At 40.3% G+C, this 72,089-nt stretch overlaps 2 protein-coding genes across 2 annotated transcripts; both read right to left on the reverse strand.

The window, feature by feature from the left end:
- Positions 1-10,874: 10,874 nt before the first annotated feature.
- On the reverse strand, positions 10,875-33,693 carry LOC131230687 (autophagy-related protein 18a). The gene is made up of 4 exons (XM_058226603.1): positions 32,637-33,693; positions 17,841-18,048; positions 12,441-12,567; positions 10,875-11,157 (listed from the first exon to the last, which is right to left on the reverse strand). The coding sequence occupies exons 1-4, from the start codon at positions 33,552-33,554 to the stop codon at positions 11,067-11,069; spliced, it is 1,344 nt and encodes a 447-aa protein (XP_058082586.1). The 5' UTR covers positions 33,555-33,693; the 3' UTR covers positions 10,875-11,066.
- A 19,413-nt stretch (positions 33,694-53,106) lies between these two features.
- Positions 53,107-65,489, reverse strand: LOC131230422 (uncharacterized). Its single transcript, XM_058226349.1, has 2 exons — positions 64,494-65,489; positions 53,107-54,482 (listed from the first exon to the last, which is right to left on the reverse strand). The coding sequence occupies exons 1-2, from the start codon at positions 65,400-65,402 to the stop codon at positions 53,319-53,321; spliced, it is 2,073 nt and encodes a 690-aa protein (XP_058082332.1). The 5' UTR covers positions 65,403-65,489; the 3' UTR covers positions 53,107-53,318.
- Between the last annotated feature and the right edge of the window lie 6,600 nt (positions 65,490-72,089).

The following is a 72,089-nucleotide window of genomic DNA, read 5'->3' on the forward strand; positions in this document are numbered from 1 at the left end:
AGGCTTGAAAGTTTTTCTTAAGAAATGTAGCAAAAATATGAATCCTGATAGTTTAATCCATACGTCCATTATTAGGAAAACATTAAACGAATTTTTTGAAGAATATCAGAACCAGTTAGGTGCTAGGGTAGGAATAAGTTCCACTCCTACCCCACCATTAACTGGATCTGATCAGTCTTGGTTTATTCTTAATAGAAGAATAGGTACATCATATAGTACTTTATCCTCTAAACTAACTATTTATCTTGAAAATAATCAGCTCATTTTTCATACTCCGGATGAAGTCGTTCATTTTGATGTTTTGACCTAATGAATGAGACATGAAGTTAACTTTCATGTTCTTTCCACCATGGCTAGAGATCGGCTGATAGTTCTAGTTTCTACAATTGCATTTGAATCAACATTTAGCGTATGTCACATGCTGGATGACTACATGTGCAAATTATCGACAGATTCCGTAGCTTATTGCGTGTGCTCGAGGGATTAGTTTAAAACGAAGATTAAAGAGTAAAGCTTGATCGATGAAGATGCTCACGGAGATGAATTCAATAAAGTATAAATTTAACAGTTTGTTTAATTCAATATTATATGTAATATTTTCTTCTTAGTTATAATTTTTTTGATATATAAATAAAAAAATATGTTATTATCAAATAATTTTTCTTTTCTTCCTGTCAATTATCATAGGGGAGTGGGTGCCAACCTAGTTGGAACATAATCAATAATAAATTTTGCAATTTTCACTTCAACATTTGATCCACGTGTTATTAAATGAAGCATAATTATTTTGGTATATCAATGTGTTTGCTCTCATTTTGAATGCATGGATAGGTGCAGGCCAATAGGTACGGTCCAACACGTCAAGATAAGCACGTGGACCATGCTGGGCTTCACTTAAAATAAATTTTTTTTTTAAAAAAAGGCATGGCATGGCACGTCACATCATCAGTATGGTACGACACAGGCACAAGGCATGGTCGGACATGAACGGTTCAAGCCCAGCCCAGCCCAGCCCAGCCCAGCACGACACGTTTACACCCCTACACTCAGCTTCGATTGCGACCCCTTCAGTACCACTTGGTACAGTGGGTACAGAAAATCTCTATGCGCCCACCATGATATGTGTCTTGTCCCGTTCAAGGCATGAGCCCAAACATGAGGCAGATCAAATCACAGATGGACCGCAACACAGAAAACAGAAAAAAGTTGTGATCCAAATCACCCACCATTAAAAGCTGATCGGGGTCACAAAAGTTTTGGATCAAATGATATTTGTGTTTTCCACTTAACAATGTCTGTGTCACCTAATCAACAGGTTGGACGGCAAATAAACATTACTGTCAGCCTTAGGAAGTCTTTAATATATAGTTTGTGTTCAATCACAACTGTTTGCAGTGGTCCACCTGTGATTTAGATCTTCCTCATTTTTTTCTTATCCCTAAAATAATTTGAAAAAATGGATAGATGGAGTGGGTAAAACACATATTATGGTGGGACCCACAGCTTTTTCCAACACGTAACACTATCGAAAAAACGACAGAACTCCTCTGTGAGGAGGATTTATCCACACCGTCCATTCATTTTTCTAAATCATTTTACAATCCAAAATTGATGCATATACAAAGCTCAAGTGGACCATACCACTGGAAAAGGCAGAAGTATTGATTTCAGCTGTTGAAAAATTTCTAAGGCCCCTAGTGATATTTATTTGTCATCCAACCTGTTTATAAGATTAGAAAGACATTGATGAAGGGAAAACACAAATATCAGCTTGATCTAAAACTTCTGTTGTCCTCAAGAATATTTTAAAAGGTAGATGTTCAATTCATACTATTTCCGGTGGTGTGGTCCATTTGAGGTTTGGATATACTCCATTTTTGGGTTATAGCCAAAAATTATGTGTTAAAAGAGATGGACCGAGTGGATACAATGCATGAATGAAACTGGGGCCCACTGAGTTTACTCAGTACGCTTACCGTACTGAGTTGCGCGGTACGCAATCCGCTTCCGGGTAAAACACATATTATGGTGGGACCCACAGCTTTTTCCAACACGTAACACTATCGAAAAAAAGACAGAACTCTGTGAGGAGGATTTGTCAAACAACGTGACACATCAACAAACACATAATTGCGTGGTTGATGCTACGCATAGGGCACATGCATAATAGTCTCCAGATGTACTAATGCGTACAAATGGGCCTTCGTTTCAACCATTGATCATGCATGCTTTGATTAATGGCCATTTGATAGCTTCAAATCTTCAAATCTTAAAAAAGTTTTGGGTCATCATCATATTCAGTGGTACCCTTAATATCAACCGTCTATGAGGATGAACATGGCCTACTGTAATTATCCTACCATAATTCCTTGGAAGAACATGGACCACTACAAACCTGGATTAGCTACTGATAGGTTGAGTAGCGCGAGACTCAGCTACCGAAGTGATGTCACCAAGTTCTGTGAGTCCCACCATAATGTATGTGTTGTATCCACACCCTTTATACATTTGGAGAGATTATTTTAGGGCGTGATCTAAAGAAAGAGGTAGATCCAAAGCTGCAGTACGCCCCACCACAGAAAACAGTGGAAAGAGTGACACCCACCGTTGAAACCTTTTTAAGGTCCACCATAATATTTATTTGAGATCCAACCTGTTTAAAAGTTAACACAGACATTAAATAAGAGAAAACACAAACATTAGCTTGATCAAAAACTTTTGTGGCCCTTAGAAGTTTTTAATGGTGGACGTCACTCGCTCCACTTTTTTTTTTGTGGTGTGGTCCACTGGAGATTTGGATCTGACTCGTTCTTTGGATCAACATTCCCTAAAATGGTCTCTCCAAATGGATAAAAGGTGCGGATACAACACATACATCATGGTGGGACCCACATAATTTAGTGACGTCACTTCAGTAGTTAGTATCTCTACATAACCTGTTAGTAGCTAATCCGCGTCCACAAACCTTAGGAAGCGGATTGGCTAGTGTACCACACACCAGCTATATAACTGGTGTAGGTACGTGTCGTGGAAGACGAGCACTGATGCTCCGGGAGCTCCCAGTTGTACGGAACTTGCCGCGGGAAGCGGATTGCGAGTAACTCAGTACGATAAGTGTACTGAGTAAACTTTGTGGGGTCCACCGTGATTTACATATTTTATCTACTCCGTCCATCCATTTTAAAAGATAATTTTATAGCTCGAACCCAAAAATGAAATATATCCAAATCTCAAGGGGACCTCACCAAAGAAAACGATGTGAATTGAAATTCTACCATTGAAAATTTCTTGGGCCCTGATTTTGGATCAAGCTAATATTTGTGTTTTCCACTTCATCCACGTTGTGTGATCTTATGACAGGTTGGATGACAAATAAACATCACTATCGGATAGCAAATTTTCAACGTAATATAGTGACGTCACTTCAGTAGTGAGTATCTCTACATAACCTGTTAGTAGCTAATCCGCGTCCACAAACCTTAGGAAGCGGATTGGCTAGTGTACCACACACCAGCTATATAACTGGTGTAGGTACGTGTCGTGCGAAGACCAGTACTGACGCTCCGGCAGCTCCCAGTTGTACGGACGGTTCAAAGCAGATCAAAGTTATACGGCCCCATATTGATGTATTTATTATATCTAGACGGTTCATCTATTTTCAGAGATTATTTTATAGCATTATTAAAAATATAAACATATCCAAAGATCATATTGACCGCACCACAAATAACAACGGAGATAATGATTTTCACCGTTAAACAATCCATAGGCCTACCATAATGTTTTTTCTCCATCCAATCTGTTAATGAGGCCACAAAGACCTGAATGAAGAGAAAAAACAAATTTCATATTGATCCAAAACTTCTGGAACCCCAAGAAGGGTTTCAATGGTAGACAGTCAATCCTCCACTTCTTTTTGGAGTGTGGTCCACTTGACAGTTAGATCTGTCTTATTTTTTGTCTAAAGCCTTAATAAGAGCTCACCAAATAGATGAACGGCTCGGTTATAATACATAACTCATTATCAGACCTCATAACTTGCCGACGCCAATATAGCAGCTATGTATTTAGTGTGAGGTACACCAGCCAATCCGCTTCCCAAACCCTAGGGCCATAAGATTGTCACGTGTGTAGATAAGATCGAGGACGCTCGTGAGCAGATTTGTCAAACAACTATACGCATCAATCAAACACTAATTTCGTACTTTTAGTCAACGCTAGTCACGTGGCATGCGCATAATAGTCAGCAGATGAACTGATGTGTTTTAATGGCCCATCATTTCAGCCGCTGATCTTTTATAATGTATTACCTGTGGTTTAATAAATAGCTAAAAACAATAATTAAGAAAATATGAAGCTTCGATGAAAAATAGTCATTGGCTTGATAGCTCCCATCTTCAAATCTTGAAGAGTTTTGGGTCATTTCCACCTGCCGTTGTCCATTAATATCAACTTAATGTCAATAGTTTATGAGAATGAACATGGCCGGGGTTGTACATCAAACTGGGTCGAGTTGGCCTCAACTCGACTTGGCTTGGCCATTGGCTGACCTCAGCTCGTACTCGGCTTGGTTCAGTCAGCAGCTCGGGCCAGCTCGGGTTGAGTTCGAGCTAAGATCGAGCCGAGTTCGCCATTGAGGCATTTCCACAAACACCTACACTGCACCTTCAAAATGCTTTTGTATGTGAAAGAGAAGCAATGGTTTTATAAGTATTGTATCAAATACCTTCTAAACAACATAAAAGCCAAGAAAATCTAAGTAAAAAGAGTATTGTACACCCCTACCCGTAGCTAAGCCTGTTGACAGCGCAGCCCACAATAGCTGTCAGGATCCCTTGCCATCTCAAGGACAGTTGATGCACTACGTCACCATATAGACAGCTACAAGTTGAGAAAAGCATTAGATACTTCAGACGCCTGATCAGTGACCAACAACATGGACGGCTATCAAGAACTTAGATAAGAAAATAAAGAGTCCATTGCGAGACAAGCTAGAGTTGGGTCTTGACATTGGACCAAACATCACTCAGCACTGGCCATCCCATACCTGGCGAGTGCCACGTATACGAGTCAATTGCAAATCATCTGAATCATAAGCCCCCTTGCCACCGGCCACACTTCGTTGAGTCATTTTATCAAACACTTGGTGAGCAACATCAATGGCAAAGTAATTGAGTCACCGAATTGGTTCGATTCGAGTTGGGGTTCGATCAAGTCGAGTCGAGCTCGGCTTGAAATCTTTTCAAGCCCAAAAAATCCGCTCGACTCAGATCGAACTCAGTTTTGAACCGAGTCGAATCAAGTTTTTTCGAGTCGAGTCGAGCGAGCTGACCGAGCTAACTTGGTTCGTGTACACCCCTAAACATGGCCCACAGTAAATTCTCGTAAATAAACCTAGAGGAAATTATCTCATTATAATTCCTGGGAAGAACATGGACCACTACAAACATTAGGGCCATTAAACAAATAATCCATATCTTGCACACATGCCATGTGTTTAGATAAGATTGAGGACATTGGTTCACGTGCTTACAAGAAATGATAGATTAAATTACTTAAAAAGAGGATTTGTCAAAGAATGTGATGGATCAACAAACACATAATTGCATACTTTTAGTTTACGCTAATCACATAATGTATTTTAAATATCGACAATATCAAGTGATATATCCCACTATATATCTTGTATCCCCCCTATGTAATACGAAACGCATAAATAGTGCTGATATATACGAAACACACAAATAGTACTTATATATCCTGCATGCGTGATTCGGTGAACATTTTTAATTTACGATCACATTTTTTAAATTATGTTACATGAGTGTCAAATGATTACAAATTCATTATTATTTTTTCTTTTTTTAAAAGTAATAAATTTATTAGTTCTTCATGTTTTGCATAAAAAATTATGGAGCTTACTTTCGATATTCATTGGTTTTTTTTTATGTTCTCTATACTTTTGTTTCAAAATTTTCCTTCAATCATATATTAATTAAGACTAATTTTGAAGTATTTAAAAATATTTTATAAAATGATAATCATAACCACTCTAATTTAAAATATGAGTGTAGTTGGTTAGATTTAAAGAAAATTGAAAAAAACTTGAATTTTTCTCAATTCCTCCCAAATTATTTGCAATTTTGCATTCCAAACATGAAATCAAGCATTATGATGGTTGATCTACTAATTTGTTAAGTCCTTGTCAATTTTCATAAACTAAAAATTATTTTTTAATTAAAAATAAATAAAAAAAATATATTCAAATATTATTAAAAAATTCCTTCAATAAGTTGTTAATTGAGACTAATTTTAAAATATTTAAGAGTATTTGATTAAATGATCATCATATGCACTCTAAATGTTATACATTTAATTTGAATATAGTTGTGTTATTTTAGTTAGACAACACATAGCAAAGAACATAAGACCCTATATAAAGGAGACTTATTAAGTACACTTTTTTTTAAAGATGTTATGATTTAAAAGTTTGCATTAAGGTCTTTTTATTAATAGTTCTTAATGTTTCATTGAAATATTTAACCATTTTTTCAATATTTTTCATGTTTATCAAAAGGTGTGATAAATTACCCTAAACAAATAACATATCTCATGCGATCATTGATACATATATGTATCCAATGTGAAACCAATATTTTGAATACTAATCACATGATCACAGGAAGTGCATATTAGTCTGCAAATGGACTAATGTGTACAAATGGCCCCATCATTTCAACCATTGATCTTGTGTTATGCATCATCCATGCTTTGATCAATAGCTAAAAAACAAATGATAAGAAAAAATGCTGCTACAGTAAAAACAGCCATTGTTTTGATAGCTATGATCTTAAAATCTTGAAGGGTTTTGGGTTATCCCCATCTGCAGTAGTCCCCTTGATATCAACCATCTGAGTGAATGAACATGGCCCACTGTAATTCCTTGGAATTTGGAAATAAACCTTGGAGGAATTATCCCACTATAATTCCGTGGAAGAACATGTGCCACTAAACCTTAGGGCCATTAGACAAACCGTCTCTATCTCATACACGTGTGTAGAGTAAGATTGAGGATGTGGGTTCTGGACTGGATTGCATGAGCGTAGTTTGGGTGGGTCTCCGGACCAACTGAGGTCGTGGATCTCCAACTGTGGGGCCTACTGCATGTGATGCATGTGCCTTACATCCACACCGTCCATTCATTTTGACAGCTCATTTTAAAGTATAATCCCAAAAATGAGGCACATTCAAATCGTAGGATGACCACATCATAGGAAACGATCATGATTGAATCTCCACCATTAAAAACTTCATAGGGACACTGGAATGTTTATTTTCCGTCCATTTGTTGATAAGGTTACAAAGACCTGCATGAAGAGATTACACAAATATCAGCTTGATTCAAAACTTTTGTGGCCCACAAGTTTTTAAGGGTCTATTACCATTATTACCACTGTTTTCTATACTATGGTCCACCTGACATTTGGATATGCTTTATATTTTATATCATGCCCTAAAATGGGTTATCAAAATGGACCGTATATAAGGCACATACATCAAGGTAGGTCCCATATGGATCCACACACCCCATAGCATAGAACACAACACTTACGGAGGTACCACGTTGACGTGGCAAACTTCTGTGGGCCCACCATGATGTATGTGTTATATACCCACCATCCATCCATTTTTCCATATCATTTTAAGAAACGAGGTGAAAAATATGTTAGATCCATATCTCAATGAATCACACCAAAGAAAACAGTGGGAACAATGATGCTTGCGGTTCTCACCATGATGTTTATTTGCCATCTAATCAATGATAAGGTTACAGACATGGACGAAGGGAAAACAAAAATATAAGCTTGATACAAAACTTTTGTGGCCTGAATAAGATTTCAATGGTAGAAGTTCAATCCTCATTATTTCCTGTGGTGTGGTCCAGTTTAGCTTTAGATCTGCTTTATATATTTTTTTCGTTTCATGACTTAAAATAATCTGGAAAAATGAATGGATGGTATGGATATAATACTTATATCATGCTTGGGGGTACAGAGATTTGCCACATCAACGCAGTAGGGACCTCAGTGCTGTGTGCTACACTCGGCAGTCTCGGTCCGCCAGCTCTAGGGTGTCAATGGGATTCGGGCTTGCAAAAATTTAAATTCTGAATAGGCCCAGCCCGTCACTAAGCCCAAAATAGATCAAAATCTTAGGCCGAGGCCAACGGCTAAGCCCGAAACGGTTCGAAATCTGGGCTGAGACTAACGGCTAAGCCCGAAACAGAGACCAACTGAGGCCTAGCCCATTGACAGCCCTAGTCAGCTCCTGTGCCTATGAAAAAAAAGGCATAGGAAGACGTGCATAATAGTCTCCAGATGAACTACACGTGTACGAGCTGGTCATCGTTTCAACGATTGATCTTGTGTTATGTACTGTCCATGCTTTGATCAATGGCCCAAAAATAGATGAAAATGCAGCTACAGTAAAAATAGCCATTAGTAGGTCTGTCAACGGGCTGGGGCTGGAGTTGGTCTTGGCCCAACTTTTGAACTGTTTCGGGCTGGTTCGGCCCTGTTCAAAATTCTGAATTTGTAGGCTTGAGCCCGGCCCATTGATACCCCTAGCCATTAGTTTGATAACTAGGATCTTAAAATCTTGAAGAGTCTTGGATCATCCCCACCTCCAGTGGTCCCCTTAATATCAACCGTCTAGGAGAATAAACATGGCCCACTATAATTCCTTGGAAATAGACCTTGGAGGTATTGTATGCTCCTCTACCACTGAAGGCACCACCTTTACATTTTTTTTTTGTAAAGGACTTATAAAGGGTAATTTAGAATGTAGCTGAGCCTTTTCCCGGATTGGAAAATGTTGGGAGAAAAATTCATTTTTTTTACCGCATAGTAATAATGAAATTAAAAGAAAAAAAAAAAGAGTTACAAATCACAATACAAAGATTTATGTAATTCTCTTTCATTACATCCACGGATTCACACCAATCAACTATGCTCAAATGCAAAAACAAAGATACAACACTCTCGATACAGTAACAGCTCTCTCAAGTGAATGTTCAGAGTAGATTTACAATCATGAACTTGTGTTTATATGTTTAATGGATATTTGACCATTTTTAATATTTTCTTTTATTGTTCTTAGAGAAGAAGACAACTGAAATATTTATTATAGTAATTTCCGAGTAGCCTGTCAATAGTTAGAAGCATAACTCATATTAACCAAAAAATTTAAAAAAAAAAAAATCCAATGAAATTAGTCCCAACCCTGGCTATCAACAAACAAAATAGGAAATAGGAATATAGAGACATCAAAAGGAGTTTTTTTTTTTTTTTTTGGGCAACAAAACGAGCCTTGTAAACTAGGGTCCACGTCAGCATGAGATCATCCCTTTTCACGTCTAGTGGGCCACATTGAGATCTCTCAGATATATGCGAACCAATTGAGTTTTGGACCGTTGGTGCGCTGCCAACCGTGATCTAAACTGTTACTCAGTCCATCCGTCAGATTGATGCCTCCACAATTAGAGCATGTGCAACTTGCTGCATGTGGGGCCCACTGTGATGTATGTATGCCATCTAACTGTTAAGCTACGTTGCTCCACCACCGTTGAAATTGGATATCTAAAAATTAATGGTGACGATCCAGTTGAATGGGTTGGATGAAGCACACCACAGCTAGCCCCACACGCGTCTAAAGTTACAACATAGGAGAAAACGGACACGGATTTATATCCTTGGTGACCCAACTCTGGAGGGCCCACCGTGATGTATGTGTTTAATCCACGCTATCCGTCCGTTTTTTCACCTCACTTTAGGGCATGATCCCACAAATGAAATAGATCGAAAGCTCAAGTGGACCACACCACAATAAACAGTGGAGATAATAATGCCCACCTTTGAAACCTTCCTAGGGCCCACCATGATGTTTATTTGCCACCTAACCTGTTCATAAGGTAAAGGAAAGCACAAATATCAGCTTGATTGGCCTCAAGAAGCTATCTGCAGTATACGTTCAACCCTTACTACATCCCTACTGATTCTTGTAGTGTGGTCCACTCGAGCTTTATATCTACCTCATTTTTTGGCTCATGCCCTAAATTGAGCTGGCAAAATGGATAGATGGTGTAGATAGTGAGCTCCACAGAATCACGTCAACAGGCAGTCCACTATGGAGGATAATGGTCATTGGCTCAAAGATTAAGGGTGCTAATGTCTTGCATCTGTGATACAGATGATGCATCTCCAAAAATCAGAAAACAAAATGTATCTGAAATTGTCATATAACAGAGGGGAGATAAATGCAAATAACCCATCACAAATTTAGATAATTCAACCAGGCTGTGACTTGGATTCAGGCCAACCCAAACCTGATTGACCCAACCCACATTCAGTTGTCTTCCTCATGTCAGGTTACGGTTGGAAAACACCAACCCAACACAACCTAATTTACAAATGGGTCGAGTTCCGGGTGAGCAAATGCAGGTCTGGTCAGGTTGGGTTGGGAATCATCACATGTATTTGGGTCAGTCGGGTCGGTCAGGTTGGGTTGGGTTAAGAGTTTAACAGAATTTAGATTGGGTTAAAATTCAGGTCGGGTCGGGTTGAACCTCAACCTAACCCAAGCAGCCCAAATTGCACCCCTAACAAGTAAATCCAATTGGATAGTGCATCCAAAAGTGCTGTAAAAATGGCCTGATAAGCCACCCATCACCAAGCTCTTGGGTGAATCCCACCTTCACAAAAGAAAAGAATACTCCCAAAATACCCTTGGATTTTCACTATCAAGACGACAAGGGACATTCCAACAGTTCCAAGTCAGTAAATTCAGAGGAAATTCTGGTCATTACATATAATTCAGATCACCTAATTCATTACTTGCTTATTCACATATTGCTATATCTACAACATCCACCACAACAGAGGTTGCAAGTGATACATTATAATCATTTTACATATATTTACAACCATATTGAAGTTTAAAGAATCCAAAAACAATTTAACATAATTAGAACCCAAAAACCTTTTGGAAAGAAGAGACGTTTTCCACTTCTAGAAAGTTTCTTCGGGTTTCAGGAAATTATAGAATTCCAGCTGAGTCATCTCTCCACCGCTCGTAGGATCAAACCGGCAGCGATAGAAGCTGCAGACACAACACGCTGACATGTTAGTGATAAAATCAAAGCCCTCCAAGAACAGAGAGATCCTAGTGTAAATGCATTGATAATGGTCAAGCCGTTCATGTATGTGCTGTCACCAAAAAATCAGGTTGGTGGAATTGTGAGCATTGTTCGGAGTGTCCCTGATGCTTATCGAAATATCCCCGACATTATCTATATCTCCAGCTCAGCGATACTGATAAAACTGGTAGTCTCAGAAATTCCAGGTATTGGTGATGTATCGGTAAGTATCGCCAATGTATCGATATCGCCAAAATTTTCAACTGTGTAAATTTCAGGTGTTGCTTTTATCACCAATGTATCGATATCGCCAATATTTTCGACTGTATAAATTCCAGGGGTCGCTTGTATCACCAGTGTATCGACGATATTTCGACAATATCGCCAATGTATCGATATTGCTAAAAATCTGTTTATTAAAAAATATTTCCATTTCAAATTTTTTTACAGGCACATGGTTGTGTGCAGTGTTCAAATTGTTGACGGTAATATTGATCATATCGCGATATTATAGTTATCGCAACATAGGCAATATTGAGACCACAATCTTTCGTTTCCTTTCCAATTGTTGACGATTTCTGGGCCAAATATCGTGTTGTTAATATTCTGAAATATTGATGGATGTTTGGATGGATAGATGGGATAACTGGATGAATGGATGGGATGGTTGGACTAGTTTTTTATGATAGCACATGCTTTTAGGCCCCATTAAATGGAAACTTAACTGTGTATGCATTGTTTTTGCAAATTTCTTTATTCCTTAATATGCAAATTGTGTATTTTAGCATCTCCTGAAGTTTTGCCGAAAAATTTCATCATTTTCTCTATGTTTTCCCAATGTTCCCCGCATTCCAGTTACCAGCGATAGTATCGGTAATATCGATATTGTTTCTGTATCCCTAGCCAGTGAAACTTGTAGCAATACCAATACTTCCAACACTGATCATGAGGTGGGCCACATATGTCAAATGCATATAATAGTTAATTCGTCTTTTAAAAAAAAACCATCCCTTTCTTTTGGACACTTGCAGCCCGCCTGATATTCAGAACAACCTGATTTTAAGCCAGTGTGTTCACAATGAAGCCCGCCTGATGAACAGCCTGGGTCTCACCAAGACCAGCCCAATGTGGCAGGTATGGAGATAGTGAACTTTGTAATCCTCTTCGGGACATGTGAGGAGACTCTGGGGGATTCAAGAAACAAGAAGAGTTTTCGACAATTTAATCTTGATAATTGTTCACTTACCTTCCATCCATGCCTAGAATCACGACTGTATTCTTCTGGTGGCCAAAGGCCACAATATACTGTGTACCTTCCTGCAATCGAAACTGGGCAACAGACCATTCCGAACTGAAGTATCTTGGCAACACCCCTACAGGAGGAACCGAGCAAGTATCAGAGATCAGAAACATTTTAGGGTACATTGTAGTTCAAAAAATTGATTCGAATCAATATGTAGCTAGATCGAGTTGACTTGACATGACTAGAATTGACTCAGTATCAAATAAAGAAGTTGAGAAAAGATTAAAGCAAAAATAGAGACTCTAATTAATATAGCTAAAAAATGGTTAGATTACTCAAAAGAACAACGCATGGTGAGATGGCAATAACATTTGCCTCGAAATTGGAGGTCTTGCATTTGAATGCTTTTCCCAGCATTTACTTTTCTATTAAGAAAAAATCCATCAATAACCAGGTGATTCGGTTTGAGTCTTGCCGAATCACGTCAAGTCAACCGAGTTGGCAAGATGACTCAACGAGTCAGAATCAGCTGGGCTTGCCAGCGAGTTTCATAGTGACTCGGCTAGGAATCTTGCCAATTCAAATCGACTCGGATGAATCTCGAGTCGAGTCACCAAATTTTAGAACCATGGGGTACATTAGGATGTCCTTTAAGGGAGGGAAGCAGGATTCTATTGTCCGATTTAATATCTGATGCACCTTTTTTCTTTTTGAGAAAAAAAATGCAAAACTAATTTTTTTTTTTTTTTTTTAAAAGGCCAAGATACATCATCGAGGGTTGTCCCTCCTTTAGTAAAACTATCTAGTAGCACATTTGCCTCTCTATGACAATAAGAGCAAACAACATGTTTATCCACGAGGAAAGAATACAAATTTCATTGAACATGAATGTGAGCTTGGAGGCTTGGGATGACCATTTATCACCCATGTAACAATATTCAAAGTTGCCTTCCACAATAACTGGGCCCTCATGCTCCTAATCAAGAGGACCCCAATCATCTGAAAGGGCAAGAGCCTCCTCCACCTTTGAGACATCACCCATGCCTACCAGACCAATATATTTACCTTGTCATAGTGAAGACACCATGAGGACCGGGATTGCCTTGTGAAGATCCATCAAAGTCAAGCTTCTGCCACTGAGGACAACTCCAACATAGCATGACTTTGGGAGAGAAACTTCACTATTTATGGCCAAAGAAAAATAAATAAATTTGAGGATATCTGAAGCCAAGATCTCCCCAGATTTCTAGACAATAGAGACACCCATTTTATGGTGCTACTTTTGATACACTCAGCAAACCTCTTGAAAGATTCTATTATATCGTCAAGTATTCTGTTGTTTCTCTCCTTCCAAACCTCCTGACAAAAAACCAACAGGAGGATTTTCCAAAGGTCTAGAAGTAGCCCTGAGCCATAGTGATAGTGTTTAGAAAATAGCCACAAATCTTCCGTGAAACCAAACAATGAATGAAAAGGTGGTGAACCGATTCCAATACCCTCTTGCACATAATGCAAATATTAGGAGCATTAACTGTTAAGCCCCTGATGCGTACTGTGGTCCAAGGTCAGAATTTATCCTCCGCCATTGTCCAAATAGAGGGAGGAGACCACTCTAGATTAATCACTTGGAAGAGGAAACAAGTGGAAAACGAGCCCGATGGTGTCCATTTCCAAATGCGTCTCCCCAAGACTTGAGAATAAAAACATCATTAAGGATATCCATTAAGAGACTGAAACCCTCCAATTTGTCTTATTTGAGGTTCCAAAAGAAGGCCCCAGATAAATTGACCAGGAGACGATTGATCTTGCATCACAGCCCTGAAAATAAAGCCTTAACACTTGACTTATCAATGGCAATCCCACCATGCGAGGCCCAAAGTCAGCCCAAAAGCAATCTTAGAATACCCCTGGGATATCAACTTGAAGAGATAAAGAAGCATTGCATGGTTCCCAATTGTTGTCATCAACCTAGAGTTGAGATATAATAACATGGGGATTTCCAACTTAAAGCCTTTGATCCAGCTGCATGTTTCTTTTGAAAACGGTCCTCCCCCACTACAGTGAAAAGAAGAGGATGTGATTGAGGCCTGAGGTTCTAAACAATCCGAGGAGATCTGTACAACATAATCAAGGAGGGAATGGATAAATGCTCTATCCAATTAGGGCCTGTTTGGTACACGGAATTACATGGTATTGAATTGCATTTGTTGAGTTATAAATTCCATCTGGCGTTTGGAAATGATGGGAAGGATTGGATTAATCCAGGTATCATATCATATAGTGTCTGCAAGAGATATGGCAGGATTTCTGATGGCTTTCAAAATCCACTACATCTGTGGGCTCCACGTTGATGCATGTGTTTTATCAGCACTGTCCATCCATATGCGCCCTTTACACGTGACAATCGAGTTGCATATGCATACAAGTGACTGGCATTAGCTGTGAAATATGCTCCGCTGATTACAAATTCCATGGTCCACCAAATGCAAGTTTCACTTGATACAATGTTTTTCCCAAAGAAGAATTTGATCCCAAATGTGGGATTGACAGTCAAAATACCATGGTATTTCCAGAAATATAATCATTGGGTAATAATGGCGTTTATTCCACCTAATGCAATTCAATACCACATAATTCCACATTCCAAACAGGCCCTTAGTCAATTTGTCTTTGAACCCCATGTGCCACAACAAGTGAAGAAAAGTAGTCCCACTCTACATGATCATACAATTTCTCCATGCTGATCTTGAGAGAACACCAGGGCCTCCAATTAAGTCTCGATTCGATACATTCATTTGCTACAAAAGGATTTAGCTGCCCCCAACAGAAGTGCCTTTATAAAGGAAAGATGGTGTCCAGGAGAACAATACTAATGCAACATGCCAGAATCTTCAATATAATCATGCACACACCACCTCCCAATACTGAAAGAAAGCAATAGAAAAGCAGTCAAGACTAGGGGCGCCAGCACTGCCAATTTCTTCTCCTCTTTCGTCAAACTTCTTTTCCAACCTATCCACCCTATCTACAGATTCAATTGAAGTCGAGATTACATGACACCGGCTGCGTAAAGTCTTCTTTTCTGAAAAAGCTTACCAAGTAATCCACAAATATTTTTTAATCGTTTCACAGTCTTCTGTGATATCATTTCCTTTGCCAAGTAGAAGAATACATGTTTATCATCCTACTCCCTATGCCACAACATTCTTGATCTTTGTTGAACTTCAAGCAAGCTCCTCTAACCTAACAATCTAATTAAATTCTTTCCTCATGCTGATTCATCAGTTTCTTTCGTCAATGGATAGCCAGCATGTTCCCTCTTTGTCCTGTTCCTCTATCTCACGCAACATCCCCGGGATTTGAGACTTCGTAATGATTGCAGTTTCTTGACAATCTTCCACCAGCCCAAATGATGACTAAGATCTTCCTGCACCATCTTCCAACCATGGAGATAAAAAGGGGACTAGCCACTTTGAATGGCCTAGGGTCTCCAAGATACATTACAAGCCAAGAGAATGATGGGAGTGTGATTTGACACCTTTCATGGTATAGCTCCTTGGTGTACCCCGGCATACCCCTTCGAAACAGAATTCCCAAATCCAAGGACAACAGGAACATGTGTTATCTAAACATTACTGGACTATCCTGATTACTCAACCATGTCTATAAGACTTCTTCCAGTGGGAGATCAATAATATCGTTATGGTTTATAAAGTCCAAGAGTGCATACATGCCATGCCAGAATACGTGCGCACGCATTCCAACTCCTCGTACCAGAATCTAGTTGTGTTGAGATCTCCCCCAATACACCGGGGCAGGTTCCACAGAGATCTCCACCCATATCTGATTTACTTTAGGTAGGACCAGGCAATAGATTGACTTGGGGCAGGAGAAAGAAAATATTGCCTGCATAATGTTGTTACCTTTTTCTGAACAGCTCCCATTGAGTAGCAGAACGGATAATCCATTCCTGCTGCTTGGGGTACACATACAAACCCACCCTTAGTACATGTGTACAGAATTATGCAACCCATCCACATGAAAAAGTTGCAACAACCATCTACAACATTGTGAGTGTCAGACCTTTCACAAAATGATATTTTCTTCTATGTTGCACCCAGGAGCTTACAATTTATTAGCTCTAAAATGCCTCACCAGTACTGATATTCTGTTTCACAAAACACTATAGAAACCCATATATTGGAGCAGGGCACGGGCACCCCAAAAATTCATAGGAAGTATCACCTTAAATGATGAAAATATTGCTAATTTGCCTACGTTTACAGTATATAATTTTTCTAAAGGCATCCAAGTCATTTTCAGGGTTATTTTTTGAAATTAGGGGACGGTCATTTTGCACCTTGGAGTGCATAAGTATATAGTGTAAAATCTCCAACCACCGTTTCCAGTTATAAAAAAATAAAATAAAATAAAATAAAGAAGAAGAAGAAGAAAGAAACAAAGAAAGAAAGAAAAAGAGCTTGAGTCAAGCGCAAGAAAACCCCAAGGTGCACTAATTGATTGATAACTTACAAGTGTAAAGGGAGTATGATCTAGACTGTCATATTAGCAGATGGTCCCTGGTTGAAAACACCTATCTGATCTAGACGGTCATTTTGCACCTTGGAGTGCATAAGGGAGTATGATCTAGACGGTCATTTTGCACCTTGGAGTGCATAAGTATATAGTGTAAAATCTCCAACCATGGTTTCCAGTTATAAAAAAATAAAATAAAATAAAATAAAGAAGAAGAAGAAGAAAGAAACAAAGAAAGAAAGAAAGTGCTTGAGTCAAGCGCAAGAAAACCCCAAGGTGCACTAATTGATTGATAACTTACAAGTGTAAAGGGAGTATGATCTAGACTGTCATATTAGCAGATGGTCCCTGGTTGAAAACACCTATCTGATGACTCCACTAATCACCGTTCCCAGATGAATATTAGCTATTAACCATTTACATTTTTACCATCCACATGAATGCCACTGATCAGATTGCTTGTCCAATTGATGCATTTTCCAACCATGGATCATGCACAAACACACCAGATGGACAGTCTGGATTCATTGCCCCACCCACCATGTTTAGATATTGGGCAATTATCGTGCCGGAGGCAAGAGGAGCTCAAAAAGGATATGACGTAGAAGAGCGAAATTATTTCACGCAGTCAAAACTACAATGTCCCCCAATGGATAATCAGGAATGGGGCATAGGGAAAAAAGAAATAAAGAAAGGTTTTGCCTGGTAACAGGATATGTTGGTCATTGTCCCATTTCCATGGCACTTCAAATAAATTTCAAAGCTATATCTATCAGTGATGGCCAACCATATTAATTGGGATAAGGCTTAGATGATGATGATGATGATATTTCTACCAGTGACACTGCAAGAGGCAAGGCATCTTACCCCTGATGAAGGAGAGAGACGAACTGGTTGATGTCTGCACAAGATTGGGGTCAGATGCGGTACGCAACTGTTCATTTCCTGGTGATCCTGAATTGACCTTGAGGCTGAAGACGTGGACTGTACCCTTGTCACTTGAGACTGCCAGCCACTGGGCAGTAGCTGAGAATGCAAGACTGTAGATCTCAGCTCTATCTGCACCTCTTCGTACCTACATCAACACTTTCATCAGTTGCATCATATCTATGATTGCTAGAACAGGAAAAGAGGAGCACCCTTCAAGATATTGGAAAAACTGGGGCTAATGACCGAATTTCCAACTTCAAAAGAGCATGCAAAACACCTTGGTAAATCAGAAGTTGATGGAAAGCTTCAAAACCATCCAAATGACCATAACATGCCCAGCCAGGAGAAAGTGATCAAATGACCAAGAAACATTCTTAAGGTTCCTAGGGTCCCCACCAACATTACCTAGATAACCAAATCTCCTTCAAAAATAAATAATAAAAAATCTGGCCGCACAATCCATTCATCAGGCACCGGTGACCTGAATTGCTATTGTAAGCCCTTCAAAATCATAGTCCAATACTCTTATTCCAAAGATGTAATTTAAATGTAGATTTAGATCTAGAATTTACACTTAATCATGCAATAGCAACCATACAATATAGTACTGTGTGTGCAAAATTTACAATAATGTCCACCATTTCATGTATAAATTAGGGGTTTTTCCATTTAAGTGCCTTATTAATTGAATATTTGCATCCCAATACCTAATTAAATGCTCTTTCAGTTAAGGTACCTCAGTAATTCAGGTACTTTGCATCAAGGTATTCCGTACTGGTAACAGTGGTCGTTACAGTCACCACCATTACCGATACAGGTATCGGCTGTAATGGCCGATACGGGGGCGTAAAGATTGTTACGACTAACATAACAGTTGAAAATTTTCTTTTGCCTGAAAAATTCTGAAAAAATATTTAGAAAATCAATAATAATGTAAATATTCTAAATATGTATCCATTTTTTGTCTTGAACATGTTTATGGTAGTGTAACAGTCCACTCTTTGGTGAGAGTGTTGTATCGGGCTATATAGTGAATTTGTGAACATAATTATATGTATCTAATGTTTACACATCACAATCAAGCATTAAAACTAGAAATAAGAAAAATTGCATAAACACTACTTTTTTAATTTTTTGAAAAAAGAGGCCATTGGAGCTTCTATTCGCTCAAATCACTTCAATTTACAATTTTAATATTAAAAATTATAATAAGAGTGGTCGAAATCTATTGTAAAATGATCTATAAGAGTTTTTGGAATGAGAAAAGTATAAAAAATAAAAATAAATAAATAAATAAAGAAGGGAGAAAAATGAATTTAAATAATAAAAAAAAAGTGGCCGTTTTTTTACCATTACCCCCGTAATGTTCGTTATGCCCAGTAACGGCCGATACAGTCCCAAAAAATCAACTGGCCCGTTTTACCCCCATATCGCATAACGGTCATGGCCGTTTCCTATATGTATCGGCCTTTACGGGCGTATCATAACGGATATGGAACACCTTGCTTTGCATCCTAGTACCTTTTGTTAGTATAAGTGGCTAACCTTTTGCAAATGACAAAACTACCCAAGCCGAAGCTCATAGTTGCATGTGGACACCAGCTAACATGGTTCTTGTGCGGGACATCTGAGCCATTTATCAGGTGGGCCGCCTGTGAATATGACCTAGCCCAGCCAGGCTGGTACTCTCATCAGGCCAAGGGTACATTGATTTGCATCCATTTGCCCAACTTTCACATTTAACATACATGTGGCCTGCATGATGAACCTACCAACCTGATCACAAGGCCAGGTTATTTGTGTGGTGCACCCCACCTGTTGAACAGCTCAGACACCCCCACACAAGCACCACATTGGCACTTGTGTCCACATGCAGTGGAGAATACGGGCTTCGGCATTTTCGTAAGTTACATAAAAAGAAAAAAAAAAAGCCGTTTAAAAGAAAAGAAATTAGATAAATCTAATGGAAGGTGCCTGAATGAAAAGAGCTGAATTAATGAGGTACCTGAATGCGAAGAGCATCTAATTAGCTATCAGGATGGAAATTCCAATTAATAAAGGTTCTTTTATACAAAACCGCCATAAATTGCATAGATTGTAGCTTGTACCAGAACAATATGAATGATCCAGAAAAGTCCCCATCTAACGCACAAAACACAAAAGAGGTATAGTCAGTTGGCTCTGAGACTATATTTCTTATTGAGTGTTGCAACAATTGCTAATGGAAGTTCTGATTTTTTTTTTCATGGTAATCTGTACAGATTTCTTACAATGAGTTGAAATGAGTCTGCACCTCTAAGGATGCGTAAATGTGGGTTACAAAAAAAAAAAAAAAACTGTAACTGAAGAACTTAGCATGTTTGAGTTCTTGAGAGATTGCCTGTATAATCTTTATGCAGTACTTTGTTGTCTTGTAGACATTGGTGGTTGGACAAAACCTCACGCATTATCCACTTGCTGCAAATGGACAGGTTCCTCTTCATTGCCACCCAAAATATTTAAATGGAATTCTAACAAGGTTTTTTCTATGAGAATATTTGTTGTAAAGACATACACAAAGGTTCCCAATGAGTCAGTGATGCAGATGAATACCATTCATGGGAATCAGGGAGAAGTTTAGGTGGTCATTATAGGAGAGCAAGAACAAACATGCGAAGGAAGTGAAATTCCTATTCATAAAAAAGAAGAAGCCAACTCTCTCGGTCGGGTCTTAGGGCCCATAATGGACCGATATGGGGTGCTACAATTTTTTTTTCTTTGACCGTTATGGCCCATATCGTAACAATCATATGGCCAGCCATTACCTTTTAGTGTTGGCGATACCAATACATGTTTTCGTCCTCGATTATCGAGATATATAATGACACCGATACTTTGAACATTTGTGTCACCTCTTGCATGATGCAATAATTAGGTCAAACCAAAGCATTTTGTAGGTAATAGGTCCACGCACGTGGCTACAATCTATGTTGTAAAGTAGACTATAATAGGCATTGTGAGTTTACAATACGCAGGTCATCACACATGAGGCATTACTTATCTTATATCATCACGACCTGTCAATTAATCAGGCCATAATATTCATCGCGCAAAATAGAGATGAACGGTTATGTTATTTTGACTTTGATTAATCTCATCTTCAGTCTCTTAGGACTAAAGCTGGATACAACGTCTCATCTATGTCCACTTTATCGCCTGTCTTTCTTTTAATTTTGAGTATCCATTTATTTCCCATCGCTTAGAGATTTGGTGGCAAATCTACAAGTTCCTAGAAGATTTTTTTTCATGGAGGCTATCTCCTCATCCATGGCAGCTACCCAGTCAACCAAATTTGGAGACAATAATGCATCCTGATAAGAATTAGGTCCATCATCATTAATCACTATGCAAGAGTACACTTCAACCTCAATTTGAAACTATCTTCGGGAAATTAATCACTTTTCACTACGACACTTTCGGGAAATTAATCACTTTTCACTTCGACACTATTCAAGAGTCTACTAAGGTGTCATCTCACTGTCCTGATGAACTATGGGAGCATCTCCATTGTGAGAGGGGAACTCTCACTCTTCTGAGATACATCAGGGATTAAAAAAGTTTTATCTTAACTTTTTGCTTCTTTCTTTTAGTGTATCTATCTTTGACGGAGGTCACATCTAGAGATTCTATTTCTGCGACTCAATGACTTGGATCCATCCGTCTAGTATTGAATCGAGTTGGGACTCGAGCAAGTTGGGCCAAGTCACCCTCTATTCCCAATCCCAACTCACAGCACTGAACCAACTCAAATTTGACCGAGTTCGAATCCACTTAGGCAACTCAAAATCAACTCGAACAAGCTATTAATCCTACAGTCTAGCTTGTTCCTAGGCCTATTGTTTAGCTCTAAGGCTAAACGTGAATTAATCAAAGTATGTTGCATGTGCTCATCAAATGGTAGGCCTACAAATCACTTTATGTGACTTTTGGCGATGAAATGACAAAAAAATGCATATTATGTGATGCGCATACACAATGCATTTCTACTGGTCCACATTTGAATTAGAGAGAATTATTGTAACCGGTTCACACCCTCAAGGGATGGACCATCTTCTCCTATCTATCAGCCACCGCCTAAGCCTAGACTCTTTGGTTTTTCTAGTTAGGTTAAAAGTTCAAACTCAATGAAAAATCAAGCCAAACTCGAGTCAGTCATTCATTGCGTTGGATCATATCAGGTAAAGCTAAGTTGGGCGATGACACGATCATATGCTTCAGTTGTGTATGCATGCAAATTGTGTTACACTCATATATAGAAAAACTTAGTTCTTGTGGAATTCGGGTTTATCAAGTCGAGTCCGTATAGACTTATCACATGCCTGGACCGTTTGACATCCCTACATAGCTCGTGGGTTGAGCTAGGCCTATTTGAGTTGGAGTATTTGCCTCATGGATGGGGCCTAAAAAATCTTCTAACCAACCTAGCTTGAGTCCCATGGCAAGCTCCTCAAAGGCCCAAAAACCATTTGGATTGGGCCATGGATTGAGGTTCTGGCCCAAAAACTAAATGGGCTTAGGTATGGATTAAGGGTATTTCAGTCATTTGGTTACAGAGTGACGCAGGACAACTAGCCACTTGCTCTAAAAGTTCGAACTGATAGAGTGTAACGAATCAATCACTTTATCTCATAGCCCAAGTCAAGCCCTTAGCCGAACCCCCCAACTTGGGCCCCATTTTACATGGGCCCACTTCACACGAGCCACCCACCTCACATAGCTGCCCACCCCAATGGGTCTCGCCTCATACGGGCCGCCCACCCCGAGTGTGCCCCCACTTCACACAGGCCACCTCACTTGAGCTCGGTGTGAAAATGCCCCTAAATTAATCATTCCCGGTGAGGAGTGTCGAACACGAGACATCCTGCTCTAATACTACTTTTGACGCAGGACAACTAACCACTTGCTCTAAAAGCTTAAAAGAATAGAGTGTCGTGAATCAATCCCTTTATCTCATAGCCCAGATTAGGCCCTCGGCCGAACCCCCTCATGGGCCCCACTTTACATGGGTCTTGTCTCGCACAAGCCGCCCACCCAAATGGGTCTCACCTCACACAGGCCGCCCACCCTAAGTGTGCCCTCGCTTCACACAAGCCGCCCACCCCAAGTGTGCCCCCACTTCACACAGGTCACCACACTCGAGCCCGATCTGAAAATGCCCTGCATTACAAAAGCTTTGACACATCGGAAAGGTCGGAACATATGGGAGGATTTGTCTGACGAGACGATTCTTTGAGCAGAGGGAGCGCAAACTAGGTGAGGGAACAGTAACAACTTAGTGGGTAAGGCCCTGACCATGGGGCCCATCTCGATGTATGTGTTGAATATCCACACCATCCATCCATTTTCCTAGATCATTTTAGGGCATGGTCCCAAAATTGAGTTAGATCCAAATCTTGGGTGGACCACACAGTAGGAAACGAATTCCCACCATTAAAAAAATTCTTCAGGGCCACAAAAGTTTTGGATCAAACTATTATTTGTTATTTTCCCTTCATCCGGGTCTATGTGACCTTATCAACAGGTTGGATGGAAAAAAAAAAACATTACATTGGGCCCTAGGAAGTTTTTAACGGTTAGCGTTCAGTCAGTAATGTTTTATTGTCACATGGCCTGCCTAAGATTTGGATCTACCTCATTTTTGGATAATGCTTGAAAATGATCCGGAAAAGTGGATGGGTGGCATGGAAATACGATGAATATATCGGGGTGGGCCCAAGGTCAGGGCCTCACCCACTAAGTTGTTATTGTTGCTTCACCTAATCCACACCCCTTCCACCCAAAGAGTCGTCTCATCAGGCAAAATCATCCCATATATTCCAACCTTTCCTATGTGACAAAGCCTACATAACCAAATGAGTCAATGATGCAGATGAATATTTATTGTAAAAGCAAGGTTCATAATGAGTCAGTGATGCAAACGAACACAATTCACGGGAATCAAGGAGAAGTTTAGGAGGTCATAAGAGCAAGAACAAACATGCGAAAAATTCCTAATCATAAAAAAAGAAGAGACCAACTCTCTCGGTTGTGTCTTAGGGCCTGTAACGAACTGATATGGGGTGATACATTTTTTTTCCTTCGACCGTTACAACTTACAACCCCTATTGTAATAATCATATGGCCAACCGTTATCGTTACCAAATACCTTGGTTATAGATTATACTCTAGCTTATATCTTTGACTTATATCAACAACACTACAGATCAGGAGTAACCTTTTCTTCTCTACAAACTAAATTCCTCTAACATAGCAACTCCCAGAAAAATTTAAAAAAAATAAAAATAAAAAAATCAATCTAATTGGGAATGATATCTACAGCTGCCTTTAGATGCACTACTAAATTAAATTTTAATCAAGAGGAAATCACAAAATGAAGGATTTTTCAATATTCATAATGAAGAAGAGATGGTTTACTGGTTTTATCCATGAACAATACCACTCAATTCGGCATGTATTGGCCTGTATTGACCCGAGATGAATCGGTGTCGGTGGCGACCAATACGATACACCAAAACTAATTTTCAAACCTCATGAAGTAGCCCTCAAATTGCACTTACATTCCTTTCAAATTCGACTTTAAAGTGGCATAATTTGCAACTCTGATCCGAGTCCCCTCAACATGAATGCTAAGGTAATTACAATTTGGTCAATTATGCTTTTGCTATCACGATTCAACTTGATAGTGAGAGGCATGGGTTGGCTTGTATCGACTCGAGATGAATCGGTGTCCGTGGTGACCAATACAATACACCAAAACTAACTTTCAAACCTCATGAAGTAGCCCTCAAATTGCACTTACATTCCTTTCAAATTAGACTTTAAAGTGACATAATTTTCAACTTTGATCCGAGTCCCCTCAACATGAATGCTAAGGTAATTACAATTTGGTCAATTACGCTTTTGCTATCACAATTCAACTTGATGGTGAGAGGCCCAGATGGGTGGGCCCACAATATCTCCATGATTTTAGGAACCTTCACAAAAAGCTAAAGATGGATAGCCTACACCTAACAATCCACCTAACTACTACATGAGCAAAAAGGATCTAATCACCATTCTTATTCTACAATTAGGATGACCCTTGGACATGATCAATGATTTAGATCGTCTAAAGACGGCCCTACTAATGGACGATGGGTACTTAATAGGTACTCACTCTTTTCTCTCCGAGGATTCTCTCATATGGGATGCTTTTACCAAGGGTATGGCCTCATTTTTATAAAGGGAGGCGTTAAGAGGATATGGGAGGAGTTCAAATGCAAAAGGGTTAATCCCTATTTCATCCAATCTTTCTCCCTCATCTCAATCTTCTTTCTCGTGTTTAAACTTCAAAAATTTTGAGCTCTGTGAGAAAATGGAAAGAGAGATCTTCACCCGGAGATATTCTAAGGGAAAACCATGTAGTACTAGTACCCACACACTTGTAGTTGCCCACAATTGGGGGGGGGGGGGGCACATCCAACATCTCCCACTCGATCACATTATGAGATGGGTACAATATGAATTGTTCATTTAGCTCGTGCCATAACAACCAAAACCAAAAGACCATGATCAAAAGAATCAGAGGTGTGGAGCTGGAACATTGTTTTCTTTTTCACCAGTGATTGAGTACTAAGTAACCACCTAACTAGCGCTCAATAACACAAGCTTTGTTACACGTGTCCTCATCTACATGACCACACCAGATGTAGTTGACTCTCAATCTAGATTACTTAGTTAATAATATAGACACACAACTTATCAAGTTTACTAAGAGAATAAAGTTATTCGCAAACATTGGTTTTAAAACCCTTTTACAGTAATAGTATATTACACATACTTTTCAAAAGAATTTTATTTATCAAACACAACTAAAACTCTATAATACCATACGGATAGTCTTCAAGTGTGTGTTAAAAGTTCTAGAAAACTGTGTAAAGAGGACACGTGTAATTTATATATCAATCAAAGTGCTTTCCTAGTGTAACCAAGTCCAGCCAATCTAAGGACCTTTGTCATCGTACACTGAAGTAACAATACTCAACCTCATCCTCTTACACACAAGAGGGTACCTAAGGACACAAAGACTCACTAACCCAGTGTTCCAAATATCAACAATATTACCGATAATATCGCACGTATTGTCGATATCGCTAAGTCAGTGACACCGAACTTACTGGCAATTTAAAATTTTCCAAATATCGCTGATATTTTCAATAATATCGGTGCTATTTGGCGATATTACCTGATATCTACCCTTCAAAAAAATTTACCGATATCAACAATATTTTGAGAAAAATCCCTTATAGAAGTTCCTTGGTATCAATAATATCCCCAATACCAACAACAATATCCTCGATGCTAGGGAAACATCCATGAATACGTGAAAATTGACAAAATTTTGAAAAAAAAAATAGAAACCCAAAAAATCTCTATTTATTTATTTATTTGGAATTTTGTTCCTTAGGTGATTTCAATCACTTTTGGTTGGGGTTTGAGGAGAAATCTAAACTCGAAACAAAGATGAGCCAGAACTCAAAGGTAACAAAAAATTCATAGAAACTACACTTTTTCCCCAAATATTAGCATAAATTGCAATGGAAATCCATCTCTATGCATGACTCTTATGCCTTAACATAGACTTGTGGCAAAAAAAATAATTTTAAGCAAAACAAATGGAGAATTTTAGTGAAAAACTAATTTTTCCATTTGTATACTAGAAAATAGGTGTTTTTCACAGTCAACTAATGTGAAAATTACACACACACACACATGCATATATTGAAGGGCAAATTTTTATATATTTATGTTATACTGATTTTTTTGACAACACATGTCTATGCCCCTATAAAATGGAAACTTATCATGTATTATTGTTTTTTTGCAATATTTCGATTTCGACATGTGTATTTTAACATCTCGTGAAGTTTCACTGAAAAATTCGACCTTTTCCCCAATGTTTCCCTCAGATAGTGATAATTTTCCGAGTATCAATGATACCAATCAAGGTGTTTCATATCCGTTACGATATGCTCGTAAAGGCCGATACGTATAGGTAACGGCCATGACCGTTATGATACCAATCAAGGTGTTTCATATCCGTTACGATATGCCCGTAAAGGCCGATACGTATAGGTAACGGCCATGACCGTTACGCGATACGGGAGTGAAATGAGGCAGTTGATTTTTTGGGACCATATCGGCCGTTACGGGTTACCCCCGTAATAGTCGAAAAACAGCCACTTTTTTTCTACTTAAATACAATTCCCCCCCCCCCCCCCCGGTTTTTTTTTTTTACTTTTCTCATTCCAAAAAGTCTCCTAGATCATTTCGCAAATAGATTTCGACCTCTTACTATAGTTTTTAATATTCAAATCATAGATTGAAGTGATTTGAGCAAATAGAAGCTCCGATGGCCTTTTTTTCAAAAAATTGAAAAGGTAGTATTTATGCAATTTTTCTTATTTTTAGTTTTAATGCTTGATTGTGATATGTAAACATTAGATACATATAATCATGTTCACAAATTCACTAGACAGCCTGATACAATACTCTCACCAAAGAGTGGACCGTTACACTACTATAAACATGTTCAAAACAAAAAATGAATACATATTTGGAATATTTACACTATTCTATTTTTTTTTTTTAGAATTTTTCGAACAAAAGAAAATTTTCAACCATTATGGTGGTCGTAACAGTCGTTACGCCCTCGTATCAGCCGATACTCAAATCGGTAATGGTGGTGACTGTTACGGCCACTGTTATCGATACGGAATACCTTGATACTAATACACGTTTTGCCATCCTCGGTGAATGAGGCATGTAACGATGCTAATACTCTGAACATTGGAGTCACATAAGGGATTGGCAACTCTCATGATGCAATAAATAGATTGAACCAAAGCATTTTGTAGGTAATAAGTTTGCACACATGGCTACAATCCGTGCTTTAAAGTAGACTATACTAGGCATATATTGGGTTTACAATACACAAATCATCACACATGAGGTATTGGCCATCTCATATTAATCGGGCCATAACATTAATCGCGTTGAATAGGGATGAAGCGATTATGTTATTTCGACTTTGATCAGTCTCATCTTCAATCTCTTAGGACTAAAAGTGGATACAATGGATCATCGCTCATCTCATACTATATTCTTCACAATAAAGGCCAATTCACACCTTGATGTATGAATATCACCCCAGTTGTACCACTCTTGTACATTCAGGGTTGTTTTACCCTTGAAAGTGGGTGACCGACCTACCGACAATGGTAAAGATACTTCGAGATCTCAAGGCAATTGCTAACGATCTACATCATGGTATTCTATAACAGCCACCACCATCACCATTATGATACAAGCGTTATAGTCTTCTTCTTTATAAAAAAAGAATTCAAAAAATAAAATAAAATGTATCAGCCCTATAACGAATCGTTACATGGACCTTAATGGTTGTTGCAACCCTGTAAAATGTAACGGTTGCCCTACTTACATTATGGAACGGCCGTTATGACACACCTAGTCAATAGTAGTGTGCAATACTAAACAAAAATGAAGATTTATTATTGAGAGATAAAAGGCACATCATAAAAGATACAGGTTTACGACGACTCATCACTCGTCTCATAGTATATTATTCACAATAAAGGGCAGTTCACACCTTGATGTATGAACATCACCTCAATTGTACCTTTTATGTACATTCAAGCTTGGTTTGCCCTTGAAAGTGGGAGATCGGCCTACCGACAATAGAAAAGATCCTTTAAGATCTCAAGGCAATTGTTGATTATCTATACCATGGTAGTCCGTAATGACCACCACCATCAGCATTACGATAGAGGCTGTAACAGGCATTGCGGTCTTCTTCTTATATATAAAAATAATAAGAAGAAGAAGAAGAACTTGAATCAGCCCCATAACGGACTGTTACGGTGGCCATAATGACCATTACAACACTGTAACACGTTCCACACTTACCGTCAATCGTTACAACACATCTTGACATAGACACCTAACCAATAATAGTGTGCAATACATAACACAAATAAATGTTTATTACTAAGAGATAAAAGGTACATCATAAAAGATATAGGTATACAACTACATCACTTAAGCTCTTCTCAATCCCATTTGCTTCACTTAAACCTAAAATACGTCTTGGTTATAGGTTTTGTCATGGGATCCACCAACATCTATTTAGTGGGAATGTAGCTGAGGAGAACCATTTTTCTCACTTGATTACGAACGTGATAATACTTGATATCAATGTGCTTGGACTTCTAATGGTGTTTGGAGTCTTTCAACAAGTCAATGACAGATATATTGTCCATCCTCAATGACATAGGCTGACAAATGCCCAGTACAACAAGTAGAATTCGTAAGAATCTTTGGACCCATACACACTCCTGAACAATGGCACAACATGCAATGTATTCGGCCTCCATGGATTAAAGGATTGTGGATGTCTGTTTTTAGCTCAATCATGAGATACCGCCTCCCCTGAGATACAGAAACAATATCAATAGTATCAACGATATTGATATTGTTTCTATATCCCCGACCAACAAAACTCGTAGCGATACCGATATCGAACACTAACTGTTGCAGCTAAAAGAGGGCATGCAACGATTTAATTGACGAGGAGATTAACTTCTCTCTCGACAATCAAATAGGGGTCCACAGATGTCGAAATAGGCTATATCCAATAGAACTTTAAACCTAACCTAACCACTTTGGGAAAAGCTTTTCAAAGGGTTTTCCAGGACGATGTTCACAACATGTCACATCAAATCTGGATAAGAAACCTAACAGACTATAACACCATTCTTGTCATACAATCCTTTCCAATGTAACCTAATCTCGTGTGCTATTTATGGATTTAGATACAATTAATTCATTCAACCTAGAAGATAAAGCAAGAGATGCATCATCACTATCTATATTTAGAATAAATAAATAATTAATTAAACTTTTCCATGTATAGATAAGGTTATCAAGTCTCAAAGAAACTTTAATTCCGAAAAAATGAGCATCGAAACTATCTTATAATAATCTAGAAACAAAAATGAAACTCCGGCACATACCCAATGTGTAAAGAGTATTGTGGAGAATTATTCTTCACCCAACGCGCGTACAAAGACAATAAACACCAATCCCTAACACATCTTCAATGGCGTTGTTCAGTCACTTTCTACTCCACGTGGCTATTAAGTCGAAATTCTTTGAGTCCTTTGCGATCTCATGGTAAGTACTTTGTTATGCCTGAATCAAAATCCATTTCAACAGACAAAGCAAATGACGTTGGATGTTTTCTACTTTTTCTTGCCTTTTCACTTCTTGGGATTAGGAGGAGACGTCGTAGGCCTCCGCACTTTTATTCTTCTTCACTTTCTTGGAACCTTTTGACCGTTTACTAGGAGACTTTTCGCTTGTGGGACTCTACTGCGAGGACTTTAGCTTCACCTAGCTAAATGACATTCATCTCAGCCTTACATACCAAGGGGTCACAAAAGTCTCTAAACGTTGTGGTAGGATCATTGCGGTTCATAATCCTTTTGATATGGGCGCACGAATCAGGCAAAGAACGGTGCATTGTAATAATCTTCAGATATTTCAAGAATGTGCAGCTAGTGTTCCTAAGGCCACCTATCATTTGCCCCATCATTCAAATATATGATCATTGATTGTACAATTAACTAGCATCCTATACTCCTAGAACTCCATATTTATCGCCCTAACATGTGCAACAACTTCCTTGCGTACATATTAGCTATTGCATCCCACATCTTATTAGGGGTCTCACACCTCATACATGGGTATGAGCTATGGTGGTCAATAGGATGTTACGGGCCGAAAGATTCTCCTTACACCACATTTGGGGTTGAGGGGAGAGAGAGAGAGAGAGAGAGAGAGAGAGAGAGAGAGAGAGAGAGAGAGAGATGGGGCAAACAATAGTAAGCATTTCCACTGTTACTATTGGTACCACCAACGGTGGTAGTTAGCAACAAAGAAGAGAGGAAGAAAGGAAAAGAGGAGAGAGAGAGAGAGAGAGAGAGAGAGAGAGAGAGAGAGAGAGAGAGAGGCGAGAGGAGAGGTTGGGCGGATACCACCGCCACTATGGTGGCCAAAGATGGCGGCTGCCATTACCTTTGTCACTGCAACAATGACGGTAGTATGCTCTTCCCTTTGTCATTTTTTTCTTTTATTTAACACTTTTATTCATTCCACCCTTTTTCAATTAATCACAGTATGATACTCTCCCATTCCATTCCCCCCTTTATATTTAATTAATCGACGCCCATGGTAGCTAACACCAATCTCGATGGCCATGGGTGCCTCCATCTCTTAATGTTGATCCATGTTCGTCGTAGGTTGCTCCAATACCACTTTGATAGGCTCGAACAGGCGGGCCACAAGATATGACAGTATCCACATGATCTTAGGGACCTTCGCACAAAGACGAAGATGGCTATCCTACATCCAAGGATATGCCTAGCAACTATAGGAGCGAAAAGGATCTAATCACCCCTTTGATTCTATGGTTAGAATGGCCATAGACACAATCAACAATTTAGATCGTCTAGAGACAGCCCTTGTGGACAGTGGGTATTTAAGAGGTATTCCTCTCTCATTTTTCTTTCTGGGATTCTCTAAGATAGGATGCTTTCACCAAGGTTATGGGAGGAGTTCGGATGCACAGGGCTATCCCATCCAATCTCTCTCCCTTTTCTTGTATTTGAATTTAAAATTCAAATTTTAAGCTCCAAGAGAAAATGGAAAGAAGGATCTCCACCTATAGGTATTAAGAGGGAAAGCCATATGGAACTAACCCACTAGTGGTTGCCCACAAGTGGGCCCCACGGGCTCATATCCAACAGATAGTGCTTCCAAATGCAACCTGAGGCCGCATTGGGATGAACTATCCTAAAAAAAAAATCTCATTAATCAATTTAATAGAGAGATTAGCACTAAATTGTAACTACCTTCCTTGGTATTCATAATACAAAAGTAGAGCGCACAAATCACAGTTAAATTCCTTTCAAGTCCAACTTGAAAGTAGCATACCCGCAATTTGGAGCCCACTCCGTCAATATAAACAGCAAGGAAAGCCATAGACCCACCCACTAGTGGTTTCCCACAAGTGTGCCCCACGGGCTCATATCCAACAGATAGTGCATCCAAATGCAACCTAAGGCCACATTGGGATGAACTATCTAGAAAATCTCATCGATCAATTTAATAAAGAGGTTAGCACTATTGGAACTACCTTCCTTGCTATTCATAATACAGAAGTAGAGTTTACAAATCACAGTTAAATTCCTTTCAAGTTCAACTTGAAAGTAACATACCCGCAATTTGGAGCCCACTCTGTCAATATAAACAGCAAGGAAAGTAATTGCAGTTTCATCTTTCCCACCCTATTAAGCCTGCATTTATTCTCACCAAATATCATCAGTCTAATTTAGTTCAAATTTTCATGATATTTCAAGATATTGGCTACAACCAAACGCATGCAAAACTAATTTATAGCAATTCAATTCAACAGTGGATCCAAACACAAACTAACAGATCAAGCAAGGTGTAATAAGTGCAAACTTAACCATAGGCAATCATGAAACCTCAATTCAACACAGAAACACCCAAAATAACTCAAATCCACAATTAAAAGCATATCACAAAACTGAACTTTCAAAGAGGGCCGCATACCTCTTGCAGCAGCGTCCCATCGACGGTGTTGAACACTCTAACCAGTGTCCCCTTTGTGCTCGAGGTGGCCAGCAACTGCCCATCCTGCGTGAGCGCAAAGCACGCAATCCTCGAATCATGGGCCATGATGAACTTGGTCCGCTTCGATCCATAATGCTCCACCCTGACCTGCCCCTTCTGCAGGCCTGGGCAGACGAGCACAAGCGACCCCGACACCTGGGAAACCGAGCACAGACCCTTGGGGTTGGCGATCGTCTCGATCTGGTGCAGCAGCTTCAAATCAGCAAAATTGTAGACGAAGATCTTCTGCTCAAGAACAACAATGATGCGGTCCCGCCGCAGCCGGACCGCACGGACCTCAGACCGGAACGAGAGCTCGCCGATGCACCGGCTCTGGTGGTCGTCCCAGATCATGACCTTGTTGATGGGGTACTGGGGCTGGGGCCCGCCGCCAACAAGGGCGAGGATATTGCATCGGAAGAGCATCTCAACGACGCCGACCCCACCATCATCAAAATCGCGACGGAAGATCTCGCGGAAAGGATCGCAATTGTAGATGCGGAAGCCATGGTCAGTGCCCGCAGTAAAGCAGCCATGGTCCTGGTTGAAGGAGACGTGAAGGAGGGAGGGCGATTCCACTGTGGGCGATGGCAGTGGAGGATCGTTGTGGGAGGTTGAGATCGGGGGGAGAGGCAAATTGGAAGCGGTGTCCTGCTCTTCATATTCTTCGTCTTCCTCTCCTGCTTCTCCCTCTCCGTTGTAGTCGTTCTCGTTATCGTTGTTGTCTCTGTTGTGGTTGTTTTGGACGCTGTGGGCGTCTTCAACTACAGCAGTTTGTTGCTGTGGTAGAGATGGAGATTGGTCGGGAATATGAGAGGGGAGGTGGGGGGATGAGGAAGGGACAGAAAGGGCGGCCATGGGAGGGTAGAATGGTGATTTTAGCGAAGGTTGGGGGCAATTATGACCATTTAGAGGGTAGAGGGAGAAGTGAAATTTGCGTGGAGAAGGAAAAGTGTGGAGTGGTGCGGAGAGAACCTGTGGGAGCTGCCTTGATGGTGAAGGGAACAAGTTATGGAAATTTTACGAAAATGCCCTCGGTCTTGGTGCAGTTTGGGCTAGGGTTGTTGTAATGAGCTGGGCCGTACGGGCCCAGTCTACTTCCATGGGCTGGGTTTGGAGACTAAGGTGGGCTGGGAGGGCTTTTAGGCCCAAAAGTAAATGGCATGGGCTTAAAACAATCTGCCTGAGACCCGATAGGTTGAGAATTAGACCCATCTAGCCCATGATTTTTCTACTGGGGTGGCTGGATCCGCTCGACTAGTACTAAATCGAGTTGAGATTCGCACAAGTTGAGCCAATTCACCCTTTAATCTCAATCCTGACTCGCAACACCGAACCAGTTCAAATTTGATTGTGCCCGAATCCACTCAAATGACTCACAAACAATTCGACAAAGTCATTAATCCTACAGTTTAGATGCTTCAAAAGCCCGTTGTTTAGATCTAAGTCTAAGCATGAACTAAATAATAGGCTGATAAATCACTTTACGAGATTTCCAGATGAAATGATAGATTTATATTTTTCTTGAGGTCTATCATATAATGCATGTATACAGCTCATTTTTACTAGTCCACGTTCGATTTACGTATAAAAAATGAATTATATTTTCTTATCTATAGCCAAACCCATAGGCCTAGACTTGTAATATCCCCAGTCAAGTTAGAAGTTCAAAGCTCGATAAGAAATCAATCTAAACTCGCATTTGTCATTTGTTGCCGGATTATATCAAGTCAAGCTAAGTTGGGCCTGGCCCATGACAATGATTACATGCTTTAATTGTATATGTATACAAATTACGTAACATGATGGGGTCAAAGGTTAGGTTACGATCATGCATTGAAAAACTTAATCTTCGTGCAATTTGGGTCCATTCCTAAATTATAGTCGAGCCCGTGTATGAGGCTGACCTTTGACATCCCTACATAGCTCGCGGGGGAGAGATGGGCCTGTTTGGGCAAGAGTATTTGTACCGTGTGTAGGGCCTGACCAGCCTGGCTTAACTCCCTTATGCATGAAGATGAGGCTGACCGAATACATATGCTGGGACCGCTGATATCTCGGCATAGCTCATGGGCCAAAGGTAGGCCTGTTTGGGCCAAAGTCTATCGCATGGGTAGGCCTGGAAATTCTTCTTACCAGCCTAACTTGACTCCCTTTGTAAGAAATTCAAAGGCCCAAAATGCATTTGGGCTGGGACAGCTATTGAGGAGCCCAAGATTAAACGACCAGTCTATGGTTGGGGGCATTTTAGTCATTTGGTTATCGAAGCTTTGACACATAACAAAATTGGGAATATATGGATGATTTTGTCGAAGGGGTGGATATTTGGTGTAAAGTGGGCGCAGATTGGATGACGCAGGGCCCACTTCGATGCATATGTTGCATATCCACATCGTCCATCCGTTTTTCTATATCATTTTAAGACATGATTCCAAAATTGAGGTAGATCCAAGTCTCAAGTGGACCACACGGTAATAAGTGAATTCCCACCGTTAAAAACTTCTTTTGGGCTACAAAATTTTTAGATCATGCTCCTATTCGTTATTTTCCCTTCATCCAGGCACCTTATCAATAAGTTGGATGGCAAATAAACATTATAGTCAGCCTAGGAAGTTTTTAATTGTAGGCGTTCAATCACTAATGTTTTCTTCTGGTGTGGTCCACCTGAGAATTGGATCTGCTGAAAATGACATGGAAAAACGGATGGACGGCGTGGATATGCAACGAATACATCGAGATTGGCCCCAAGGTCAGAGCCTCACCCGGTAAGTTGTTACCTGCCTCACCTAATCCGCAGCCCGGGTGGAGGTGGGCCTGATAACGCTGTCTGCTCCTAACCGTTTATTCAAGGGTGGCAGTATGGCATTGGAAGTCCTACCGTACACGTAGCATGCAAGCGCATGGATCCAGACTCTCGTTTGGATCATCTAAACCATCTGGTTTTGCAGAATTCGGACCATGGGCATTTTCTTCTAGTTGTCTATTGCATGGCTACGAATTGGACGGTTAGGATGGTGCGATTACTGTGGTTTTTTTCACTACGGGCCCCACGATTTAATGCTCCACACTGGCCTACATGCATGCCACGTGGTCGGTGGTCGATGGGCTGCCTCTAGAATAGAAAGTACCAAGCGCGCAGCATAGTGGTCCCTAAGGAACGAATAATTAAACCTTATCGAGTATGCGTACAGCATCATACTGATGTGACGTGTCGATCTATCACAACCGATGGACCACATCAAGATGGGCCCATGGGCCAATAATTAAAGGGGTGTCATTTGATACTCTGGCTTCGTTGATGATTGATACAAAGGCACTCAGAAACTGCGGACGAGCCTGGTGGGCCCGGCCCCGACCTGTTAGGTGGGGATTGGGCACTAACCCCACCACGACCTAGTTAGAGACTGACAGTCCAATTTGGGAGTGGGTTAGGTGAGACCCCGTCCACGTAAGTGGGTGGGACCCTGACTGTGGGGCTTACAGTGATGTATGTGCCTTAAATCCATACCGTCCAACCATTCTGACAGCTCGTTTTAGGGCATGATCCCAAAAATGAAGCTTAGTCAAATATGAGGTGGACTATACCAAAGGAAACAGTCATGATTGAATCCCCACTATTAAAAACTTAATAAATTTCACGGGAATATTTATTTGTCATCCAACCATTTTATAAGGTCATGGACACTTAGATGAAGAGGCCACGCAAATATCATCTTGATCCAGAGCTTTTGTAGCTTACAAGAAGTTTTAATGATCAGTCACCTTTGTTTCCATGTACTATTGTCCGTCTAAATTTTCGATCCACCTCATTTTTCGTACTATGTCTTAAAATGAGATTTCAATATGGATAGACCGTGTGAATGTTGTCACATACATCACAGTGGGGGCCACAGTCAATGGTCACACGGAAGTGGATTGGCTGGTGTGCCACACACCTTATAGCTGATGTAAATACGTGTCGTGTCGTGTCGTGTCATGTCGTGCGGGCGCCGAAGCTCCTCGAGCTGAGTTACATGAATAGTTGAAAGGAGATCTGAGTTACGTGAGCAGTTGAGGAGATTAAAGTCAAGTAGACCTGAGTTATATGAATAGTTGAAAGGAGATTAAAGTCATATAGACCTCACAATGATGCATTTATTATATCTACATTGTTCATCTGCTTTTTGAGATTATTTTAAAGCATTAAACAAAAAATAAATGTATACAAGACTCAAATGGACCACACCAAAAATAGCAACGAGGATAATGATTTTCACCGTTAAAATATTCGTTGGGCCCACCTTAATGTTTATTTTCCATCTAGTATATTAATAAGGTCACAAATACATGGATGAAGAGGAAAAACAAATTTTATATTGATCCAAAACTTCTATGACCCCTAAAAGGGTTTCAATGGTAGACATTCAATTCCCCACTGCTTTTTAGTGTGGTCTAATTTATCTTTAGATCTATCTTATTTTTTTGGCTCTAAATTGATGGACAGTTTGGATATAATAAATACCTCGTGATGGAATACACAGAATTTACTGACGTCAATATACGACCTATACACCTAGTGTGTGGTACACCAGCCAATCCGCTTCGGGTCTCACCCACCTCAGTGGATCCAAGTATCCACCGAAGCTGCACCCACCTACGGGCTCTGTTAGACCACCCTGATGGATATTTTTATACCCATCTTTCATCTATTTTGACAGATAAATTTAAGGCATGAGCTCAAAAGGTAGGCAAATCAATAGATCAAATGGGCACCACACAACAGTAAATAGTGGAGATTGAACTCCTATGGGTTAAAACTTCCTAAGGCCCACCATAATGTTTATTTGTCATCTAACTTCTTTATAAGGTCATGTGGACTTGGATAAATGGAAAACATAAATATCAGCTTGATCTAAAACTTTTGTTGGCCAGTATGCTTTCAATCTCAATTGCTTCACGCGGTAGCCTTCCATCCGGCGCGACTGTCGGTCTCTAGATAGGTTCCTTCTATCTGACATGGCTGTCTGTTTCTAACTAAGTTGTAGTACTCAATCCACCTCCAGCTTTATAGGCTGGTCTTGGCATTAGTGGCCCGGTCTATTTTTGGCCTAGCCCATGTTTATTACCACATGGCCAGTTGTTTGAGACAAGTCATTGAAAGGGATAACTCAACTGAATGGGCAAATATTAGTGAGGTGGCTTGTTGTAATGGATCATGTTAAGGCCAGAGGAGTTGGTAATCCAGGGCGGGGCATTTAAGCCCAACGAGACAGAATGCAGCTTTGCCCGGCCTGCCTATCCATCTGTATCTATATCTATCCCATATAAAAAAGGGATGCCGATTGCATATTTACTCGTGTGGTAGTGTACTGGGAAAATTTTATAAGCGCCCACAAGCGATGTATGGGTTTTATCCAAGCCATCTTTCCATTTCAGGAGAACATGTTAAGACATGAGTCTAAATGTGAAAGATATCCAACTATCAAGCGATCAAGTGGACCACACCATGAGAAATAATGGAGATAATGGCATCCATTGTTGAAACCTTTTTAAGGCCCATAGTGTATTTATTTGTTATCAAACCTATTCGTAAGGTCACACTTAAATACTTAAATAGATAAAGGGAAAACACAAATCTAGCTCAATCAAAAACCTCCATGGCATCTGTTATGGGGAAAATACATTGACGTACCGTCACCAGGCCTGGTCGAGCACTCTAACATCAACAAGTGTGACCCAACGGTCCAACACTCACCTTTTGACCGGCCAAGAAGAAAGCTCCAACTCAACCTCAGTGGATAGGTCGTGCCTGACTTCGATGGATAGGCCGCGCCCAACCCCAACAATAGGCCGAACCCAACCTTAGCAGGCCAAAGCCCAACTGAGAAGCCCAACTCTTCAACATTAAGTCGAGCTCGACCCCAACGTTAGGCCGAGCCCAACCACGACCGTTCGCGCGTGAGCCCGCGATTCACGCCAAAGATCATAGGAACCATCTCCAACACGGTTCTCCTTACCAAAGATCCAGAAGGATCGCTATTATGCATAAACCTAGAATCCTCTTAGGATTCTGTCCCCTGCCAAAACAGGGGCAATCGCCCTCTACGCCACCGCCTCTTCCCACCTATAAATAAGAAGATCCCCACAGGGGAGAGGTACTCACAATCTCCCTGACTTTAACATCGGAGGGTTTCCGGCACCAGTCAGGGTCTTCTTTGTTCATTCTTTGTACAGGTTCACGAGCCAGGAGGGCTACCCGGATTTCTGCATCAACAGCCTGAAAGAAGTTTTCAAAGCTATATGTCCGAAGTGTTTCCTATAATGTAGTCCACTTGGGCTTTGGATATGCTTTAGTTTCAAGCTCATGCTCTGCTTTTGAAAAATGGTTAGACAACGTTGATAAGAAACATACATTATACGTGGTTACACAAAGTTTAGAGTGTACTGAGTGCATTTAGAAGAAAATTTCGATTACTTTTATAAGGTGGAAAATTTTAAATATTTAACGACTATTGAAAAACATTTTAAATAAAGTTAGGGGTAGTTTAAGAATTAAAATGTACTTATTACCCAACATATAATTCAAATTTCATATGACAAAAAAAAGCCTTCAAATGACATTCATTTTTCCCATAATCAAGTTAGCAGGATTATGCCACAAAGCCTTGTGTTGAAACTCCTACCAGTCTATCACTGAGGCAAGGACTCAAACCCAGCTGGATGTTTCTTACTTACTCTTTTTCGATCCTTTTCTGTGCATGGCTCATCCAATGTTGTGGTCCAGCAACTGCACGGTCGAGATGCATTATCAAGTGCACCAAACTAGCTTTAGGGGGTGCATATGGGCTGATCTGGGCCGGGCCGACTCATATCCATATAACTCGTTCAAGGAAAGTACCGATAGCAGACGTTTGTAAACCCACACGTGTATATAAGGCAGTTCATGTGCAGGCCAGCACATGTGCCAGCATGTCACACATGTGCAAGATCCAAACTGTCCATCAGAAGGATCCCATTATGCGGATGTCTTGACCATGAATCATGCATGTCCATTAGCTAAGTGGGCCACACTTCATGAAAACAAATGTACGGATGAAAATATAACTAATTGGCTGAACTATCCTAATCTGTGTCACCTGCTTGATGAGTGGACCACCTTCATTTTTGGGCAAGAACATCTACGGTCAGTCCTACCTGATGAACAGTGTGGATATTGCACCTATCTTGCCACGCTGGTGGCATGCAAATGGTATGCCTTGGATATGAAGAACCCTTCTAGCCCCTAAGCTGTGTGGGGCCCACCCTGATGCCTGTGCCATATCTGCACCGTACATTGCTTGTGCTAGCTTATCTCAGTACTCGATATGAAAAAAGACGCAAAACTAAAACTCAAGTAAGCCACAGTACAATGAATAATGGGGATTGCATGCCCACCGTTAAAATTTTCTTGGGGCTAGAAAATTTCAATCAGAGTAACTTTATGAACGGGTTAGATGATTTACAAACATCATGGTGGGCCCCAGTAAAGCCCCAAATGTGGGCCTTCCCGTCATCGCACTTTCCGGTCGTAGGCCCACTTGATTTTAGGTTCTACATAATTTCTGGGCTCAGGTTATGTCATAGCATGAGCTGGTGAAACCATTGGACGGAGTGGATGTCACACGAACATCACTAGTGGGCCCCACATAGTTTACGGTACAGGGGTTCCTCTAATCCTAGATACACGAAATTCAGGTCCATATGCCTTGTACACGTGTGTGGAAGGGCTGGAAATGGACTGAGCCGGGGCCGGCCCAAATACTTCTTTTGAATGGGCCCAGCCCAAGCCCAAGGTCTGCCCATTCCTTGTAGGGCTGTACACGAGTCAAGCTAGCTCGAAAAGCTCGCTCAACTTGGCTTGACTCAGCTTGGATTGACTTCGCTTGAAAGGCCGACTCAAGGCGAGTCAAGCTTGTTTACTAAAGCTCGAGTTAAGTTCAAGCTAAGTTCGACCATGGTGTATTTCAACTCAACTCGACTCGAAGCTCGAGCTTGAGCTCGAGCTCGGCTCAAGTAATATATTTTAATAATATATATTATATTAATATTAAATATATAATATATATATATTTAAGTTAAAAAAAAGAAATTAAAATTTAAAAGTTTTTATTAAAAAATCCTACCCGACCCTACTTGACCCTATTCCCTCTTTTTATTTCCCTTACCCTATTGAGGTAAACTCGACTCTACTCGAGATAAACTTAACTCGACTCAAACCACTAGCTTGACTCGAACTCGACTCGAAATTTCAATGTTGAGCTTGAAGGCGAGCCTGAGCTCAAGCTTGAACTTGAGTATAGCATGGACGAGCCAAGCCGAGCTTGGCCCATCTCGACTCGACTCATCTCGATGTACAACCCTAATTCCCTGGCCTAGAGGGACACAAATGAGGTGGTGTTGCCCAAACTACTCCAGTGGTGATGTGGTGATGTGTTGGGTGCCGTGGGGCCCACCATGATGTAAGTGTTTTATATCCACGCTGTCCATCCGTACTCTCAGCTCATTTAAGGCACGGAGCCAAAATTAAAGCAGACCCAAAGCTCTAGTGGGCCATACACAGGAAATAGTGAGGAGACTGACACCTATCATTGCAACTTTTCTAGGGGCTGTTATAATGTTTATTTGTCATCCAACTTATTAATAAGATACAAATATTAGCTTGATCCAAAACTTCTATTGCCCAAACAAATTTTTAATGGTGTTTATTCAATCACCACTATTTCACGTGGTGTTGTCCACTTGAGCTTGGTATTGCTTCATTTTTAATTTTAGTTTTTGGTTCATTTACTAAAATGAACAGGCAAAACGGATGGATGGCAGGAATAGATAACACATATATCAATGTACGGCACACAACACCCAACACATCACCGCACCAAATCCGGATCCTCTGCTGTTTGGAAACATGGATTTCCCATCTCTTGCATTTTTATTGGGCTATGTTGTCACTAATGACATCATTGCACGCAGGAGATGAGAAATCCCTCGGGATTCGTACTCCACCACACCACCTTGGGTAGGGATGTAAATTGGTTGTGTTGGGCTTGAATGTTCAGCTCTGACCTTGCCTCCTGACGTGCCATGTCATTTTTTTTTAATTTTTAATTTTTTTTAAATTTGAGGTGTGTCACAGCTTGCCTAATATGCTAACGTGCTTTTTGTGCCTAACGGGCAGTGCATATCCGTCTATTCAAAATGAAGGCAAATGCATTGAAATGCTGAAAATTAAGCGTTACTTAATATGTGGATTAAATGTTAAAATGAATGTTACAAAATTCATGGGTGTGTATTGACAAGCTAAAAAAAAAAAAAAAAAAAGAATAAAAAAAGAAGGAAAAAGAATGTTACAAAATTCATTATTGGTTGAATACGTGCCAACTAAGTTAGACTCCCACTGACACAAGGAGGGTGATAGAAGAATTAATTATATAATGTTACAATTAAAAGATAAAATTAAACGAGAAAGTAATCAAATTTTGACACTTTAGGTATTGGAAGAATTTAGATATTGAGAAGTTGAAAATTTGACATTTTTCGAACTTCTAATTTTGAAAGCTTGAGACCTTTGCAAAATTGAGACCGTGGACTTAATCACTTGAGTGCCTAAAAACTTGAGAGCTTGAATATTTAAAAAACTTAAGAGATTTGAGAGAGAGAGAGAGAGAGAGAGAGAGCTTTGAAGAATGGGTAATCTCCTTTTTTAGTTTTTCTAAATATTAAATAATCATTTTGCCCCTAAACTAGCTGTTTTATGTCTGCTGGGGGAGCAAAATAATCAATTTGCCATGCCTGGCGGCCCAATAAGCCGTGTCTTGTGTCATGCCATAGGCGAAGATATCAAATCCCGACACCACTTGCTATTTTGTCGGGCCAGGCCTAACAACCATGCAAGGCCATGCCACGGCCTTGTTTTACCATGCTAGGTCGTGTCATGGGCCAACGGGCCAAATTTACACCCGTGACCTTGGGTGAGAAGGGCATTGCATACTCAGTAACTAAGTACGCTCTATGGTACCGGGTAAACTCCATTGAGCTCACCGCTAATGTATGTGGCTTATCCTCGTTGTCCCTCCAACAGTGGGGATAATGATGTTCACCATCAAAACCTTCCTAGTGCCCACAATGATGTTTATTTGCCATTCAAAATGTTCATAAGGTCACATGGACATGGATGAAGGGAAAACACAAATATCAGCTTGATCCAAGACCTTTGTGGCCCGTTAAGACTTCAATGGTAGGTGTTCAATTCACACTCTCCTGTGGTGTGGTGTGGCTCACTTGAGCTTTGGATATGCTTTGATTTTGGATTCATGTCATAAAATAAGTTAGTAAAACAAATGGACAGAGTGGATAAGATACATAACTCATAGTGGGCCCCACAGAGGTAGCTAACTGCATTACCCAATGCGCAATCCGACACGGCCTAGCGTGTGGGCTCAGCAAAGCTCAGGCAGGCTTGCCGAGTAAGGAATGGATAAAACACCTGATTTTTTTATTTTTTATTTTATAACATGTAAAGTTGTGGTTGGGTAGTTTTAGGTGGAATTTTTTTTTTTAACCCAAGCACCCTAGTCTACCACCAAAGGCATGAGTAAGGACTTAAGTTGGAACTCATTACCTATCATTATTTCTATATAAACCTTACTTTTTCTACGTATGGTCACAATCACTCTTTATAAAAAGCATTAACTTGGTTATTGTTGGGCACACCACAATGTGTGTATCACATCCACCATCCATCATTTTCATCAGCTCATTTTAAGTCAGTCAAAATATTAGGCCAACCAAAATTTGAGAGAAAGAAACAATGGGCATGATGATGCCAACCAATTTAATCCTTCTTAGGCCTATTATGATTTTTGTAGGCGGTCCAAATTGTTCTAAGTTCTTATTAGCCGAAGCCTGCAGTAACGTTTATGGGAAATCCACTCTGCTCATTAGTTTCATGAACTTACATTAAAACATGAGTATACAACGAGACATATCTAAAACTCAAGTGAGTCGCACAATAAAAAATAGTGAGAATTGAACACCCACCATTGAAACCTTCATTGGAGCTAATGTTTGAGTTTTCAGTTCATCTTAGAGGAAATAACCTTATAAACAGTCTGAATGGCATAGGAACATCACAGTGGGCTCCAGGGAGATTTCAACCATAGATGTTTCCATCCCCACTGTTTTCCGTAGTGGGCTCACTTGAATTTTCTGACTTGTCTCACCTAACATTGGCTGGATAATCTGATGGACGGAATATATTTCTAAGGGTGAGCCCCACATAGCTTATGCCAACAAGAACTTGCAATTTGCTTTCCATTAAAGAATCAAAGATTTAAAATATTCCTATATTCCTGTCTAAGAGCTGTTTTTGGGGCCTTGTCTGCCCATTGCCTGAAGTCAATCAATAGTCGCAGCTTTAAAGTAGCAAAATGTTTGCAGTGAATAATTTCCAGCCTGTTAAGTGCATAGACATCCAATTCTTCCAATAGGTTATCCCCACCGTGAGGATTATCTAATACAAAAATCAGCCCTTCATACTCATTAGGTGGGCCACAACATGTAAAACAATTTATAGTCATTTATAAATAATAAAATACATTTCGTTTGGTCCACTTGGTAAGTCAATATGATTGATTTTGTACAGCCTGATCCTCGTGACCTAGCAAACCTATCGGACGGGTTGAATTTCTCATGCAGATGAAAAATCAGAAGTTATTGACTGATATTTGTACAAGCTGATCCTCGTGACCTAGCAAACCTATGGGACGGGTTGGATTTCTCGTGCAGATGAAAAATCAGAAGTTATCCCGTGGGGTGGACCGTACCTATAGTCCAACTGGTTGGACTCGAGACATTCTCAGGATTAAAGGATCCTATCATTTTGCTTTTGTTTAAGATAAATCCACCCTGTCCATTTATTTTGCCGATCGTTATAGAACATGCAACAAAAGACGGGGTAACTCTAAAACTAAAGTGGGAGACGAGAATAAAAATTGGGAAAAGAGTTTACTATCATTGAAACCTTTTAGGCGCTCCACCTTGACGTTTATATGCCATCCAAACTATTTATAAGGTTACTCCGACTAAAATGAAGTTTATAAGATCATTCCAACTAAGATAAAGTAAAATCACAAAAAACTTAGCCTTATAAAAGCTTATGTGGCCGTATAAATGTTTCAACAATAGTCACAGAATCTCCATTGTTTCATTAATGTAGCACACTCAAGTTTTGAATTCATCCCAATTTTGGTCGCATCTCGTCAAATGATCTTGCACAACAGATGGGGTGGATTTCTCATCAACATCATACTGGCCCCATGTAGCATCCCAGCGGCAGCGGAAGAACTTCCCAGCACATGCCTAAGCAGGAAACCGGCGTCCCAGCAAATCCCAGCGAATACATCCCAATAGCATTAAATAACACAGGTAGGTAGGGCAGGCACCTTTGCCCAAAATAGCGAGATGCCCGAGTGGACTATATATGGTCCGTCTGTTAGGTGGGCCACTGAATCTAAAAATTATTCACATCATGTTCTTGTCAGATTAGTGGAATTTTGTACTTGGAATGTGTGTACAAACCATCGCCCACAATCATGATTATTCTACCAGCATATTCCCTTTGGATGGAGTGGACGGACCTTCATAGATTTTTTAGTGAGCCGTTAAAAGCATGGCTGGGAAAAGAAGATTCGGATTCATGGTGTAGGACCACAGTACCTTTTTTTTTTTTGGTATAAATCTCAAATGATTCTCTTTTAAGATGTCATTTTCCAGCCATTCTTTTTCTTTGATGGGTGAGCTGGAATTTTTTTTTTCTACTTAATAAATTAAAATTAAAATATTCTGATGGGTCAACAACCAAGTTTTCTGACCCTGCAATGTACTAGCACAGGGAGCTCATCCAGTCCACTCAAATGTGCGGCTGGATCGCACACCCATGTTCGATGATCCTAGCCAAGCATCTTGTGGACCCCATCACATGAAACAGTGGGGATAATGATGTCCACCATCAAAGCCTTCCTAACGCCCACAATGATGCTTATTTGCCATTCAACCTATTCATAAGGTCACACGGACGTGGATGTAGGGAAAACACAAATATCAGCTTCATCCAAGACCTTTGTGGCCCATTAAGATATGAATGGTAGGTGTTCAATTCACAGTCTCCTGTGGTGTGGTGTGGTTCACCTGAGCTTTGGATATGCTTTGATTTTGGGTTCATGTCATAGAAGAAAATAAGTTGGTAAAACAAATGGATAGGGTGGATAAGATACGTAACTCTAATGGCCCCACAGAGATAGCTAACTGGTTACCCAGTACAAAATCCGATACGGCCTAGTGTGTGGGCTCAGCAAAGCTCGGGCAGGCTTGCCGAGTAAGGAATGGATAAAACACAAGATTTATATTTATTTATTTATTTATTTATTTATTATTTTTTTAATAATATATAAAGTTGTGGCTGTGCAGTTTTAGGTTGAATTTTTCTTTTTTAATCCAGGCACTCCCGTTTACACCAAGGCATGAGTAAGGACTTGGGTTAAAACTCCCTTACCTATCATTATTTCTATATAAACCTTACTTTTTCCAAGTATGGTCACAATTGCTCTTTATAAAAAGCATTAATTTGGATATTGTTGGGCACGCTTTAATGTGTGTATCACATCCACCATTCATCATTTTCATCGGCTCATTTTAAGTCGTTGGTCAAAAAAGTAGGCCGGACAAAAATTTAATTGAAGGAAAAATTGGGCATGATGATGCTAACCATTTTAATCCTTCCCAAGGCCTAACAAGATTTTTGTAGGCAGTCCAAATTTTTTTAAGTTCTTATTAGCCAAAGCCTGCAGTAATGTCTATGGGAAATCCACTCCATCTATTAGTTTCATGAACTTACATTAAAATATGAGTAAATAATGAGGTATATCTAAAACTCAAGTGAGTCACACAATAAGAAACAGTAAAGATTGAACACCCACCATTGAAACCTTCATTGGAGCTAATATTTGAGTTTTCAGTTCATCTAAGAGGAAATAACCTTATAAGCAGTTTGAATGGCATATGAACATCACAATGGGCTCCAGGGAGTTTTCATCCGCATCCTCACTGTTTTCTCTAGTGCAGATCACTTAAATTTTGGACTTGTCTCACCTGACATTGGTGGGAGAAACTGATGAACGGAGTAGATTTCTAACAACATCTGGGCCCTACATAGCTTCTGCCAACAAGAACTTGCAATTTGCTTCCCATTAAAGATCAAAGATTTAAAATATTCCCATATTCCTGTCTAAAAGCTGTTTTTTGGGACTTCTATACGCATTGCCTGAAGTCAATCAATAGTCCCTGCTTTAAAGTAGCATGAGGTTGGAACTGAATAACTTCCAATCTGTTAAATGCATACACATCCAACCCTTCCAATAGGTTATCCTCACCATGAGGATTATCTAGTACAAAAATCAGCCCTTCATACTCATTAGGTGGGCCACAACATATAAAACAATTTGTAGTCATTTATAAATAATAAAATACGTTTCGTTTGGTCCACTCGGTAAGTCAATATGATTGATTTTTGTACAAGGTGATCCTCGTGACCTAGCAAACCTATGGAACGGGTTGGATTTCTCATGCAGATGAAAAATCAGAAGTTATCCGTTGGGATGGACCATACCTCTGGTCCAACTGGTTGGACTCGAGACATTCTCAAGATTAAAGGATCCTATCATTTGGCTCAGGTAGACACTGATTATTCAAAAGAAAATAAGCTAAATGATAAGAGGGCAGAAAACGGTCCAAATCCAACGGCTGGTAAAAATTTGAATGATATGGGAAAGCCGATTGCGTGCTGCCGCACCTGGATAGAAATCGGTCCAAGGAGAGGCTCTGTGGTGCCCACCGTGATGTATGGGTTTCATCCACGCCATTCATCCATTTTTCCAGATCATTTTAGGATTTAATCCGAAAAATGAGGCAGATCCAAGGCTCCACACAGTGGGGTGGGGATTGAACGCCACCATTAAAAACTTCCTGAGGGCTACGGAAATTTTGGATCAAGCTTATAGGGTTAGATGGAAAATAAACATCACGGTCGGCCCCGGGAAGATTTCAAGGCTACACATCATTATCACTTGGGCCTTGGATCTGCCTCATTTGCCCAAAAAGAACTGGAAAAATGGACAAAAGGCGTGCATAAAACCCATACATCACAATGGCCCCCTCAGAGCCCCTCCCTGGACCGATTTCGATGTGCAGCAGCAAATTGGACGCTGGTTTCCTGCTAAAGCCCTTTGCTGGGATGCTAGGTGGGGCCCATCGTGATATTTGGGATAAATCTATCCTGTCCATCTGTTTTGCGAGATCATTATAGAACATGCGACAAAAGATGAGGTAAATTTAAAACTTAGAGCTACATGAGAGTAAAAATTGGAGAAAGAGTTTCCTACCATTGTAACCTTCCTGAGTTACATCTTGATGTTTATATGCCATCCAAACTGTTTATAAGGTCATTCCAACTAAGATGAAGTTCGTCAGGTCATTCCAACTGAGATGAAGTAAAATCATTAAAAATTAGAGCTTCCATGGCCACGTAAATGTTTCAACAATGGTCACTGAATCTCCGCTGTTTCATTAATGTAGCACATTCAAGTTTTGGATCCGCCCCATTTTTGGTCGCATGTCGCCAAATGATCTTGCACAAGGGATGGGGTAGATTTCTCACCAACATCATACTGGGCCCACATAGCATCCCAGCGCAAGAACTTCCTAAGGTATGCTTAAGCAGGAAACGGGCGCGGATTAGCTACCGACAGGTTGAGCAGCGAGAATTGCTACTTAAGTTACGTCACCAAGTTCTGTAGGCCCCACCATGATGTATGTTTTGTATCCACGCCGTCCATCTACTTGGAGAGATCATTTCAGGGCAAGATCCAAAGAATGAGTTAAATCCAAAGCTCCAGTAGACCCCACCACAGAAAACAGTGGGGACAGTGATGTCCACCATTATAAACTTCTAAAGGCTGCAAAAGTTTTAGATCAAGCTGATATTTATGTTTTCCCTTATTTCAGGTCTTTTTTTACTTTTGAATAGGTTAGATTTCAAATAAATATTATGGTGGGCCTTAGGATAGTTTCAACAGAATCACTCTCCCCACTGTTTTTTTGTGGTGGGGTACATTACAAATTTTTATCTACCTCGTTCTTTTTTATCATACCATAAAATGATATCTCAAAATGGGTGAACGGTGTGTATACAACACATACATCGTAGTGGGACCACAGAACTTGGTGACGTCACTTCAGTAGCCGACTCGCTACTCAACCTGTCAGTATCGAATCCGCGTCCGCAAGAAACCGGCGTCCAGCAAATCCTAAGGAATACATCCCAATAGCATTACAACACATGTAGGTAGTGCGGGCACCTTTGCCCAAAATAGAGAGATGCCCGAATGGACTATATATGGTCCGTCCGTTAGATGGGCCACTGAATAACTCATGTTCTTGTCAGGTTAGTGGAATTTTGTACGTGGAATGTGTGTACACACCATCGCCGACAACCATGATTATTCTACCAGCATATTCCCTTTGGATGGAGTGGACGGACCTTCATAGATTTTTTGTGAGCCGTTAAAAGCATATGGCTGGGAAAAGAAGATTCGGATTCATGGTAGGACAACAGTACTTTTTTTTGTATAAATCTCAAATGATTCTCTTTTAAGATGTCATTTTCCAGCCATTCTTTTTCTTTGATGGGTGAGCTAGAAATTTTTTTTTTCAACTTAATAGATTAAAATTAAAATATTTTGATGGGTCAACCAACAAGTTTTCTAACCATGCAATGTGGAGCTCATCCAATCCACTCGAATGTGCGGCCGGATTGCACACCTATGTACGATGATCTTAACCAAGCATCTTGTGGGCTCCACCATTGATGGGTCCCTGATAAAAGATTGCTTTGATCAGACCATCCTAACCATCTAATAACTGATTATAAGCCATTGCTGGTTAAGATTTGTCCAAACAGTGATTTTTGAATTTTGAACCATTTACCACTTACTAAATGAATGGTTTAGATTGCTTTGATCAGACCATCCTAACCATCTAATAACTGATTATAAGCCATTGCTGGTTAAGATTGTCCAAACAGTGATTTTTGAATTTTGAACCATTTACCACTTACTAAACGAATGGTTTAGATTGCTTTGATCAGACCATCCTAACCATCTAATAACTGATTATAAGCCATTGCTGGTTAAGATTGTCCAAACAGTGATTTTTGAATTTTGAACCATTTACCACTTACTAAACGAATGGTTTAGATTTAGTCCACGTATGCCATGCAGGCACAGTACCTCCATGCCTCCTGAAGCACTGGATCTGGTATAAGAATGCACAGTGGCCATCATCATCCAAGAAAAAACTCCCATTTCCATATAGAAAATTTTAAAGTCAATCAATCGCTAGACTAATTACATGGGCCAACGACTTCCCTCACAAAAAAACAAATACACACAGGATGAGAAGTGGAAAAAGAAATCCCACTAATGTTAGAGTGGAAAATGCAAGATTCCCTGCGAAGAAAAATGGAACGGCGAGTTTGGATGCTGCATTCAATTGAATTGTGATGACCCAATCAAAATACAGAAGAAATTGTCAAAATGAAGGTTTGGAAGGCCCTGTTTGGTAGACACCTACACAGAGTTGATCTCGTTTCAGTTAACAGTAATTATATATTAAAGATCTTGATCTCCAATGAGATAGAGATCAAGACCAATTCATTTTTAGGTGTCTGCCAAAAGGGGAATTAATTCATAATGAAGACCAACCTCTAGAATGCAATTCCAGGCTTGTAAGTTGTGGAGTCGAAATGATTAGAATTATACCAACGGTGATCGAGTGGTGGGGCATGGCTGAAATGGAACGCTTTCGTGATCATTCCCTGGAGAAGAACTAAACAAGATCCAGTACATGAACCATTGACTGGAGCAACAATGAATTCGATTGATTTGAACCTCTTTGTGGGACCATTCTATCCGTCTCCTGGCTATCCCACCACAAATGGGCCACAGGAGGAATATGAAAATCAATGGATTCCACTAATGTCCACTGGTTGAAAAATCAAAAGTTCTGTGTAATTTTAGCTGTGGGTGTTTGGATGCCAGGTCCATGAAACTCTATCTTAACACCAACTTGTGAAACTCATCTGAAATGCAAGTACAAGGAACTCATCTTGGAAACGCTAGTCTACATTCAAGGAGAGATTGGAGAAAACAAAATATTAAACCCCAAATGTCATACTACTTTCCAGTGCTTTCCAACTACTTTCCGGCAATCTTTCATACTATCTAACTACTCTCTCCGGCAATCTTTCATGCTTCTTTCCAACAACCTTCTGGCAATCTTTCATGCTATCTAACTACTCTCTCCAGCAATCTTTCATGCTTTCATCTGTGAAAAAGCTTATCTGGGAAGAACTTCATTTGATGGAATTGATTGGCATGATCAAGCCAGCATAAGTCATATGGCCGGACTCATCAGCCCTAATAGGCAGCAGAGTAGTAGCAGCCATGGGATCAACCTGAACATCAGTTCCAAATCCCCTAACATCACCATATGTGACCCAACCATCAAATAGAGTGTTGTTTCTTCTTCGATAATTGAAGAAATCATGTAACATAGCAACCCTCTTGTTAGAACTTGCTCATCCGCTTCTCTAACAAATCCTGTATCTTTAGGAGGAAGGCTCGTCTAAATGAATCTTGGAGGCAACCAGACATGAGACTGAATGGAATACTTTCTACAAACGAGATAAAATTGCTGGACCCACCACCACATTCATTGATATGTAGTCAGGCTAGTCCGACCTTGTCCTGGGAGAACAAAAGAGGATCCAGCATCGATGGACAGGATTTGCAACCAGATGCATGCCCAGTGAATTGGGCCTGTACCATATTCTCATGTGGACTGGGGAATGAGACCCAATGTTCGTAGAACTGCTTGATCCAACTCAAACTGATGAGTGAAGCAGCTATGATAGCTAGGCTCTCTCCAGAATCTCAAGCCTTTGCTAATGGACAAAGAATAAGACCGAAGTGCCACAAAATAATTCTCGCTCATGCTCCAATAAGGCAGCAGAGTCGGTGTGGTCCAAATCATCTTTTTGGCCAAAACTTCAAATTGATAAAAGAAAACCGAATGGATGTCTATTTAAATTTGATCCCAAAATCACATCAACAAAGAAGTGACTCCACTTCTATGTTCATAATCAATTATGACGACTTTTCTCCACTGAAAGAAGCTCTTTTGAGAGGCTCTTTTATCGGTGAAAGTACAAAAGCTTGCAACAGTGAGTAGTTGTAAAACACAAATGATTGCCGAAGAGCAGTTGGAAAGCATGAAAGATCACCGGAGAGCACGGAAGATGAATGTGGAATGGTGATCAGCCTCCCAACATTTTCTATTCTTGATGGTAGGAGTATTTTCATCCCCAAAAAATATAGTCCCCCTCAATACCGCAAGTGGAGGTGTAAAAAGGGATCCCCTAAAAAAAAAAAAAAAATCTATGTAACTTTCATGTGAGCACAATTGCAATTTGGAGCCCACACTCACAATATGAATTCTAAGGAAATTACAATTACATCACTCAGACCTACAATTCAATTCCAATTCCAGTTCCACTTGATAGGAATCTTTCAGTCAGTCCCAGCACAAGGATAAGGGCTTTTTTTTTTTAATTAAATAATTTTAAACATACGCACACTCACACCCACACACCACAATGGGCACTCAAGGAGAAGGGTTGATGCCAGGTTGGCAGCTCAAAGTTGAATTTTGTGCAAAACAATCATGACAAACCAACCCAAATGGGATTATGTTTTTATTATTATGATTATGATAATGATGATTATACATTCAATTGAACTGGATAACATATCCAAAGCACACTTAAAATCTTACAGAAAGACACTAATGCAACTTATTTCTTTCCAAGAGCTCTAGCGTAATCCCAAACATAGTTACTCAACATTTGTGTTTCAAATCAAAGGGAAACCCAAAAACATGATCTGAAAAGCCATTGCACACTAGCACACTCAGTAATTATCAACTTCAAAATGTATGTCTACTCGAACTTCTAACATCCATCACATAAAACACATCTCACTCCAAACCAACAATCCACAACATGCCTGTTGCATAACAGCCATCATATTCCCAACAATACTGCTATATAACATTATACTTCGATTATACATATAAGTGTTGTGTTATGGTATATAATGCTATTTTCTAACAAAATTGATCATTATTTTCTCAAAGGCCGACTCTTTTTTTTTTTTTTTTCAAAATTTTAATTTTCTTTACCATTGCATGTTGGTAGGCATGACAGACATAAATAGAATTCGAATTCAATTCAAACCAATGCCAGCTTTATACTACTTTAAATCCAAACAGATGACATGTGCAACCACAGGAGAACAGAGATTGCGTATATGCCCTAGTCTAAGTGTATGTCTTATACATTGATTATGGTATTAAGAAAAAAATGTACAGTCAAACAACTCGTATCTACTGAAGGAAAATAAAAACAAATTCAAGGCAAGAAAAACCCAGAAAATATCAGAAATCAAAACCACCACCATCATCGAATCCGCCATCGTAACCGTTGGAATCTGAGATCATGTCTCCGATCAACAACCCTCCGAGCGCCCCACCGAGCAGGCCTGCTCCCAACCCCATCCCACCCATCCCAAACTTCTTCTTGGGCTGCTGGGGCGGCGCCACCATCGGCTGCGGAGGGTAACCATAACCCGGTGGGGGCGGTGCTCCGTAACCTGATGGGGGCGGTGGGTAACCATACCCATACCCTGCCGGCGGCGGCGGGGGATGGCCACCATAGCCATACCCCGCCTGCATGGGGTAAGCCGCTGCCGGAGGCGGGTACGCCGCTGCTGGCGGCGGGTACGCCGCACCAGGAGGCGGGTACCCGCTGGGGCCCGCCGCGGCTGGATAAGCTGTGACGGGCTCGTTTACTTTCGCTGCAGCAGTGGGCGGCACTGCAGTGATCGGAGCAGAGACCTTCTCTCCAAACTTGAAAGAGAAATTCAAGACGCCCTTAGGTTTTCCCGACGGCTTCCTGACCTGATAGCTGACAAAGTGGACCCTAGACGGCCCTTCGCCCTTAGATGATGCGGCCGTGTCAAGAAGCTCCTTGATCGGGACGTGGACCTCTCCGATGTCTCGATCGCCGAGGCTGCGGTCAGATCGCAGCTGGATGTGGAGGACGGGCGGTTGGCCATTAGGCAGATCGGGGACGGAGAACTTCATCTGGAAATTCCAGGTAGGGTTTTTCCCGCCATCTCTATCGACGGGCGTCTTCTGCTTGGATCGAGGGTCGTTGCTGAGGGTGACGATGGCGTAGACGTCCATCTTGCTGAAGAGATTGACGTCCTTGATGTCCTTGGCGGAGATGATGGTGAGATCTAACGGTCGGTATTCCATCTTGGAGATGGAGATCTGATCATACGGCGCGATGAAGAAGTTGGAAACTGAGAGAAGTGAGTAATCGAGATGGATCTTTATACGGATAGGAAAGGATGAGAGAGAGACTTCCTTCTTGAGTTGGGAAACTGCCGCTGAGTCGTTTTTTACGCACCCCGACGCGTTTTGAAGCGGCCGTGTTCTGGATGAAATTACCAGAATGTCCCTTGCCGACTGCCGTTCGTGGACGCGATTTCCTGCGAAAGCCGAAGACGTTACGAGAATGTCCCGGAAACGGATTGGCTACTCCCCTGCCACCAGCCAATGGCTGATGGTCGGTGCTGTGGGCCCCACCATGATGTGTGTTTCATCCATTCCGTCCATGTATTTTTATATATCATTTTATGGTATGAGACAAAAAATGAGTTATATCCCAATCTCAAGTGTACCACATTAAGGGAAACAGTGTTAAATGAGCGCAAATCATTAAAAACTTTTTGGGGGCCATAAAAGTTTTGGATCAAGCTAATATTTGGTTTTTTTTTTTCCTTCATCTAGGTCTGTATGATCTAATAAACAGATTGAATATCAAATAAACAGTAAAGTAGACCTTAGGAGGGTTTTAATGGTGGATATGTTTTCCTGTGGTGTGGTCCACATGAGATTTATATCCCTCTCATTTTTGGATAAAACCATAAAATTTTATTTAAAAATAGATGAACATCATAGATGAAACACATATATCATTGTGGGGTCCACAGAGCACCGACCACCAGCCAGGCAGGGGGAGTAGCCAATCCGTTTCCGAATGTACCTTGCCGTTCTTGGATGCGGATTTCCGGCTAAAGCCTTTCGCAGGAAGTTCCTCCGCTGGGATGCAAGGTGGGGTAAACGTACACCGTTGTGTTTACGAGAAATCCAAACCGTCTATCTATTTTTTGAGATTATTTTAAAACATGTGGCCAAAAATTGAAAGTATCCAAAATTCAACTGGGCTATACATTATAAAACAGTGGGGAAAGAAATTCCTATCGTTGAAACTTTCCTAGGCTTGGCATTGATGTTCATATGACATCCAAGCTGTTTATAACGTCTTTTTTACTGGGATTAAGTGAAAACACCGAAAACTTGGGTCGATACAAAACTTTTGTGGCAATATAAATATTTCAACGGTGGTCACTACATCCCCACTTTTTACTCTCGTGTGGATCATTTGAGTTTTGGATACACCTTATTTCTTGTCACATGTTCTAAAATGAGATAAAAAAACGGATGGACGGGTTGGGTTTCTCAAAAACATCGCAGTGGGCCACACCCAGAATCCTTGCGGCGTCCGCCGTTCTTGGTTAAGAACGGATTTGATGCTCTGGCAGAGTGTGATAGCTTCATACGCGTGCAGAAATAACCTTACACGTGGATTATTTTGACTGAAAAATAAACCGTTCAAATTAAGCGCCTCACGTTGGATAGACAGTGTCTAGAAGAAATGACTTAATTAATCGTCTGATTGATTGACGCTAAATGGACGGATGTGATGAAAAGTAGTTAGTGGTGGAGATTCAACAAATAATCGTTCATTGATCATAGGTTAGGATTTGATCAATCAATCTAGTTATGTATTTATGACCTATGCATCATGCGTCCAAGCATTTTGATGGCTTGATTTTAGTTTAGATGTGTGAAAAGGTTGCATGTGTATGAACCCTTTGTTAGTCAGGTGGGCCCTCGTTTATGGCGATTGGACCCGAAATCCATACATCCATGGGCCTCTATGATGTATGGATTTTATCACCACCATCCATCGACATTTTCATATCATTTGACACCGTAGATTTTGGACTATTTAGGGTATTTCCCCTGCAAAAATCATTTCCAATATTCTTCTTTTTCTTTTATTTTTTTCCTCAAACAATCGACTATCAATAGCAGACTAAAATTAAATCATCGTAATATCAACTGCATCACGAAAATTAAATTGTCACAATGTTTTTAAGTATACTAAACAGCCTCGGTATATATCAATGGTTAAAAAATGTTGGTTAGTCTACAATTGTAATCCAATTCTCATGATTTATCCTATGTTGAATTATTTTTTTTATATCAAATATATATAGTCAAACATAACATACTAAAGTTAATTTAGAAATTAAATTGAAACTCTTAAAAATACACTATATCATCTAAATGCACTGTCATTTTTAGATTATCATAGATATAAGAATTCGATTGGACGGAGCCAAACACAATCGGAGTATTCCGAATCTAAGGAGTTGCCAATTAAAGTATGTTGAATGCCAAAAAAGCTTAAGATGTAGGTTTCAAGGTGTAAGCCTAAAAATAGGCTATTCCTATGACATGTAGTGACAGGAAGCTACATAGGGCCCATTGTTATGTTTGTAATAAATCTACCCTGTTGATCAATTTTTCCACATCATATATATATATATATATATCCACACTATTTATAAGGTCATTCCTTCTAGAATGAAGGGAGAACACAAAAATACTAACCGAATCCAAAACTTAAGCAGGCCCATGGATATTTCAACAAGGAATCTTTACTGTTTTCTATCACATTTCTCTTTGTTCTTTTTTTCCTGGTTAGCTTGCTGGTACACCTCAGTGTCAGTTGACACTTCACTGCTAGCCACCCCACTAGGATCGATGCCAAGACCTCAAGTGTTGAAACGAGGTATCTTTCACTCACCACTTGAGCTTAGGGTCAGGGTGATACTGTTTTCTATCATATGGCCTCATGAGTTTTGGATTTATCTAATTTGGGGCCATGTCTTAACGTGATGTAGAAAAGGGATGAATGAGGTGAATTTCTCGCAAACATCATAGTGCCTCTCACCTAGCTTTTCTCACATGGAGTTCATAGGGAAAGCATCTCACATGAAATCCATGTCCAATGTGGCAGTGGGTGGCATTAACAAAGCTGCTCCCAAGGGGTGTCATTACTCATTATGGACCGAAGTTGGGGATAAAACGAAGACATTACGAATTGACTTTTTAAAAAAGTTACACGGTGATGTTTGTTATAAATTCATCCAATTTTCAAGACTATTGTAGAAGACGAGACAAAAGGTAGGCCTATTCAAAACTCAAGTGCGCCGCACGTGTAAAAAGTTGAGAAAAAAAATGCCTAGTCCACTTACATTTATACACCATCCAAGCTCTTACTAAAGTCATTCCTGTAAGATTAACTGAAAACACACTAAACTTACTCAGGATTTCCTTCCGCGTGGCTAACTTGAGTTTTGGATTCACTTCATTTTTTCATATCATGCCTTAAAATGAAAAATAGAGACAGATAGTCATGTAAGGCGGGGATCCAATGATCCATTATCGTCTCTATGTTTTATTCATGCTGTCAAAATTATTTTAAAACATGAGCTAAAAAAGGAGAAGCATAAAAGACTCAAGTAAACCACACCACATAAAGGGGTTCAAGGCTTATTGTTGAAAACTTTTCATAGTTATAAAATTTTTAAATCAAGCTAATATTTATGTTTTCATTTTATAGTTTATACAAGATCTTGTGAATAGGTTGGATGATGGAAAAAAAAAACTGGGAAGCTTTCCACCGCAGGAGTTAAATACACATTGCTTCATATGGTGTGATCCAAATGAGCCTTTAATTAATCTGCCTACTTTTTTGGCTCCTAAACTAAAATGATCTTTCAAAATAAGTGGATGGCATGGATAAAATATATTAGTCCATGTGTCCTTACGAACATATTAGATGGTAACTAAACATCTTGATTCGACATAGGAAGATTTCCACTATAAGAGTTCAATCCACATTGCTTCATGTGGTGTGGTCCACATGAACCTTCAATCCTCCTAATTTTTTATTTGGGGTCTAAAATGATATTTAAAAATAGATGGATGGCATTGATAAAATATATACCCCGCAGAGCTCCGTAAAGGACCGTCCGTCTCTACCTTATCCTGATGGCGGTGGTAACCAGCCCACGCACCTTTCGCAGCAACCCGCATCCTCGCTGAGGCCGGTGACGGCGGACGCCGCTTTCCCATTAACTTCGTACGCTTGAACCTAGGTGGTCCATCACAATGTTTTTGAGAAATCCAATCCGTTCATCCGTTTTAAGAGATCATTTTAAAATATGCAACCAAAAACGAGTTGGATCCAACTCTTAAGTGGGCCACACAAGATGAAACCGTGGGGGTTGAACAACGACCTTGAAACATTGGTTTGGACGCAATAGTTTTGTATTATGACATGCGTTTTTTAGTTTTCAGTTCATCCAAGTGGGAATGACCTTATAATCCGTTTGGATGTCATATAAACATCGACGTGGAGCTCAGGAAAATTTCAACGGTAATCTTTTCTTCCCTGGTTTTCCCTCTCGTGTAGCTCACTTGAGTATTGGATCCGGCTTATTTTCTACATTGCATTCTAAAATGAGCTCGCAAAACGGATTGGACGGGTGGATTTCTCACAAATATCAGTGGGACCCACCTAGTTTCCAGCGCTGGAATTTTCTGGGAAAGGCTTTCGCTGGAACGCGTCCGGTGGGAATCCGTGTCCATTTCCCATCCAATACCGGAGCCGTACACAAACCAAAGAATCCGGTTCCTTTCTAAGGCTGAGGGGTAATTTAGTAAATTTGCAGTTGAGTCTTCGGAATGGGTTGGTTAGTGAGGTCGTATGGACGTTGCTACTTGAATCCGCGCATTTTCACCCGCCAAACGCATGCGCCAAACGTGTGCCTATACATCACACGTATAAAAAATCAGAAACGTTCATTAGACGTGCCCAAAGAAAAATTTTCTATTATCCAAAAAAGGAAAAAATCTATAACTTCCCTCACACAATCAACTAGCATTGTTGAAACCTGAAAATTGGTTAACGTTTTATCAACCCTCCATTTTCAGATATACTTGTGGCCCACTTAGGCATTTAATCTCCAGAAATATGGATTTGGTAAATAGAAAGACTCGTAAATTATGATTAACGAACCAAATCTCTCACGTGTGTATGAAGACTGCACGTGTTTTCTCGGATATCAATTGCGGGTCCTCATCCGAGTCACAACCTAACCACGTGTCACCCCAACTAACCATGGTTAGGTTTGAAGATTCTACGCCCTTGTACCAGTCCGGATATACTTCGCTTTATTTATTTCTTTTTCCAGCTGAGGATTATAAGGTAAGCGAACGAGTCTTTGCACAGTATGCTCGGTTTCTATTTATGACGAATGAGGCCAAAAGCATCTTTGAGAATTAATTTAAGTATTGAAAACCATCAATGCTGACTTTTAATATTTATAAGTATTTAAAAATATTTTTTTCAAGTTTATTTTAGGAATACAAGCTATAAATATATGAAAATTGATAATTTTATCATATTGGATATCTCTAAGTTTGGTATACATATGTGAGGAATGCTAACATGTGGACCAGTTCTCACATGCAACTTGTGAGAACTTTTTCAGAACACATCACATCACATGTGATGTGGGCCCAAAATCTAAACGGTTTATGTGACGCAGCACACCATAAAACCTTACTTACTCTGGTCCAAAACTTTGGTGGGTTATGAAAAAAGTAAATAGTTTCCTCTTTTGATTTGTCTCTTTTTTCCCATGGCCTACCAAAGTTTTGGATAAGAGTTTCATAGGGTGTTGCATCACGTGAACGGCTCATATTCTAAGCCCACATGATGTGATGAGAACTAAAGGGCAAGGGAGCATAACTCTGCATATGCCTTATCCAGTAAAATTTTATAACTTTTCTAACCAAAAGAGCCAAGTAAATAAATGCTATGGATTTTTTTATTTTGTTGCTTGCCATATATGGTAATGTAAATTGATTGCATGATAAGGCAAGTAAATGATGCTTATTTTAAAAACATGCATTATATGTTCAGATTTTCAATTTATACATGTATGGTATTTGGTTATGTACTCAAGAGTGCATCGGTGAGATGGGCCACACCATTGATGGACTCCATTTTAGATGGAGAAATAACTCAAATTTCATATTGGTTGGAAGATTTGGCCAATTCATATTTCGCCCGATTCAAACTATCCATTTGACAGCTATAAATTAAATTGTTAGATCTTTAGATGACTTTGATTTTGAGATTATGATCCATTTACAACCGGATGCACAGCTTGAATTGTCTGATTAGGAATACAACAGTTACCTACATCCACATCATGTAGTTAACATTCTGTAATTCACTCCTTGTGTTGAGAGGCTAAGTAGATCCTGTCACAAAGTTTTCAAGAAATCTACCTCATATATTTGTTTTCCTAGATCATCTCAAGACATGAGCTCAAAAATAAAGCAGAACAAATAGTCAAGTAAGCTGTATGATAGAAATTGATTAGGATTGAACCTCTAATATTAAAATATTGATAATGTCAAAAAACTTTCCCAATTCATCTCACTAGAAATTACATAATAAACTATTTGGATGGCATATAAATATCACAGACTCACCATGATATATATGTTATATCCAAACCATCTATCCATTTGGCAAGACCCGTTTTAGGGCTTGAGCTGAAAAGGAAAATGTAAGACAATTCCAAAGCTCACGTGAGCTACATCGCATAAAGCAATTAGGATAATGATTCTCACCATTGAAATCTTCCTGTAGACTATGGTCCACCATAATATTTATTTGTCATCTAAACTCTTAACAAGATCACACAAACTTGGATAAAGGGGAAAAACAAATGTCAGGTTGATCCAAAACTCATGTGACGCATAAGAAGTTTTTAATGGTAAATGTTCAAACCCCACTGCTTTCTATGTTGTGATCAACTTAAGCTGTGGATCCGTCTCATTTTTGGGCTGAAGCCCTAGAACAATCTCACCAAATGGATGGACGGTTTGGATATAACTTATACATTATAGTTGGGTCTACGTAACCTGGTGACGTCAATGGAGGTCGGTGGTGTGCGTCACACCATGCAATCAGGTTCCTTCTTTATCACCGTTCATTTGTATTTAACGAAGGGAAGGTTAAGATTGAAGGATCAGTGAGGATGTTATACTGTGGCCTATCTAGGGTGAGTTCCGCCAAATGAGAACGCTTAACAGCTGCAATTCACAGGGAAAAATGTGAGAAAATCTAAGGCTATTACCATTGTTTCTGAAACATGGGCTATCCACGGTAGTTTCCAGTCGTTCAACGATTAAGATCTGTTGTCCACCGGTACAGGAGCTCTTGGCGCGGTGTAGCTGTTGGGAGCGGATTGCATGTGCCCCGGGCATAGAGATATGGCTGTGTCGGGTCCGCAGTGATGTCCGTGACAAATCCACTCCAGTCATCTGTTTTGAAAGAAGCATTCAATCCCCACTGTTTCATGCGGTGTAGACCATTTGAGTTTTGGATATCACTGATTTTCTGTATACTATCCTACTGTGATCTTTCAAAATAGATGGACGGAGTGGCCTTATCATGGACATCTCTAAAGGCCCAGACACGAGGCACATAGATATCTCTATGCCAAGGCACATGCAATCCGCTCCCGAAGCTGTCAATTCCACGGAAGCCGGTCTGGTGCATTCGATGACACGGAGTTTTCCTGCCTCTGAATCATCTCTGTCAGGCATTCGAGATCTCTGACCGTCCATTCGGGATTATTTCTAATATCGAGTGGGCCTCAGGACTCAGATTCGGTAGTGACACATGAAATCGGATTGCGTACTGAGTTACTCAGTATGCTTTTATCGTACTGAGTAAACTCAGTTGGGCTCACTGTGAATGTATATGGTTTATCAACACTGTCCATCCTTTTTTTCCTGCTAAAAGTTGACCCCAAAATTGAAGCATATCCAAAGCTCAAGTGGACCATACCACAGGAAACCGTGGGAATAATGATTTTCACTGTTGCAACCTTCCTAGGCCCACAGTCATGTTTATTTATCATCCAACCTGTTCATAAGATCATCAAAGATAAATAGATAACTTGTGTGGCCTCCAAGAAATTTTCAATGGTAAAGGTTGAATTCACACTGTTTCCTGTGGTGTGGTCCACTTGATCTTTATAAATGCTTAATATTTGAGTCTTTGATCTGCCTCCTTTTTTAACTCATAGTCTAAAATGATGTGTCAAAATGGATGGACAGTGTGGACAGTGGGTGCCATTAATTCCTTAGCAGTCTAGATGTGATAGTAGCCAATCTGATCCCTTATTTTAAGGCATAAGCTAAAAATATAAGTTTTTACCAACGACACAACAAGAACTAGTGAATATTGACCATTAAAAATTTCTTGTCAGCTACAAAAGTTTTGGATTAAGTGGATATATGTTTTTTTTTTTCCCTCTACATCTGTGTAACCTTATTAACATGTCGGATGGCAAATAAACATTACGGTGGGCCCAAAGTTTCTAATGGTGAGACTTAGATAACCATTGTTTCCTATTGAGTGGGCCACCTGAGAGTTAGATCTTCTTCAATTTTGGGCTGACACTCTAAAATGAGCAAAAAAAACAGATGGACTGCATGAATATACAATACATGCATCTAGGTGGGCCATAAGGTCAAGGCCTCACCGTGGCCACACCTAATCCACTCCCCATTGGGGCCCACCTTGATGTGTGTATCCAATATCTACGCCCAGCATGATCACAAAAATGAAGCAGATCCAGATCACAATTGAACCCACCACAGTTAAAAACTTCCTACGGCCCATAATGTTTATTTGTCATCCAATGGTTGATTTTTGGGATCATTATATAAACATGTGACACATATATGGTACTAACATAAGGAACGAGATTATTGTACACGTGGATGGATCGGCACTTGAGACACATGTTAGTGGTCGGATTCTCTCCAAAAAGCCACATCATCTTTTGACCCATAAAGTGGGATTCTGCTTTCCCAGTGTTAAGGAGAATCTTGTTCTTGATTTTTGGGTTGAAAATACCGAAATTCAGAACTGGTGTCCAGTAGACTGGATTTTGATTATAATTCTATAATTATTTTATATATTCACATGATGATAAATGTGAAGAGACATATTATTCTAAAGTTCGTTCCAGGCTTATTAAGTGGGCCAACTCACATAAGTAATTGCATAAATAGCCCAAAAATATCATATTTCTTTTTGGATAGTTATTAATTTTTCTATGATATAAGTCATATAATGATTATATAAGCTTTGTTTTCATAGCATCCTCTTATCATAATATGAAAAAGATCATAAAGCTTTTTTAAAAGATAAAGAGTAATTATCACAACAAATAAAGATATTTCAAATTTTCAAGATTTTGTAAGCGAGGGTCCACCATTAGAATTGCAAGGGCGTGAAAACCCTAAATTTTGAATTATGGAATTAAAATCCTAAACTTCCAGGAGTATCGAATCATCCAAATAATGACCATAATGTACACACAGCCATCTATTAAATATTAGGAAAGGCAAAGTATCATTAGTGCTCTCTTTCTAAAGAGAGGAATCATGCCTTCAACTAGTATTAAACAAGGCAGCCAAGGATGAGAAGGAACATAATAATGGAGAAGGTAATAGCCAACGTAGGATTCTTCTTGGTTAGAATCCCCATCCCTTCCCACAAGTGTTGTGTCAAGGTATATAATGCTGTTTTCCATCAAAATTGATGACTTTTTTCTTTTACAAATTTCTCAATTGATCATGAATTGGCTGCAATCCCAGAACAAGCAATGTGGGTGTAGCCATGACTGTGGGGCCCACCTTGATGTATGCATTGTTACCATTGTACATAGTTTTGCCAGCTTATTTTAGGGCATACTCCAAAAAATCAAACAAATATAATAGTAGTCCTTGAACATCCACAATTAAAAACTTCCTAAGGTCCACCGTAATGTTTATTGACCATCCAATCCAACCAGTTGGCAAAGTGACACAAACCCAAATGAAAGTAAAAAAATAAATAAAATCAGCTTGATTCAACACAAAGGTTTTTAATGGCTAATAACGGCTTTCCTTTGGTGTGGTCCACCTGAAATTTATATCTGATTTATTTTTAGGACCATGCAAGCTGGTGAAACCGTCAGCATGATATGAATACATCGAGGTGGGCCCTCCTGTCAGGGCTGCACCCACGTCTCCGGTTCCAGGTTGCAGCGAAGTTGCGCTTTATAAAATTTAAATTCAATTCAAACCACTGGCAGCTTTATATTGCTTTCAATCCAAACATACGCCATGTGCAACCATAGGAAAACAGAGATTGCGGATACACGGAATACATTATAATGGTAAAAAAATGTACAGCCAAACACCTTATGTCTATTACCTAAAACGAAAACAAATCCAAGGATAGAAAAAAAAATAAAAATAAAATCAGAAATCAAAACCACCACCATCGTCGAATCCGGCATCGTAACCGGATTCATAAGCATTGCTGGAATCTGAGATCATGTCTCCGATCAACAACCCTCCGATCGCCCCACCGAGCAGGCCCGCTCCCAACCCCATCCCACCCATCCCAAACTTGTTCTTCTTGGGCTGCTGGGGCGGCGCCACCATCTGCTGCGGAGGGTAACCATAACCCGCCGGGGGCGGTGCTCCGTAACCTGGTTGTGGTGGTGGGTAACCATAACCATACCCTGCCGGCGGAGGCGGAGGATGGCCACCATACCCATACCCCGCCTGCATGGGGTACGCCGCTGCCGGAGGCGGGTACGCAGCCGCCGGGGGTGGATATGCCGCTGCTGGAGGCGGATACACAGCACCAGGAGGCGGGTACCCGCTGGGGCCCGCTGCGGCTGGATAAGCCATGACGGGCTCGTTTCCTCTCGCCGCTGCAGCGGCGATCGGAGCGGAGACCTTTTCTCCGAACTTGAAAGAGAAATTCAAGACGCCCTTGGGTTTTCCCGACGGTTTCCTGACCTGATAGCTGACGAAGTGGGTCCCAGACGACCCGTCTCCCTTCGATGACGCGGCCGTATCGAGGAGCTCCTTGATCGGGACGTGGACCTCTCCGATGTCGCGATCGCCGAGGCTACGGTCGGATCGGAGCTGGATGTGGAGGATTAGCGGTGGGCCATTGTGCGGAAGATCGGGGACGGAGAATTTCATGGGGAAATTCCAGGTAGGGCTTTTCCCGCCATCTCTATCGACGGGCGTCTTCTGCTTTGATCGAGGGTCGATGCTGAGGGTGACGATGGCGTAGACGTCCATCTTGCTGAAGAGATTGACGTCCTTGATGTCCTTGGCGGAGATGATTGTGAGATCTAACGGTCGGTATTCCATCTTGGAGATGGAGATCTGATCAAACGGCAACGATGAGAGAAGGAAGAGAATCTGATTTCACAGCGATGATGAGAGAAGCTGGGAGAGGGAGGGGGCTATTTATACAGAGACAACGGAAGGAGAAAGAAGTTTCCGTTGGGTTGGAAACCGCGTACGGCCGTTTTGCGGTGGAAGTTACGAGAATGCCCCCGTACCGTTATTGGTGGAGAAAGGTTTTGATACTCTGGCACTGTTATGGGCTTATGGCTTTATACGCGTGCAGAAAGAAGCTTACACGTGGGTTATTTTTACTTAAAATAAATCCTTCAAATTAAGGGACTCCCCTTGGATGGAGACAGCGTTCTAAAGAAATAACTTAATTGTTTGATTGATTTACGTAAAGTGGACGGTTGTGATGAAAAGTAGTTACGGTGCTGATTCAACAAACGAACGTCCATTGATCATAGGTTAGGATTTCATCAATCAATCTAATCAACCCATCCATCGTGTATCCAAGCGTTTGGATGGTTTGATTTGAGTTTGGATGTGTGACAATGTGCGTGTGGCATGAGTGCATGCGTGTGAACTCTTTGTTGGTCCGGTGGGCCCTCGTTGATGGCGATGGGACCCAAAATAAAGAGGTAGTTGACACGCATATAAAGAAAATGAACGGTTGACAATGACTCAGATTTAAGTATGTGGCCAGCAAGATGACCGGCTTGATTTTCACGTATAGAAGATACATGGTGGGACCCACCTGATAGGCGTCGAATTTTAGCTTGGATCGTCCAAGGTGGGCCTTATAGATGGATGGTCACGGTTTATGTCATGGGCCTACAGTAGAGAGTTTACAATTCAAAAACCGTAGTTGTACAGATCGGCATAAAGACACCAAAAGATAGAATCTACCGTTCACGATTCCATATGAAAACTCTTGTTGTCGGGTGGCTGAGATCTTCCAATAAGCATGCGCCATGATCATCTATAGATCTTGTTTCAGGGCCCACTAGAGGAATGGTCTGGATCTCTTCAATTTGTGCTGATCAATGTAATTTTTGCATCATAACCATATCCATGGTGGTGCGTCGATTGAATGGCCCAGATCGCAGGAATTCAAGTCCTCACAGGACCTTTTCCTTTTTTCCTTCAAGCAAAGAGTAAGTGCAAGGAATGCAGCTTGCGGTTCAAATTCAATGGAAAAAAAAAAAAAAGAACAGATTGGATGGCTAGGATCACTCAATTAGCTAACCGTGGGCCATGCGATGAAAATCTATCAACATGAAGATATCATGTTGCCCCACTTGGGGACCCGATAAAGCAGCGACCGTGGCCCACCTCCAATACGTGTTGGGAGGAAACGGATTGGCTACTCCCCCAGCCACCCGCCGATGGCTGATCGTCGGTGGTCTGTGGGCCCATCATGATGTATTTTCTTCATCCATGCCGTTTATCTATTTTTCTAGATCATTTTATGATATGACACCAAAAATGAGATATATAAAAATCTCAAGTGGACCACATTACAGGAAACAGTGTTGAATGAACTTCGACCATTAGAAACTTTTGGCGGGTTATAAAGGTTTTGGATCAAGCTGATCTTCTTTTTTACTTTCATCTGGGTCTGTATGACCTAATCAACAGTTTGGATGTCAAATAAACAGTGCAGTGGGCATTAGGAGGATTTTAATGGTGGATATCCAATCACTATTGTTTTCATGTGGTGTGGTCCACCTGAGATTTATATTCCTCACTATTGTAAAAAGGACGAATGAAAGGGATGAAACACATACATTATGGTGGGACCCACAGAGCACCGACCACCAGCCACGGGGGTAGTGGCAGGGGGAGTAGCCAATCCGTTCTCGTGTTGGGAGCTACTTATCTTTTGCGGACCCATGTTTAAGTATCCGTATTGGCGGATTGTGTGGTGACCCTGGCACCACCGATTCTATGGGGCTGTCCACGATGTATGTGTTCAATCCACACCGTCCATCCGTTTTTCCAGCTCATTTTAATTCTACCATCCAAAAATTGAAAATTTCTAAGGCTCAGGTTGACCCACGGTAGGAAATAGAGGGATAATGATTCCCACCCTTAAAACCTTCCTAAGACCCACAGTAACGTATATTTGTCATCCAACCTGTTTAAAAGGGAAACGGATCGGCTACTCCCCCTGCCAGCAGCCAATGGCTGATGGTCGGTGCTTTGTGGGCCCCACCATGATGTATGTTTTTCATCAACGCCATTCATCTATTTTTCTAGATTATTTTATGATATTACACAAAAAATGAGGTATATCCTGATCTCAAGTGTACCACATTATAGGAAACAGTGTTGAATGAACTTCAACCATTAAAAACTTTTTGGAGCCCATAAAAGTATTGGATCAAGCTGATCTTTGTTTTTTTCCATTCATCTGGGTCTTTATGATCTAATCAACAGATTGGATGTCAAATAAACAGTACAATGGGCCTTAGTAGGATTTAAATGATGGATATCCAATCACTATTGTTTTCTGCAGTGTGGTCTACCTGAGATTATAACCCTTTCATTTTTGGCATAAAGCCCTAAAATGATCTTTAAAAATGGATGAACGGAATGGATGAAATACATACATCACGGTGGGGCCCACAGATCACCGACCACCAGCAACGGGGCTGGTGTCAGGGGGAGTAGCCAATCCGCTCCCGTTTTAAAGGTCACAAAAACCTGGATGAAAGAAAAATAACTAAAATATCAGCTTAATCCAAAACATCTGTGGCCACCAGGAAGTCTTCAACCGTAGGAATTTAATTCCCACTTTCTCCTCTGGTGTGGTCCTCTTGAGCTTTAGATATGCTTCAATTTTGGGTTCACCGAGTAAAATGAGCTGAAAAAACAGACGGACGGTGGTGCGGAGAAATAACATACATCAAGGGATCCTGACACCACGCAGGTCGGTAGTGGCAGGACCAATCGAAGGGTAATTTAGTAATTTCACACATGAAGGTTCGAAAGGAGTGTATAAACCGTATTGGTTCGTGAGGTCGGGCAAAACTGATTTGAATCCACGTATCTTCACGGCCAAACGCATGCTCCAAACACGTGCCGATACATCACACGTGTAAAAGATCAGAAACGTTCATTAGATGTGCCCAATGGAAAATTATTCCATTATCGCAAACAGAAATCTATACCTCACAAATCCAGCCGAGTGGTTGAAACCTTTTCTCATCCTTCCATTTTTTGATACATCGTGGCCCAACAAACCGTTTAATCTCCAGAAATATGGAATATTTAAAAGAAAATTTGGGTTAATTATGATTAACGTACCAAATCTCTCACGTGTGTATCAACACTGCACGTGTGTTCTCCGCTACGCGTAGCGGGTAATTACGGGCGTCAACGCCCAAACCCCGTGTCTACTCAACTCGGATTAGGAAATAACCATGGATAGGTTGGGAAGATTCCACGTGCTTGTACGGAAACGGATATACTTCGCTTTATTTATTTATTTCTTTCTTTCTTTCTTTCTTTTACCAGCTAAGGATTATAAGTTAGGGCACGCGAGTCTTTACACAGTATACTCGGGTTTCTACTTATGAAAAGTAGGGGCAATTTTTCAGTAATCCGGACCGTTAATATATTGGGTCCCACTACAAATGGACCATTGCCTAAAAAATATTTAATGATATCAATAGAGGATTGAATTAAATTACTGAATCACTTTAATATCGCTAATTAGTTGACGATTGTAATGTTTAACACAATGGTTGAAATAAGCCCGCTGAAATATATGCTTTGCCCAAAAATAATAAAATTACAAGTCTTGGATGGGCCACGAGCACAAAATCATGTCTTGAGTGACTAAGCAACGATTTTTAACCGTTGATTTACATGGACAATGTTTGGACGGTATTGATCATCATGTTAAAGCAATTATAGTGATGCAATTTATAATCTATTTGTTGATTTATATGGACAATGTTTGGACGGTACTAATCATCATATCAAAGAAATTATAGTGATGCAATTTATAATCCATTTGTTTTGAGACGCCATTAGTGGGCCATGTGCCCAACAGAATAAGCACACTGATCCATAGCTCATTTGGTAGACCGAGTGAAAGATACCTCGTTTCAACACTAAGGCCTCGGTATCGATCCCTAGTGGGGGTGGCTAACCGTGAAGTGTGAACTAATAGTGGGGTGTACTAACAAGCCAGCACAAAAAAATAAGTAAATAATTGTGCTGAACAGACTAATAGTCCAATAACATGCATGTTACACGTGCAATTCTTTAGAAGGATTTCAGATGTAATCTAAGGGGGTGTATGGCGCATGGTATTAGATTGGATTAAGTGGTATGAAATTAAAAAAATATAATTATTACATGTGATAGGAATTGTCCTGTATTACTATGGGATACTATGGCACAAACATCACTCCATGTCCTTTTTTATCACTGTGGCATTTGGTTATTAGTTTGTTGCCCATTGAATAGATATACCAACTATCATTTGAAATTATTGAGAATAATATATGTGTGTTATGTCTATATTGTCCATTCATTTTGCAACTTCATTTTATGGCATGGGCTCAAATATGAGATGGATCTAAAGCTTACATGGACCACGACTTAGAAAGCAGTGGGATAATGGCACCCATCATTGAAATCTTCATAGGGTCCACCGTGATGTTTATTTGCCATCCAACCCATTCATAAGGTCAAACAAACTTGGATGAAGGGAAAATACAAATATCGGCTTGAACTAAAACTTTAGTAGCCCCCAAGAAATTTTGGATGGTACGCGTTCAATCCCCATTGCTTTTTTATGGTGAGGTCCACTTAAGCTTTGGATATGCTTGATTTTTGGGCCCATGTCCTAAAATGATCTTGAAAAATAGGTAGACGGTGTGGATATAGTCCACACATCATGGCGGGACCTACAAAATTTGCTCACATCTATAAACTTTTTAAAAATTTTAGCGAGAATATCCTAATCCAATATAAACCAAATGGAAATGCATTTAACTTAATCTTAACATTTTCTATTCTTCTCAAATGCACGGTGAAATTTGCACGATACCGAATACAATTACATCCCACCTAATCCCATATAATACCGTGAGCTAAATGCCCCTAAGCTCTCAATGTAGATTTCAAACTCCCTTATTGACAAGATTTGAAACACCCGTTTACTCTACAATGTTAAACAACCATGGGATTTGAAATTCCCTCAAATGCCCCCGAATCCATGGTGCCAAATGACCTCTAGGGCCTGTTTGGGAGCGTGGATTCGGAACCTCCTGGATTTGAAACCCTCCCAGTGCGTTTGGCACCCTGGAGTGTGAATCAACTTTAATCCAAAAGTACCAACGTAAGGTATATTTACAGGGATTTGAATTTAATTACTAAATCAACGTTAATATCTCTAATTAGTGAGATATGTGATTTTTGACACAATGGTTATGATAAGCCTGCTAAAATATATGCTTTGCCTGAAAACGATGAAATTCCAAGTCTCAGATGGACCGCAAGCACAAGATCATGTCTGAGTGACTAACCAATGATTTTTAATCGTTGATTTACATGGACAATGTTTGGACTGTGTTGGACAATGTTTAGACAGTGTTGATTTACATGGACAATGTTTGGACAGTGCTGATCATCATTAGTGGGCCATGTTCCACTAGAATGTTAATATAGTGACACATGTGTTACACCTACAACTATTGAAATGATTTTAGGTGTAATCCAACCTCTCACCATGAATTGCAAACCCCCTCAAAGAGGGGATTTGAAACCCATTGTATCTGAAACCCCCAGTTATTTTATACTACCAAACAATCAGGCGATTTGAAACCCCCTTAATCTCCTCTAATACACGGTGCCAAACGACCCCTAGTGTAGTTTGGATCTACCCCATTTTTTTGCACATACCTTAAAATGATCTCGGATAAGGGATGGACGGCATGGATATACAGATACAACACGGTGGGCCAGCCCATAGAACTGCCCCTTCGCGGCTTGAGATGGAGGGTAGGACGCAATCCACGTCCCGCTTGTATACCATGAATGGATGCGGATTTCGTACTACCCCTGCCCGTCCCAAGCTCCGAACGGGCAGGTCTGTGGGCAGGCCCACCGTGATGTATCTGTACATTCAAACCGTCTATCCCTTTTCTTAGATTATTTTAAGGCATCAAAATAAAAATGAGGTAGATCCAACGATCAAATGAACCACACCACAGATGACTCTTGCATTTAATGTTTTGTGCATTTTAATGCAACCAAGCTTATTATTTGGTGTGGTCCACTTGAGCGTTGGATATGCCTCATTTTTGTGTTCATGCATTAAAATAATATGAGAAAAGGCATTGACGGTTTAGATGTATAGATACATCACTGTGGGCCCGCCCATAGACCTGCCCGTTCGGAGCTACAGTCGGGCAGGGGTAATACGCAATCCTTGTTCACCATGAATATGCTAGGTGGCATATCTTGGATTCCTCCAAGTGAAGTGCGCCTCACGTGCCTCAAATTGCCTTGACGCGGCTTCGGTGGTCCCCCGGAACCACCAAGCTCGGTGCTTTAGCGACTGTGGGGCCCACCATGATTTATGTATTTTATATCCATGCCGTTATTTTTTTTTTCCATAAAAAATGAAGAGATCCATATCTCAAGTGGACCACATCACAGAAAAAACTTGGGATAATAAAACCTACC

This window comes from Magnolia sinica, chromosome 17 (assembly GCF_029962835.1).
Source record: "Magnolia sinica isolate HGM2019 chromosome 17, MsV1, whole genome shotgun sequence".
NCBI lineage: Eukaryota > Viridiplantae > Streptophyta > Magnoliopsida > Magnoliales > Magnoliaceae > Magnolia > Magnolia sinica.

Coding starts and splice junctions, on each gene's coding strand:
- LOC131230687 (XM_058226603.1), bottom strand. CDS start 33,554: ATGGCCGCCCTTTCTGTCCCTTCCTCATCCCCCCACCTCCCCTCTCAT. Junction 18,049..32,636: donor ATGGGACGCTGCTGCAAGAG/GTATGCGGCCCT, acceptor GTGTTGATGTAG/GTACGAAGAGGTGCAGATAG. Junction 12,568..17,840: donor GTCTCTCTCCTTCATCAGGG/GTAAGATGCCTT, acceptor TTCCTCCTGTAG/GGGTGTTGCCAAGATACTTC.
- LOC131230422 (XM_058226349.1), bottom strand. CDS start 65,402: ATGGAATACCGACCGTTAGATCTCACAATCATCTCCGCCAAGGACATC. Junction 54,483..64,493: donor ATGGTGGTGGTTTTGATTTC/TGATTTTATTTT, acceptor GCAGGGGAGTAG/CCAATCCGTTTCCGGGACAT.